This window comes from Oncorhynchus kisutch, linkage group LG8 (assembly GCF_002021735.2).
Source record: "Oncorhynchus kisutch isolate 150728-3 linkage group LG8, Okis_V2, whole genome shotgun sequence".
Classification (NCBI taxonomy): domain Eukaryota; kingdom Metazoa; phylum Chordata; class Actinopteri; order Salmoniformes; family Salmonidae; genus Oncorhynchus; species Oncorhynchus kisutch.
The window spans coordinates 47,792,799-47,864,887 of record NC_034181.2 but is presented as its reverse complement, the minus strand read 5'-3'; the positions used below and the strand labels follow the sequence as shown (position 1 = coordinate 47,864,887).

The window sequence follows — 72,089 nt, the reverse complement described above, 5'->3', positions numbered from 1 at the left end:
TATATATATACATATATATACATATATATACATATATATACATATATATACATATATATATACATATATACATATATATATATATATATATATATATATATATACAGTGCCTTGCGAATGTATTCAGCCCCCTTGAACTTTGCGACCTTTTGCCACATTTCAGGCTTCAAACATAAAGATATAAAACTGTATTTTTTTGTGAAGAATCAACACCAAGTGGGACACAATCATGAAGTGGAACGACATTTATTGGATATTTCAAACTTTTTTAACATATCAAAAACTGAAAAATTGGGCGTGCAAAATTATTCAGCCCCCTTAAGTTAATACTTTGTAGCACCATCTTTTGCTGCGATTACAGCTGTAAGTCACTTGGGGTATGTCACTATCAGTTTTGCACATCGAGAGACTGACATTTTTTCCCATTCCTCCTTGCAAAACAGCTCGAGCTCAGTGAGGTTGGATGGAGAGCATTTGTGAACAGCAGTTTTCAGTTCTTTCCACAGATTCTCGATTGGATTCAGGTCTGGACTTTGACTTGGCCATTCTAACACCTGGATATGTTTATTTTTGAACCATTCCATTGTAGATTTTGCTTTATGTTTTGGATCATTGTCTTGTTGGAAGACAAATCTCCGTCCCAGTCTCAGGTCTTTTGCAGACTCCATCAGGTTTTCTTCCAGAATGGTCCCGTATTTGGCTCCATCCATCTTCCCATCATTTTTAACCATCTTCCCTGTCCCTGCTGAAGAAAAGCAGGCCCAAACCATGATGCTGCCACCACCATGTTTGACAGTGGGGATGGTGTGTTCAGGGTGATGAGCTGTGTAGCTTTTACTCCAAACATAACGTTTTGCATTGTTGCCAAAAAGTTCAATTTTGGTTTCATCTGACCAGAGCACCTTCTTCCACATGTTTGGTGTGTCTCCCAGGTGGCTTGTGGCAAACTTTAAACAACACTTTTTATGGATATGTTTAAGAAATGGCTTTCTTCTTGCCACTCTTCCATAAAGGCCAGATTTGTGCAATATACAACTGATTGTTGTCCTATGGACAGAGTCTCCCACCTCAGCTGTAGATCTCTGCAGTTCATCCAGAGTGATCATGGGCCTCTTGGCTGCATCTCTGATCAGTCTTCTGCTTGTATGAGCTGAAAGTTTAGAGGGACGGCCAGGTCTTGGTAGATTTGCAGTGGTCTGATACTCCTTCCATTTCAATATTATCGCTTGCACAGTGCTCCTTGGGATGTTTAAAGCTTGGGAAATCTTTTTGTATCCAAATCCGGCTTTAAACTTCTTCACAACAGTATCTCGGACCTGCCTGGTGTGTTCCTTGTTCTTCATGATGCTCTCTGCGCTTTTAACGGACCTCTGAGACTATCACAGTGCAGGTGCATTTATACGGAGACTTGATTACACACAGGTGGATTGTATTTATCATCATTAGTCATTTAGGTCAACATTGGATCATTCAGAGATCCTCACTGAACTTCTGGAGAGAGTTTGCTGCACTGAAAGTAAAGGGGCTGAATAATTTTGCACGCCCAATTTTTCAGTTTTTGATTTGTTAAAAAAGTTTGAAATATCCAATAAATGTCGTTCCACTTCATGATTGTGTCCCACTTGTTGTTGATTCTTTACAAAAAATACAGTTTTATATCTTTATGTTTGAAGCCTGAAATGTGGCAAAAGGTCGCAAAGTTCAAGGGGGCCGAATACTTTCGCAAGGCACTGTATATATTCGTACCTTTATTTAACTAGACAAATCACAAAGTTTGTGATGAATGACAGGTTTTTTCTGCAAGCTAAATAGATTTGGGGTTTAAATTTCAATTATGCTGCTTTATTTTAGGGGTTTAGTAAATATGATGCCCGAGAAGAAGGCAGACATTTTACATGCCCCCAGCCGAATGTGTGTTTGTTTATTTGCGTTGTTTGTCAAATATTTATTTACTTATTTTGTAGATAATGTTGCCGAAAATAATTTATGACCGAAAATAACTTCTAGACATCAGGACTGCAATTACTCACCATGGAGTGGCAGAATCATTTTTTTCCTTTCACGACTCTGACGAGCCCGACGCGAAGGATATACCGCTTCTTCGGGAACAGGCCTCGATCCCTGTGATCTGCGTGAAAAGGAGGCGGAGAAAGGGGCCGAAGGGCGGGTCTTCAGAGAATTCATAGGCAATCGAATAAAACCCCACTTCCCTCCATTCTGCTAGCAAACTTGCAATCTTTGGAGAATAAAATTGACGGATTACGAGGAAGATTAAACTACGAACAGGACATTAAAAACGGTAACATCCTATGCTTCACAGAGTTGTGGATGAACGACAACAATATCAACATACTGGCTGGTTGCAACCAGCTGGCTGGTTATACGATATACCGGCAGGATAGAACAGCGGCTTCTGGTAAGACAACGGGCGGCGGACTATGTATTTTTGTAAACAACAGCTGGTGCATGAAATCTAAGGAAGTCTCGAGCTATTGCTCGCCTGAGGTAGAGTATCTCACGATAAGCTGTGGACCACACTACATACCGAGAGAGTTTCATCTGTATTCTTCATAGCAGTTTACATACCACTACAGTCAGAGGCTGGCACTAAGACAGAATTGAACGAGCTGTATTCCGCCATAATCAAACAAGAAAATGTTCACCCAGAGGCGGCACTCCAAGCAGCCGGGGACTTTAACAATGCAGGGAAACTTAAATCCGTTTAACCAAATTTCTATCAGTATGTTAAATCTGCAGCCAGAGGAAAAAGAACTCCGGACAACCTATGCTCCACACACAAAGATGCATACAAAGCTCTCCCTCACCCTCCATTTGGAAAATCTGACCATAATTTTATCCTCCTGATTCTTTCTTACAAGCAAAAGTGAAAGCAGGAAGCACCAGTGACTAGATCAATAAAAAAGTGGTCAGATGAAGCAGATGCTAAGCTACAGGACTGTTTTGCTAGCACAGACTGGAATATGTTCTGTGATTCCTCCAATGGCATTAAGGAGTACACCACATCAGTCATTGGCTTCATCAATAAGTGCATCGATGACGTCTTCCCCCCTACGTGACTGCATGTACATACCCCAACCAAAAGTCATAAATGTGAAGCAAGAGTCCCAACTTAAAATATTCAACATACTTATTAGTGTGGCTTGTGAAAGGAGCCACATTAAATATTATACCTCTTATTTCTGACTTATAGCTATTATTTACTACGCTACTCTTCTTACACCATGTAAGCTTGAAACGCCATCGTTTTTAAAAAATGTGCAGACTGGTTGGGAATAATGTGCTAACACAACTTTTTGATACGATTTATACTTTTTAAACTATTAAACTAGATTTATTAAACTTCATCCACTCTATGGGATTTCTTCAACATTCTAAAGCTTTCATTGTGGTATCATGACTTTCAACATTCCATTCACTGAAAATGCAAAAATTCAACTTTTGACACAAATCAGCTACTTTTACCACTTTCCCAACAAGTTAGACAAAACATTCAAACATATGAAATCAGAACAAAAAATATCTCACACCAATCAAATGATACAGCTGTTTTACTAACCACGTCAATTACATGTCCTTTAACTTTTTATAAACTGAAATTTTTATTAACTGATTTTTTTTTATTTTAGCGGTTTTTTGCTATGTCATTATGGGGTATTGTGTGTAGATTGATTAATAAAATGTTTAAGGCTTTAACATAACAAAATGTGGCAAAAGGGAAGTCGTCTGAATACTTCCCGAATGCACTGTACATTTGCGAAATTAGCATAAAATAACTCACCAACAGTAACTATTGAACCGTTCAAGTTAGAGACACCAAACGAACATTCACATGTTCAGGCTATCCTACCTTTTTTTAATCCGCTATAACAGTATAAATGTGCATACATTTGCATAAAATTACTCACCAACAGTAACTCTTGAACCATTCAAGCCAGAGACACTAAACCAAAGAGCTGAATCAAGTCACAGCATTATTATTCATGGAAAGTTACCATCTAATAGTTATTGTTATTATTCTTTACAACGCTTTTAAACTAATACAAATATTATTTTTGTTTTCCATCCACTTTTATGGTATTCTCTCAACACTCTAAAGGCCCCACCCATTGTGACATATCCACTTCCAACATCCTACTCTATTCACTGAAAACAATGCTTCTTTTGAGACAAACAACTTACACAAAAAGCTAGAGCATATGAAATATTCCACTACTTCTCTGTTATTCAAATCTGAAATTTGATAAAAAATATCACATACCAATCAAACAATACAGCTGCTTTACTAACCGCGTCAATTACATCAATTGCAAGAATGAAGAGGGTATGTCATCTTGGTCTACTTCGCTGCTATTTAAATCTGGAATCAGAGTACAATGATCTGTTTTAGTAACAGCATTAACAATTTCCCCCCAAAGCTTTCTCGCAAACAACTGACATTTTTACCACTCTCCCAACAAGTTAGAAAAATAAATAAAGGGTGGGACATCTTGGTCTACTTCTCTCCTAATCACATCTCAAATCAAATCAAATCCAATCAAACTTTTCTACTTGCGCTGAATACAACAAGTGTAGACCTCACCATGAAATGCTTACTTACAAGCACTTAACCAACAGCGCAGATCAAGTTACGAAAATATTTACCAAATAAACTAAAGTAAAAAATAATAAAAAGTAACACAATAAAATAACAATAACGAGGCTATATACAGGGGCTACCGGTACCGAGTCTATGTGCGGGGGTACAGGTTAGTCAAGGTAATTTGTACATGTAGGTAGGAGTGAAGTGACTACGCATAGCTAATACACAGCGAGTAGCAGCATTGTACAAAACAAATGGCGGGGCGGGGGTGTCAATGTAAATAGTCCGGTGGCCATTTTATTAATTATTCAGCAGTCTCATGGCTTGGGGGGTAGAAGCTGTTAAGGAGCCTTTTGGTCCTAGACTTGGCACTCCGGTACTGCTTGCTGTGCGGTAGCAGAGAAAACAGTCTATGACTTGGGTGACTGGAGCCTCTGACAATTTTTTGGGCTTTCCTCTGACACCGCCTAGTACAGGCGGGGGAAAAGGTGTTGTCATGACCTCTTCAAAATTGTCTTGGTGTGTTTGGACCATGATAGTTCATTGGTGATGTGGACACGGCTCTTCGATACTGCACGGTACTGTCTTTCCAAGCTAGTCAGAAGACTTCCAGTTTGGTGTGGCGCCATTTCCATTGCAATTTTCTGGAAGCTTTCTTCAGAGCTTGGGTATTTTCTGTATACCAGGGAGCTAATTTCTTATGAGGATTGTTTTTAGTTTTTAGGGGTGCAATTGCATCTAGGGTATTGCGCAAGGTTAAATTGAGTTCCTCAGAACAGAATATGCTTCCCTCACCTGGGGAAAAGCGTCAGTCACTTGTGGCATAAAGTTTATTGATGTCAATTGATACATGATTTAAATGTTTTTTTTTTCTTTAGATTAACCACTTGAGCATCATTGGGGATGTGATGTGAAAGATGCCATGTGGCTTGTAATGAGGCGCACAATTTCCAACCCACTAGCAAAAAACATGAATTGGAGAGGAGTGAATCGAAAAACGTATTTTGCTTCCCTTCAACTGCGGGACGTTTGATTGGTAAGGACATCTCATATTTACAAATGCCTCCCCACAACAATATGCTGGATTTTCACCCACAGTGGCCAATCCACCTCTTATTCTGATTTGATCCCCTCCGAGGTCCACAGATGAATCCATCTTTCCCAGTATGATGCCATTTTGCTATTTCCTTTTGCAATACATCCCTCCATTTTACTGTGATGTATTAGGAGGACCCTGAGCCTCCCTATTTGTAAAATTTCTACGAATATTTCCCTAAAAATAAACACTTTTACCCAATAGTATAATGACATTTCCCATTGACTGATCGTTGCTTTTCAGATCCCATAACAATGCAGTTTTTGCAGGTGCATCTGAACCCTGATATGACATAACAACCATTCAAGCGAGCCACCGATGGACAGTACCAGAAAAGGTGCTGTATTGATTCTGCACAAGGCTGCACATATATTGACCATACTTTTTGTAATAACTATTTTACATAACAGCTAAAATAGAAACAAACAGATTGAAGGCATGGCTGTCAAATCTTTTGACTTTAAGTGAAACTGATACATTTTTCGATTCATACTAAACATTTTAAGTCATTTATGATTTCTAATGGGTGGCAGACAAACTAATTATTTCATTTCTCCTTTAAGTTACTGTCTCTTCCAATTTTGTTGCAGAGCCGCGATGAGTTGGTTATCATTTTGTTTTGAGCCTACACCTCCATACACTGTTCTTAGTTGCTTGTGTGACATCATTTTACCATCCTTGTTTACAATGTCCTTCATCAATATGATACCCTTCTTGTACATTTTTTATAAAACAATAGTTTTTTTCTTTATCAGTACATTGGAGTTTTTTACTATTTTTTACCATACTATTTGTTTTAATATTAGATCTGCCTTTTCTGGAAGATTAAATAAAAATTGTAGCCAACTCTGTATGACTTTAAACAGGAAACCATTGTCAAACCATCGAAAATGTAAGGCTTTAATCTGCAAAAAGGCAAAGAGCCCACTCTTAAACATTTATATTTATTTATTTTTATTTCACCTTTATTTAACCAGGTAGGTTAGTTGAGAACAAGTTCTCATTTGCAACTGCGACCTTACCAAGATAAAGCAAAGAAGATCGACACATACAACAGAGTTACATAGGATGAACCAGTTTGGAAATAGATATAATTTTGGTACAATAGAGGCTTTAAGAGAGAGGTTTAATGCCTTAATATTTAGTCGTTTTACCACTCTAAATGCATGTTCGTTATATAAATATGCTTGTTAAACTTTATATGGTTTATTATTCCAAAAAAAGTTAAATATTTTTTCTTACTTGATTAGAAAAGTGATTATCCTGGAGTCGGTAGAGCCATGAATAAATATGTAAACTGTGATATCACTAGAGATTTAATCAGAGTAATCATCCCGTAAATGGAAAGGTGTTTCCCTCTCCATGTTTTCAAGATCCTATCTATTTTGCAAAATTTTCTATCAAAGTTAATAGTTGCAAGATCACTCAATTTTTCCGAGATATGTACACCAATCACATCGACTTCACCAACTTGTCTCTAATCCATACATTTTTAGTCCCTTAAACAGCTCAATGGCGACAGAGTGCAACTGTGTTTTACACCTCTTGACAATTCAAAGTTCTCATCGAAGTAACCATTATTTATTATTTTACATAAAGGATTGTTGGAGGTGACTTTCACCTGGTTTCCAAGCATTCTCATAGTTTTCCATTATTTCTAGTTTATAATGTTGTCTTCCTTTTAAGAAATCCCATCTGATCATGGTGAATAATGTTCGGTAGGACCTTTTTTATTCTTTGAGCAATACCAATATTTTTATTTAAATATATTTAAATATAATTACCAATATATTTATTTAAAAAAATGTCTTCCCCTTTTTCATGGTATCCAATTGATAGTTACAGTCTTGTCCCATCGCTGTAACTCCCGTACGGACTAGGGAGAAGCAAAGATCAAGAGCCGTGCATCCTCCAAAACACAACCCAGCCACGCCGCACTGCTTCTTGACACAATGCCTGCTTAACCCGGAGGCCAGACGTACTAGTGTGTCGGAGGAAATACCATACACCTGGCGATCGTGTGTCAAGCGAGATGGGACAAGATCATCCCTGCTGGCCAAACTGTCCCCAAATCCAGACAACGCTGGACCAATTGTGTACAATATTACGCATTGGATCTTTAAAAAATACAACTTTAACATTACCCTGCAGTTTACCTATAAAATGGGCTGACGGTGAAGGAATCCATTGTATTCTACTTGGTATTCATATCACAAGGATATAAATAAGCTCTCCACAATGAATTTCAATAGAAAACTTTTTTTTAAATAGACAAGATCCTGCAATTATGGAGAGGTAAATACATGTCTATTTATGGAAAATAGCCCTAATTAACTCCTTAGTCATATCTCAGTTTACTCACTTACTTTTGGCGCTGCCTACTCCTGATGATTTATTTTTCAAATCATATGAACAAAAACAATTTAGGATGTCTGGGATGCTAAACCCGACAAAATAAAGTATGCCTGTCTATCTATATATTGAATATGAATTGGGTGTGTTGAGATTATTAAATATAAAAGCACAAAACCTCTCTAAAAGCTTCACCTATTCAAAAGTTGTACTTGAACCCTAAATGGTTCTCAAGTATATTACTAAGAAAAGCTCCTCCATTGTTTAAAAATGGCCTTTTTGCCTTTGTGCAGATTGCCATGTCTCATTTTCGATAAATAGAAAATGATACTTTTTTCAAAGTATCTCTCTTTTTCAAACAGACATTGCAGAGCTGGCTACAATTTAAATTTCTTCCCCCTGAAAAGATAGAACAAATATTATAGTAGAACTCAAATGTGCTGGTTGATAAAATACCTGTATTTATGGGAAAGATGTTTGAAAAGGGTATCTTGTTCTTAAATTACATTGTAAATTGGAATGGTAGAGTTATGTCTCTCATGGAGTTATCTATGGAAAGGGGAGACTCTCTCGAACACGATGGTAGCTTTGGTAGGTTTTGCTCTACAACCTCCACAAGTGTCGGGGTACTTGTCTGAAATTGGTACCGTCAATGTGCCAACTTCTGTTTGTAGCTTCCAAACCGTTTGGGCTACTGAACTAATATGGTGTTCTTCGTTTTGCTCTATGACCCCCACAAGTGTCATGGGACTGGTCTGAAGGTAACCGGTATTGGTTTAAAAAAACGAATGTAAGAACTGTATGAAGGTAGGTTTGTGCCTACCCCCCCAAAAATAAACTGTAAAAAGAAAAAAATGGTTATTGAGCTTCGTTATAGCTCCTAGATATAGGACAAACACTTCCAAACTTGTCTTTTCTTGCCATTTATGAATGTGTAATTCAATGCGTTTCTCTGGGCTATAGTAGTATAGGCCAAGATCAATATTTTATCTGATAAGTTTTTATATACATATTTTTTTGGTAGCTAAAGGAGTCTTAGTAGTATATTCAATGCAATCCATCTTCCTTGAGGATCTATTTAACAGATTGCACCTCAAGATCTAGATTGTTTTTGAATAGGGTCATAACACTTTTTGAATTCCTTAGCCCCTGACACAAATAGATTTTACCATCCCACTCTTTTTCCCAGGTCAGTTCATCAGAATATATCACATGAGTTTCCTGTAAACAATAAATGTGGTAATCCTTTTCCTTTAACCATGTAAAAACTGCTCTTCTTTTCCTTTTGGTATTTGGTATTTTTTGGGAATTATATTAGGATCCCCATTAGCTGTTGCGAAAGCAGTTGCTGTTCATCCTGGGGTCAACACAAAACATGAAACAGGACATAATACAGAATATTAATAGAAAATAACAGATCTAGGACAGAACTACATACATTTAAAAACAGCACCGATAGCTTACATATCAAAACATGCCAACAATATCTACCGTGAGGTGTTGCTTTGAAACTAGGTTTGCTGTTCATTTGAGCAATATGAGATGGAAGGGTGTTCCATGCAATAATGGCTCTATACTGTCCACTTTCTTGAATTTGTTCTGGATTTGGGGACTGTGAAAAGACCCCTGGTGGCATGTCTGGTGAGGTAAGTGTGTGTGTGTCAGAGCTGTGTGTAAGTTGACTTTGCAAACTATTTGGAATTTTCAACACAATAATGTTTCTTATAAAAAGAAGAAGTGATGCAGTCAGTCTCTCCTCAACTCTTTGTAAAGAGAAACTGGCATGCATAGTATGTATATTAGCCCTCTGATTACAACGAAGAGCAAGACGTTTCGTTCTGTTCTGTTCTGGGCCAGCTGCAGCTTAACTAGATCTTTCTTTGCAGCACTTGACCACAGGACTGGACAATAATCAAGATTTTTTTGGAGTGTGATGTCAAAAAACAGAGAATCTCTTTATTATGGACAGACCTCTCTTTATTATGGACAGTTTACAATATAAGGTAACACCAAGTAATTTAGTCTCGTCAAATTCAACAGTCACACGATTCATTACCAGATTCAGCTGTGGTATATAATTTATGGAATGATTTGTACCTAAAACATTGCTCTTAGTTTTAGAGATGTTAATGACCAGATTATTACTGGCCACCCATTCCAAACCTGACTGCAACTCCTTGTTAAGGGTTTCAGAGACCTCATTAGCTGTGGTTGCTGACACGTACAGTACCAGTCAAAAGTTGGGCACATCTCTCATTCAAGGGATTTTCTACATTGTTGAATAATAGTGAAGACATCAAAACTATGTGATAACATGTAGTAACCAAAAAAGTGTTTTAAAAAATCTAAATATGTTTTATATTTGAGATTCTTCAAAGTAGCCACACTTTGCCGTAATGAAAGCTTTGCTCACTTTTTTCATTCTCTCAACCAGCTTCATGAGGAATGCTTTTCCAACAGTCTTGAAGGAGTTACCATCTAGTGGTTATTATTATTCTTTACAATGCTACTCCTCTTACATGGTTTAAGCTAGACATGTCATTCAAACATGGACTGGAATAGTGTGATTGCATACAGCTGTTTGAATCCATTTTTCTTTTAAACTATGAAACTTGAATAGTTTTTTTTGTTCAACACCCACTTTCATGGGCTTTCCTCAAGGCCCCATTGTGACATAATCACTTCCAACGTTCTATTCTATTCACTGTAAAAGTGTATCTTTTGACAAACATCAGCACTGAAATCTTCCTCTACTTCTCTGCTTAGAGGGTATGACATCTTGATCTACTTTCTCTGCTATTCAAATCTGGAATCAGGAATGAATTATCTTCTACCAATGAAAAGTTACAGCTATTTGTCAGAGTTTAGAGTGAGGAAAACTAGCTAGCTAACGCCAGCTAACAATTCTCTCATATCTCGTCAATGAGCAGCCCACATGGAGCCGTTGCTATGGATACTCACAAAAAATGAATAAGGTATAACATCTTGGTCTACCGATTTGCTATTTAATCTGGGAATCAGAGCAGAGTTATCTGCTACCAATCAACATTTACAGCTGTTTGTCTAAGTTCAGTGTGCGACAAAAAGTAGCTAGCTAGTCAGCTAACAATTCTTTCATGTCACAACTCTTTCATGTCATTGAGCAGCCCAAAACGAAGCTGTTGCTATGGGTACCAACGCATTTCAATGACAAAAAAAGGCCATTGACTAGAATATATATATTTTTTAAACATTTAGACCTATCTCCTTTTTTGCTGTTTTAAACTATCTAACTCCAATCCAATGATGATGTTCAGACTGACCTTACTTAAATGGCTTTTCAAAAGATTTGATACAGGGCATTCGGAAATTATTCAGGCCCCTTCACCTTTTCCACATTTTGTTAGGTTACAGCCTTATTCTAAAATGGATTACATTGTATTGTTCTCTTCAATGTACACACAATACCCATAATGACAAAACAAAAACAGGTTAAGATTCTTTGCAAATTTATATAAAAAAATTCCCGGATAAAACATTTACATAAGTATTCAGACATTTACTCAGTACTTGATTGAGGCACCTTTCGCACCGATTACAGCCTCGAGTCTTCTTGGGTATGACGCTATGGCACACCTGTATCTAGGGAGTTTCTGTGCTAGCTGTGCCATTAGAGATTCTAGGTTCGAGTCCAGGCTCTGTCGCTGCCGGAATCGACCGGGAGACCCATGGTGCGGCACACAATTGGCCCAGCATCATCCGGGTTAGGGGAGAGTTTGGCCGATAGGGGTGTCCTTGTCCCATCGTACTCTAGCGACTTCTGTGGTGGGCCGGGCGCAGAGCATGCTGACACGGTCGCCAGGTGCACTGTGTTTCCTCCGACACATTAGTGCAGTTGGCTTCTTGGTTAAGCTGGCACTGTGTCAAGAAGATTTGGAGGACGCACAGCTCTTGACCTTCGCCTCTCCCGCGTCCGTAAGGGAGTTGTAGCAATGAGACAAGACTAACTATCATTGGATACCATAAAAAAAGGGTAAAAAAAGAAAAAGGGTAATTAATTAAAAAATGTTTAATTAAAAGGATCTCTAATTTGTTCCTTTCATCTTTTCCTCAACCCTGACGAGTCTCCCAGTCCCTGCCGCTAAAAAACATCCCCACAGTATGATGATGCCACTGCCATGCTTCATTGTAGGAATTGGTGCCATGTTTGCTCCAGATGTGACGCTTAGCATTCAGGCCAGAGTTCGATCTTGGTTTCATCAGACCAGATAATCTTGTTTCTCATGGTCTGAGAGTCTTTAGGTGCCTTTTGGCAAACTCCAAGCTGGCTGTCATGTGCTTTTTACTGAGGAGTGCCTTCCGTCTGCCTTCCAGGCCTGATTTGTGGAGTGCTGCAGAGATGGTTGTCCTTCTGGAAGGTTCTCCCATCTCCGCAGAGGAACCCATCGGATTCTTGGTCACCTCCCTGACCAAGGCCCTTCTCCCCAGTTTGGCCAGGCGGCCAGCTCTAGAATGAGTCTTGGTGGTTACATACTGTTCCATTGAAGAATGATGGAGGGCACTGTGTTCTTGGGGACCTTCAATGCTGCAGAAATGTTTGGGTACCCTTCCCCAAATCTGTGCCTCAACAAAATCCTCTCTCGGAGCTCTACGGACAATTCTTTCAACCTCATGGCTTGGTTTTGGCTCTGACAACCACTGTCAACTGTGGGACCTTATATGCTCTCCAGGTTTGCTCCAAGGCTCTGGATCTCCCTCCAGCCACCCATGACCAGGGACAGTTCCAAGTATAAGCGGCTTAGTGACCCTGGGCCGCTAACGGGATACCAAACCCACTCCCTAAAATAAATAAAAATATTTTTATTTTTATTTTCTGGGCACTCAGTACTGGCTTCAATTTACTATTGAGATTAAGATTAGTGTAATACACCAGGTGCAATTTCAAAATGTGATTGTACATCAGCAGTTTCTCTTATGTCAGTTACTCAATTATCCATGTCAGCTAAAAATGTCTAGCCAGCTATCTAAACTTGTAGTAATCATTGCTGAATACCAGCGGTAGAGAAAAGTACACAATTATCATACTTGAGTAAAAGTAAAGATACCTTAATAGAAAATGACTCAAAAGTAAAAGTCACCCAGTAACATTCTACATGAAAAAAAGTCTAAAAGTATTTGTTTTAAAATATACTTAAGTAAATCAAATCAAATCAAATCAAATTTTATTTGTCACATACACATGGTTAGCAGATGTTAATGCGAGTGTAGCGAAATGCTTGTGCTTCTAGTTCTGACAGTGCAGTAATAACGAACAAGTAATCTAACTAACAATTCCAAAAAACCTACTGTCTTATACACAGTGTAAGGGGATAAGGAATATGTACATAAGGATATATGAATGAGTGATGGTACAAAGCAGCATAGGCAAGATACAGTAGATGATATCGAGTACAGTATAACATATGAGATGAGTATGTAAACAAAGTGGCATAGTTAAAGTGGCTAGTGATACATGTATTACATAAGGATGCAGTCGATGATATAGAGTGAGATGAATAATGTAGGGTAAGTAACATTATATAAGGTAGCATTGTTTAAAGTGGCTAGTGATATATTTACATAATTTCCCATCAATTCCCATTATTAAAGTGGCTGGAGTTGAGTCAGTGTCATTAACAGTGTGTTGGCAGCAGCCACTCAATGTTAGTGGTGGCTGTTTAACAGTCTGATGGCCTTGAGATAGAAGCTGTTTTTCAGTCTCTCGGTCCCAGCTTTGATGCACCTGTACTGACCTCGCCTTCTGGATGACAGCGGGGTGAACAGGCAGTGGCTCGGGTGGTTGATATCCTTGATGATCTTTATGGCCTTCCTGTAGCATCGGGTGGTGTAGGTGTCCTGGAGGGCAGGTAGTTTGCCCCCGGTGATGCGTTGTGCAGACCTCACTACCCTCTGGATAGCCTTACGGTTGAGGGCGGTGCAGTTGCCATACCAGGCGGTGATACACCCCGCCAGGATGCTCTCGATTGTGCATTTGTAGAAGTTTGTGAGTGCTTTTGATGACAAGCCGAATTTCTTCAGCCTCCTGAGATTGAAGAGGCGCTGCTGCGCCTTCTTCACGATGCTGTCTGTGTGAGTGGACCAATTCAGTTTGTCTGTGATGTGTATGCCAAGGAACTTAAAACTTGCTACCCTCTCCACTACTGTTCCATTGATGTGGATAGGGGGGTGTTCCCTCTGCTGTTTCCTGAAGTCCACAATCATCTCCTTAGTTTTGTTGACGTTGAGTGTGAGGTTATTTTCCTGACACCACACTCCGAGGGCCCTCACCTCCTCCCTGTAGGCCGTCTCGTCGTTGTTGGTAATCAAGCCTACCACTGTTGTGTCGTCCGCAAACTTGATGATTGAGTTGGAGGCGTGCGTGGCCACGCAGTCGTGGGTAAACAGGGAGTACAGGAGAGGGCTCAGAACGCACCCTTGTGGGGCCCCAGTGTTGAGGATCAGAGGGGTGGAGATGTTGTTGCCTACCCTCACCACCTGGGGGCGGCCCGTCAGGAAGTCCAGTACCCAGTTGCACAGGGCGGGGTCGAGACCCAGGGTCTCGAGCTTGATGACGAGCTTGGAGGGTACTATGGTGTTGAATGCCGAGCTGTAGTCGATGAACAGCATTCTCACATAGGTATTCCTCTTGTCCAGATGGGTTAGGGCAGTGTGCAGTGTGGTTGAGATTGCATCGTCTGTGGACCTATTTGGGCGGTAAGCAAATTGGAGTGGGTCTAGGGTGTCAGGTAGGGTGGAGGTGATATGGCTAGTCTCTCAAAGCACTTCATGATGACGGATGTGAGTGCTACGGGGCGGTAGTCGTTTAGCTCAGTTACCTTAGCTTTCTTGGGAACAGGAACAATGGTGGCCCTCTTGAAGCATGTGGGAACAGCAGACTGGTATAGGGATTGATTGAATATGTCCGTAAACACACCGGCCAGCTGGTCTGCGCATGCTCTGAGGGCGTGGCTGGGGATGCCGTCTGGGCCTGCAGCCTTGCGAGGGTTAACACGTTTAAATGTCTTACTCACCTCGGCTGCAGTGAAGGAGAGACCGCATGTTTTCGTTGCAGGCCGTGTCAGTGGCACAGTATTGTCCTCAAAGCGGGCAAAAAAGTTATTTAGTCTGCCTGGGAGCAAGACATCCTGGTCCGTGACTGGGCTGGATTTCTTCCTGTAGTCCGTGATTGACTGTAGACCCTGCCACATGCCTCTTGTGTCTGAGCCGTTGAATTGAGATTCTACTTTGTCTCTGTACTGGCGCTTAGCTTGTTTGATAGCCTTGCGGAGGGAATAGCTGCACTGTTTGTATTCGGTCATATTACCAGACACCTTGCCCTGATTAAAAGCAGTGGTTCGCGCTTTCAGTTTCACACGAATGCTGCCATCAATCCACGGTTTCTGGTTAGGGAATGTTTTAATCGTTGCTATGGGAACGACATCTTCAACGCACGTTCTAATGAACTCGCACACCGAATCAGCGTATTCGTCAATGTTGTTATCTGACGCAATACGAAACATTTCCCAGTCCACGTGATGGAAGCAGTCTTGGAGTGTGGAGTCAGCTTGGTCGGACCAGCGTTGGACAGACCTCAGCGTGGGAGCCTCTTGTTTTAGTTTCTGTCTGTAGGCAGGGATCAACAAAATGGAGTCGTGGTCAGCTTTTCCGAAAGGGGGGCGGGGCAGGGCCTTATATGCGTCGCGGAAGTTAGAGTAACAATGATCCAAGGTCTTTCCACCCCTGGTTGTGCAATCGATATGCTGATAAAATTTAGGGAGTCTTGTTTTCAGATTAGCCTTGTTAAAATCCCCAGCTACAATGAATGCAGCCTCCGGATAAATTGTTTCCAGTTTGCAGAGAGTTAAATAAAGTTCGTTCAGAGCCATCGATGTGTCTGCTTGGGGGGGGATATATACGGCTGTGATTATAATCGAAGAGAATTCTCTTGGCAGATAATGCGGTCTACATTTGATTGTGAGGAATTCTAAATCAGGTGAACAGAGGGATTTGAGTTCCTGTATGTTTCTTTCATCACACCATGTCGCGTTGGCCATAAGGCATACGCCCCCACCCCTCTTCTTACCAGAAAGATGTTTGTTTCTGTCGGCGCGATGCGTGGAGAAACCCGTTGGCTGCACCACTTCGGATAGCGTCTCTCCGGTGAGCCACGTTTCCGTGAAGCAAAGAACATTACAGTCTCTGATGTCCCTCTGGAATGCTACCCTTGCTCGGATTTCATCAACCTTGTTGTCAAGAGACTGGACATTGGCAAGAAGAATGCTAGGGAGTGGTGCACGGTGTGCCCGTCTCCGGAGTCTGACCAGAAGACCGCCTCGTTTCCCTCTCTTTCGGAGTCGTTTTTTTGGGTCGCTGCATAGGATCTGCTCCGTTGTACTGTTTGTAAGGCAGAACACAGGATCCGCGTCGCGAAAAACATATTCTTGGTCGTACTGATGGTGAGTTGACGCTGATCTTATATTCAGTAGTTCTTCTCGACTGTATGTAATGAAACCTAAGATGACCTGGGGTACTAATGTAAGAAATAACACGTAAAAAAACAAAAAACTGCATAGTTTCCTAGGAACGCGAAGCGAGGCGGCCATCTCTGTCGGCGCCGTACATGTAATTACTAAAGTATAAAAAATGTCAAATTCCTTATCTTAAGCAAACCAGAGAGCACCATTTTCTTTTTTAAATATATGGATAGCCAGAGGAAAATTCCAACATTCAGACATAATTTATAAATGAAGCATGTGTGTTTAGTGAGCTCTCCAGATCAGAGGCAGTAAGTATAGTATGTTCTGTTGACAAGTGTGTGAATTGGACAATTTTCCTATTGTGCCCAGCATTCAAAATGATATGAGTACTTGAGTGTCAAGGAAGATGTATGGAGTAAAAAGTACAATATTTTCTTAATGTAGTGAAGTCAAAAATATAAATAATAAATACGTAAGTAGTACTTTAAAATATTTTTACTTCATTGCTTTACACCACTGCCGAATACTGACGGGGCATGCAGGGCATGGACCCAGGGGCCCTGACCTCCACGGACCCCCATTGATTTTGTTTGCCATTCACACACAGATCTTAACATGACTACAAAATGTGTAGAATTCCAGGAAATTTGCTTTAAAACCATAATTTCTCTCCAACCCATGGCAAAATGTGTAGAATTGTGGGCCCTTCCCAACACTGAATTTTCCACACTTTGTGTTACAGCCTGAATGAATAAATACTGATATTTGTTTTGTCACGCAAAACCCTTTTGAATAATGTTTTTGATTATATTTACAAATAAAAAATGTAAAGATTAAATGTCTTGAGTCAATAAGTATTCAAACCATTTGTTATGGCAGTCCTAAATACGTTCAGGAGTACAAATGTAGTGTCAGGAAGCAGGTGCAGTTAGTGAGTTTAATAAAAGTATAATTACATAGCACAAAACAAGAAAACAGTCTGACAAAGAAACATAACCAATACTGCCTGAAGTGATGCTAGGGAGTAATCAGGGTAGTGATGGAGTCCAGGATTGCCTCATGAGTTGGTGTGCAGGTGTGCATAATGAGGGTTGACAGGTGTGCGTAATAATGGGTTGCTAGGACTGGTGTTAGTAGGCCGGTGCAGGAGAGGGGGAGTAGACATGACAGTGCCTCAGAGTCCTGGAGAATGGTAGGGAGACAAAGAGAGAGGGATGAAATAGCATGATTTTGAGAATCTGTCAACAACCACCAAACTTGTGGTGAAACCATCAGCGGGGAGATCAGTGACAAAATGGATAGATGAGACCAGGAATGCTGAGGCATGGGAAGGGGAAGGAGTTCACCTGCTGGATCATGCCGGGGAGATTTAAATTGAGTACAAACTGAACATGATTTGACAGTGTGCAATATCCTGCGCCGAATTGGGCCACCATTTTCTCAGAAAGGGATTGAGTGGTGCGGGTGATTACTGGGTGTCCGGCAATGAGGGATGTGTGTGCCCAGGTAAGCAACCGATCTCTCACCCCCGTGGGGAAGTAAATGCACTCCGGAGGGCAGGTAGCAGGAGCGGGTTCCCTCTCCAGAGCCTGGCGGATGTCCACATCTACGTCCCAAAACACTGGGCCAACTATACAGGAGGACCGATTGATGCGCTGGCAGACACTCACAGGGCCCTCCACCGACGTATAATCACAGGGTGCGGGAAAGCAGGTCCTCCGACATCCTGGTCCCCAGGCAGTAATCCTCGCTGACCAGGAGATGGTGGGATTATGGATTTGGAGCCACGGGAGGCCAAGGATGACTTTGTGCACGGGTGCAGAGATGATGAGGAAGGGAAGGCTTTCCTGGTGCTTGTGTCCCACAGTGAGGGGAGCTGTGACGTACATAATAGCGCCGGATCCCATTGGTGGCATATCCAACCCTTGGACCGGAAACGGAGAAGAGAATGGGTATGGGGTGAAGTGCAGGGAGGAGGCAAGGGTCTGATCAATAAAATTCCCTGCGGCACTGGAACCCACTAGAGCTGTAGAAACAATAGTTGAAGGACAGCCAGCTAGTGGAATCGATACTAAAAAAAGGTTTTTCAGAAGGTGATGATTGCTCATGCCTAACCCAGGAGATGGATGATCACGGGGCCATCCCTCTGCTCTTGTGGATTCGGAGTTGGGACATACCGGACACCATTGAAGCTGGTTCCCCTCCTGGCCACAATAGGGACAGAGCCCCAACTGTCTCTGACAGCGTCGCTCAGTTGTGGGGAGGTGTGTGGCCCCTACCTCCATGGGTAGGGGCCCCTACCTCTGACTCAATGGTGAATGAAGGAGGGAGAGAGGCGATGGGTAATCATGAAAAAGGTAATCCAGACAGATGGCCATCAAGATGAGTGTGTCCAAAGTTAGATTGTCGTCTCAGCACGTCAGCTCTGTCTGGATTTCTTTGCGCAATCCTCTTCTGAGTAGGATGCAGAGCCCGGCTCATTCCATCCACTGGATGCTGCCACTGTCCAAAAGGTGATGGACAGTGACAGTGGCAAATGGTCATCCTGCCGTAGTTGGAGTAGGCACTCACACCCCTCTCTGCCCTCCGGTGGCTGGTCGAAGCCATAAACCCTTATAGGAACTCAGCTCCTCTCCTCTCAGATGGCCGTAGCCCACTCCAACGCTGTACGGTCAGCAGGGAAATAACCATGGTAACCTTGGACATCTCGGTGGTGGGGGCTCCCATCTGATTAATAAAATAGAGGGAGCACTGGTGTAGGAAGTCACAGCATTTGGATGGAGACCCGTCATATTTCTCCAGGAGGGATGGGCTGGCTCAACTTGGTTGGTGGTGACGCCCCTCTGGGAATGTCGAGACATTAAAGAAAGGGGAAGACCTCATTCTTAGCCGTCCCAGTTGTGCCAGCTGGTCGTGGTGTTGGCGAAGTATGCGTCCCTGGTCGCTGACCATCTGGGATGGTCTGGGATGTCCTGATTAACTGCTGCTTCCATTTGTTGAGGCAGATTTTTGTAACACCGCACAGTGAGTCAGGAAGCAGGTGCAGTTAGTGAGTTTAATAATAACGAACATAGCACAAGACAACAGAACCATCTGACAAGGAAACATAACCAACACTGCCTGAAGAGTGATGCTAGGGAGTGCTAGATAAAGGGGGAGTAATCAGGGTAGTGATGGAGTTCAGGTGTGCACCATGATGGGGAGCAGGTATGTGTAATGAGGGATGCCAGGTGTGCGTATTGATGGGTTGCCAGGACTGGTAGTTAGTAGACCTGTGACGTTGAGCGCCGGAGAGGGGGAGTGGGAGTAGAAGTAACATGTGCTTAACAAGTCACATAATAAATTGCATGGACTCTGTGTGCAATAATAGTGTTTAACAATTTTTTAATGACTACCTCCTCTCTGTATCCCACACATACAATTATCTGTATTGTCCCTCAGTTGAGCAGTGAATTTCAAACACAGATTCAACCACAAAGACCAGAGCAGTTTTCCAATGCCTCGTAAATGGCACCTATTGGTTGAAAAACACCTAAAAGCAGATAATGATATCCCTTTGAGCATGGTGAAGTTATTAATTATACTTTTGATGGTGTATCAATACACCCAGTCCTAATTCTGTTTGCCGTATAGGTAGGAAACCACTCATGGATTTCACCATGAGGCCAATGGTGACTTTAAATCAGTGACAGTTTAATGGCTGTGATAGGAGAAAACTGAGGATGGATCAGCAACATTGTAGTTCCACAATACTAACCTAATTGACAGAGTGAAAAGAAGGAAGCCTGTACAGAATAAAAGTATTCCAAAACATGCATCCTTTTCGCAACAAGGCACTAAAGTAATGTGTCAAAGCAATTCACTTTTTGTTCTGAAAACAAATTTTTATGTTTGGGTCAAATCCAATTCAATACATTACTGAGTACCACTCTCCGTATTTTCAAGCATGTGTTGGCTGCATCATGTTATGGGTATGCTTGTAATTGTTAAGGACTGGGGAGTTAAAAAATAACCAGATCGAGCCAAGCACAGGCAAATTCCGAGAGGAATACCTGGTTGTCTGCTTTCCACCAGACACTGGGAGGTGAATTCACCTTTCAGCAGGAAAATAACATAAACACAAGGCCAAGAATTGCTTACCAAGAATGTAGTGAATGTTCCTGAGTGGCCAAGTTACAGTTTCGCCTTAAATCTGCTTTAATATCTATGGAAAGACGTGAATATGGTTGTCTGGGAATGATCAACAACCAATTTGACAGAGCTTGAAGAATTTTGAAAAGAGTAATGGGCAAATATTGTAAAATCCAGGTGTGCAAAGTTCTTAGAGACTCAACCAGAGACTCACAGCTGTAATCGCTGCCAAAGGTGATTCTAACAATAGTAGGAAGACCACTTTATGAAGCTCACCCTGCTCTATCAACTCCAATGTAAATAACATGAGTAAGTCTACCTCTGATAAGCTTCTCAGTAAAGCATTAAAAACAATCAAGCAACCCAGATTCTTTTTAAATTAACCCATATTATCATATGTAGCCTAAGAAATACGGTCCTGAAAGTCAATTTATCTTGTAACAGATGACATTCATATTCTGACTATCTCTGAAATTCACTAAGATAATACCTTTGATGATACAGTGGGTAGCAATACATGGTTATAGCATCTACCGAAAAGACAGAAATGCCAAAAGAGGCGGTGTTGCGCTCTATATTCAGAACCACATTCCTGTACTTAGAGACCACATTCCTGTACTTGATTTAATTCAGTCTTCGGGATCTGTGTTCCTTCCACGAGACGGTTGAGCTAACGTAGGCTAATGCGATTAAACACTGTTGAAGGAATATGGCTACAGATTAATCTGCCTCACCTAAAGCCCATTCTTGTGGGAAGCTGCTACAAACCACCAAGTGCTAACAGTCAGTATCGGAATAGTATGTGTGAAATGCTTGATAATGTATGTGATATCAGCAGAGAAGTATATTTTCTGGGTGGTTTAAATATTGACTGGCTATCATCAAGCTGCCCACTCAGGAAAAACTTCAAACTGTAACCAGTGCCTGCAACCTGGATCATATTTTCAGTCAACCTACCAGGATAGTTACAAAAAGCACAGGAATGAAATAGGCCGTCATTGTAAATAAGAATTTGTTCTTAACTGCCTTGATAAATACAGGTTACATTTGTTTTTACAAAAAATAATCAACATGTATTGATAACATATTTACTTACACTGCAGAAATGTGCTTTAAAGCAGTATCCAAATTCATAGAATGTAGTGATCACAATATAATGACAATCTCTAGGACAACCAAAGTTCCAAAGGCTGGGCCTAATATAATAGAGGTCATACAAAAATATGTTTTGTAGTGATTCATATGCTGATGATGTAAAGAATATTTGTTGGTCTATGGTGTGTAATGAGGAGCAACCAGATGCTGCACTTGGCACATTCATGAAACTACTAATTCCAGTTTCTAAGAAGTCTGCACCTGTTAAGAAAATGACTGTAAAAACTGTTAACTCCCCTTGGATTGATGAGGAATTGAAAAATGTATGCTTGAGAGGAATGGGGCAAAAGTTATGGTAATTAAGTCTGGCAAACGTACTGCAAATTAAGAAATCATGTGACTAAACTAAATAAAATAAACTACACTATGAAACAAAGGTAAATTATATAAAGAATGATAGTAAAATGCTTTGGGGCACCTTAAATTACATTTTTGGGAAGAAAGCCAACTCGTCTCCTTCATTCATTGAATCAGATGACCCATTCAACACAAAGCCCACTAATTTTGCCAACTACTTTAATTACTTTTTCATTGGCAAGATAAGCAGACTTAGGGATGAAATGCCAGCAACAAATGCGGACACTACACATCCAAGTATATCGGGCCAAATTATGAAAGACAATAATTGTACTTTTGAATTCCGTAAAGTCAGTGTGGAAGAGGTGAAAAAAGTATTGTTGTCTCTCAACAATGACAAGACACCAGGGTCTGACAATCAGGGGCGGCAGGTAGCGTAGTGGTGAGAGCGTTGGAGAAAGTTGCAAGATCGACTCCCCAAGCTGACAAGGTAAAAATCTGGCGCTCTGCCTCTGAATAAGGCAGTTAACCCACTGTTCATAGGACGTCATTGAAAATAAGAATTTGTGAGATCTGTTTGGAAAATTACTGAGGATAATAGCAGAGGATATTGCCACATCTTCAATTTAAGCCTACTAGAGAGAATGTGCCCTCAAGCCTGGAGGGAAGCTAAAGTCATTTAATGGCTCAATTACCCGACCAATCAGCCTGTTACCAACCCTTAGTAAACTTATGGAAAAATTGTGTTTGACCAAATGCAATGCTATTTCACAGTAAACAAATTGACAACAGAATTTCAGCATGCTTATAGGGAAGGACACTTAACAAGGACAGCACTTATACAAATGACTGATGACTGGCTGAGAGAAAATGATAAAATGATTGTGGGGGCTTGTTTGGACTTCAGTGCAGCTTTTGACATAATCGATCATAGTCTGCTGCTGGAAAAAAAACTGCTATAATGTGGATAAAGAGTTACTCGTTTAACAGAACACAGAGGGTGTTCTTTATTAATGGAAGCCTCTCAAAAAGAATCCTGTAAGAATCAGGAATTCCCCAGGGCAGCTCTTTAGGCCCCTTGCTTTTTGTCATTTTTACTAACGGCATGCCACTGACTTTGAGTAGAGAGAGTGTGTCTATGTATGCGGATGACTCAACACTATAGACATCAACTACTACAGTGACTGAAATGACTGCAACACACTCAAAGAGCTGCAGTTAGTTTCAGAGTGGGTGACAAGGAATATTTCTGAAACTAAAAGCATTGTATTTGGAACAAAACACTCACTAAACCCTAAACATCAACTAAATCTTGTAATAAATCATGTGGAAATTGAGCAAGTTGGGATGACAAAACTGCTTGGAGTAACCCTAGATTGTAAACTGTCATGGTCAAAACATATTGATGCAGTAGTAGCTAAGGTGGGGAGAAGTCGGTCTATAATAAAGCGAAGCTCTGCCTTCTTAACAACACTATCAACAAGATAGGTCCTACAGGCCCTAGTTGTGTCACACGTTGACGACTGTTCAGTCGTGCGGTCAGGTGCCACAAAAAAGGACTTAGGAAAATTGCAGTACGGCTGGCCCTTGGGTGTACACAGAAAGCTAATATATATGAATAATATGCATGTCAATCTCTCCTGGATGAAAGTGGAGGAGAGATTGACTTCATCCCTACTTTTATTTAGAGTTGATGTCATAAGTTTACATACACCTTAGCCAAATACATTTTTTCACAATTCCTGACATGTAGGTCAGTTAGGATCACCACTTTATTTTAAGAATGTGAAATGTCAGAATAATAGTGATTTGAGCTTTTATTTATTTCATCACATTCCCAGTTGGTCAGAAGTTTACATACACTCAATTAGTATTTGGTAGCATAGCCTTTCAATTATTTAACTTGGGTCAAATGTTTCAGGTAGCATTCCACAAGCTTCCAACAATAAGTTCGGTGAATTTTGGCCCATTCCTCCTGACAGAGAGGGAGTCAGGTTTGTAGGCCTCCTTGCTCGCACACGCTTTTTCAGTTCTGCCTACAAATGTTCTATAGGATTGAGGTCAGGGCTTTGTGATGGCCACTCCAATACCTGGACTTTGTTGTCCTTAAGCCATTTTGCCACAACTTTGGAAGTATGCTTGGGGTCATTGTCCATTTGGAAGAGCCATTTGCGAGCAAGCTTTAACTGATGTCTTGAGATGTTGCTTCAATATATCCACATAAGTTTCCTCTCTCATATTGCCATCTATTTTGTGAAATGCACCATCCATCCTGCAGCAAAGCACACCCACAACATGATGCTGCCACCCCCGTGCTTCATGGTTGGGATGGTGTTCTTCGACTTCCCCCTTTTCCCTCCAATGATAACGATGGTCATTTTGGCCAAACAGTTCTATTTTTGTTTCATCAGACCAGAGGACATTTTTCCAAAAAGTACAATTTGTCCCCATGTGCAGTTGCAAACCGTAATATGGCTTTTTCTATGGCGGTTTTGGAGCAGTGGCTTCTCCTTGCTAAGCGGCCTTTCAGGTTATGTCGATATAGGACTCGTTTTACTGTGGATAGAGATAATTTTGTACCTGCTTCCACCAGCATCTTCATTAAGGTCCTTTGCTGTTGTTCTGGGATTGATTTGCACTTTTCGCACCAAAGTATGTTCATCTCTAGGAGACAGAACGCATCTTCTTCCTGAGCTATATGACGGCTGCGTGGTCCCATGGTGTTTATACTTGCGTACTATTGTTTTTACAGATGAACGTGGTACCTTCAGCCATTTGGAAATTGCTCCCAAGGATGAACCAGACTTGTGGAGGTCTACAATTTTTTTCCGAGCTCTAATTTCTTTTGATTTTCCTGTGATGTCAAGCAAAGAGGCACTGAGTTTGAAGTTAGGCATTGAAATACATCCACAAGTACACCACCAATTGACTCAGAGGATGTCAACTAGCCCATCAGAAGCTTCTAAAGCCATGACAATTTTCTGCAATTTTCCAAGCTGTTTAAAGGCACAGTCAACTTAATGTATGTAAACTTCTGACCCACTGGAATTGATACAGTGAATTATAAGTGAAATAATCTGTCTGTAAACAATTGTTGGAAAAATTATTTGTGTAATGCACAAAGTAGATGTCCTAACCGACTTGCCAAAACTATAGTTTGTTAACAAGAAATTTGTGGAGTGGTTGAAAAACAAGTTTTAATGACTCCAACCTAAGTGTATATAAACTTCCGACTTCCGACAACTGTATGAGTGGTATTGACATGTTGAAAGCACCGAGCTGTCTATCTAAACTTCTGGCACACAGCTCGAAACCCATGCATACCCCACAAGAGGTATCTTCACAGTCCCCAAGTCCAGAACAGACTATGAGAGACACACAGTACTACATAAAGCCATGACTACATGGAATTCTATTCCACATCAAGTAACTGACAATCAATAACATTTTATTTAAAAAAAACACCTTATGGAACAGCGAGGACTGAAGCAACACGAACATTGGCACGGACACATGCATACACACACACACACGTGATAACATATGCACTGTACATACACATGGATTTAGTACTGTAGATATGTGGAAGTGGTGGAGTAGTGGCCCGAGCGCACACAGTGTGTTGTGAAATCTGTGAATGCATTGCAAAAAATTTTTTTGTTGTATAAACTGCCTTAATTTTGCTGGACCTCAGGAAGAGTAGCTGCTACTTTGGCAGCAGCTAATGGGGATCCATAAATGCAAATACAAAACACAACAAAATGTGGAGTAAGTCAAGGGGAATGAATACTTTCTGAAGGCAGTGTAGGTTGAGTTAGTGACTAGGCAACAGAATAGATAATTCACAGTAGCAGCAGCGTATGTGATGAGTGTATGTGTCTGTGTGTACATGTTGTGAGTGAGTGAGTGAGTGTCAGTGTAAAAGGCATTTACTGTGACATGGCCTCTGCAGAAGTCAGGGCATATTTCTTGCTCTCCGTGGAGCAAAGCAGAGCTGTTGTGAAGGAAGATGTCAAGAGAGAGAATTTGTGTTTATACAGGACCTATACAGAGCCCTCCGCATTGTTACAAAATTTGTGAGGTACACAGCGATGAGGTTCAGAGCTCGATTTGGCCTCCACAATTGTGTCTCAATCTCCATACGGAGCCTCATTGATCGCAAGCAGGAATTGGCTTTCAGTATGTGGGTAGATTCCAATGTGTGTGTATAGAATCAAACAAAAGTACGATTTTTTTTTACCTTTCTCTGACACTGCTTGGTATCAAGATCCTGGATCGCAAGGAGTTCGGCTCTATTGATGTACTGACCTGTATGCAATACCCTTTGTAGCGCCTTCTGGTCGGATGCCGAGCAGTTGCCATACCAAGAGGTGATGCAGCCAGTCAAGATGCTCTCAATGTTGCAGCCATAAAACATTTTGAGGATCTGCCAAATTTTTTCAGACTCCTGAGGGGGAAGTGGCCTTGTCGTGCTGTCTTCACAATTGTGTTGGTGTGTTTGGACCATGATAGGAACTTAGGAACCGAGGAACCAGAAGCTCTCGACCCACTCTACTACAGCCCAGCGATGTGTTCAGCCCTCTGTTTCCTGTAGTCCATGATAAGCTCATCATTGTTGGTGATCAGGCCCACCACCCTTGTGTCATCGTCAAACTTGATGATGGTGTTGGAGTCGTGTGCGGCCACGCAGTTGTGGGTGAACAGGGAGTACAGGATCGGGCTAAGCATGCTCCCTTGAGGGGCCCCCGTGTTGAGGGTCAGTGTGGCAGATGTGTTGTTACCCACCCTCACCACCTTTTGAAGTCCAGGATCCAGTTCCAGAGGGAGGTGTTCAGTCCCAGGGACCTTAGCTTGGTGATGAGCTTGGAGGCCACTATGGTTTTGAATGCTGACCTGTACTCTATGAACAGCATTCTCAGGTGTTCCTTTTGTCCAGGTAGGAAAGGACAGTATGGAGTACAATAGAGATTGTGTCTTCTGTGGATCTGTTTGGGCAGTATGAGAATTGGAGTGGGTCCAGGGTTTCTGGGATGAAGAAGTTGATGTGAGCCATGACCAGCCATTTACATAATTTTATGGCAACAGATGTGAGTTCTACGGGGCAGTAGTCATTTAGGCAGGTTACCTTGACGTTCTTGGATACAGGGATGTGGTCTGCTTGAAACATGTAGGTATTACAGACTGGGTCAGGGAGAGGTTGAAAATATCAGTGAAGACACTTTCCAGCTGGCATGCTCTAAGTACGCGTTCTGATAATCCGTCGGCCATGTAGTGCGTGATCACACAGTTGACCAGAACAGCTGGTGCTCTCACTCATGGTTTAGTGTTGTTTGCCTCGAAGCGAGCATCGAAAGCATTTAGCTCATCTGTTAAACTTGCATCCCTGTGCAGCTCTCGGCTGGGTTTCCATTATGCGCCGTGATAGTTTAAGCCCTGCCACATCCGACGAGCAATACCCCATAATGACAAAGCAAAAACTGTTTTTTAGAAATGTTTGCAAATGTATTAAAAATAATAAAACGGAAATATTACATTTATATAAGTATTCAGACCCTTTCCTCAGTACTTTGTCGAAGCACCTTCAGCAGCGATTACAGCCTCAAATCTTCTTGGGTATGACGCTACAAGCTTGGCACACCGGCATTTGGGGATTTTCTCCCATTCTTCTCTTTAGATCCTCTCAAGCTCTGTCAGTGTCACGTTTTTTTGGTAACCTTCCCCAGATCTGTGCCTCGACACAATCCTGTCTCGGGACTCCACGGACAATTCTTTCGCCTCTCCTCTTCGGAAGAAGAGGAGGAAATCCCTTACAGTCAGGTTGGATGGCGAGAATTGCTGCACAGTTATTGTCAAGTCTCCCCAGAGATGTTCGATTGGGTTCATGTCCTGGCTCTGGCTGGGTCACTCAAGGACATTCAGAGACTTGTCCCGAAGCCACTCCTGTGTTGTCTTTGCTGTGTGCTTAGGGTCGTTGTCCTTTTGGAAGGCAAACCTTCACCCAGTCTGATGCCCTGAGCGCTCTGGAGAAGGTTTTCATCAAGGATCTCTGTACTTTGCTCCGTTCATCTTTCCCTCAATCTGACTAGCCTCCCAGTCCCTGAAAAACATCCCCACAGCATGATTCTGGCACCACTGTGCTTCACCGTAGGGATGGTGTCAGGTTTCCTCCAGACGTGACGCTTGGCATTCAGGCCAATGAGTTCACTCTTGGTTTCATCAGACCAGACAATCTTGTTTCTCATGATCTAGTGCCATTTGGCAAACTCCAAACGGGCTGTCATGTGCCTTTTACTGAGGAGTGGCTTCTGGAAGGTTCTCTAATCTCCAAAGAGGAATTCTGGAGCTCTGTTAGAGTGACCATCGGGTTCTTGGTCACCTCCCTGACCAAGGCCATTCTCCCCCGATTTCTCAGTTTGGCCAGGCAGCCAGCTCTAGGAAGAGTTTTGGTGGTTCCAAACTTCTTCCATTTAAGAATGATGGAGGCCACCGTCTTCTTGGGGACCTTCAATGCTGCAGAATTTTTTTGGTAACCTTCCCCAGATCTGTGCCTCGACACAATCATGTCTCGGGACTCCACGGACAATTCTTTCGACCTCATGGCTTGATTTTTGTTCTGACATGCACTGTCAACTGTGGGACCTTATATAGACAGATTTGTGCCTTTCCAAATGATTTCCAATCAAATGAATTTACCACAAGGTTGACTCCAATCAAGTTGTAGAAACATCTCAAGGATGATCAAACGGAAACAAGATGCGTCAGAGCTCAATTTCGAGTCTCATAGCAAATTCTCTGAATTCTTATGTAAATAAGGTATTTCAGTTTTTTTTTATTATAAAAAACCGTTTTTGCTTTGTCATTATAGGGTATTGTGTGTAGATTGATGAGGATTTGTATTTATTTAATCCATTTTAGAATAAGGCTGTAAGGTAACAACATTAGGAAAAAGTCAAGGGGTCTGAATACTTTCCGAATACACGGGGTAGTTCGCTCCCAAAATAATAGCCTAAAACATTTAATTCCTTATGTTCCTCCCTCCCACCACAAAAGCATATCTTCAAAAAGTTGCAGAATCATCATGCATTTTCTCTCGTTTCAACATGGACTGCATTTTTTGATGGACCAAGTCAACCAGGGACCAGAACCAGCTTCTCTCACATTGGTGCATATAGGAGAGCCACCCCTTAACTAGACTGGAACTGTGACAATTTATTTCAATGGTTAAAGGCCTTCGTGCAACATCTTCATTTATTCACCATCTTTGCGATGAATGGACTTCCAGCAGAGAAAAAAACAGCGCGGGACCACTTTGCATCCATCTTCACTACATAATACAAACAACAAGATGAGTCCTAGCTAAATAATCCAATTTGAGTTTCTATTAGACAGGGTCCCTCTCCATTTCGTCCCATTTGGTTCCTAGTGAAAACAATGAAATATGGGTTGCACTGAAACGTCTATCACTCGCTAAATGGTTTGGTAGCTAACTTTAGTAAGTTATTTTTCAGCTGGACTCAGATGTATGCTCTGCTCATTTGATTTGAGTCAGAAGTGGCAGAAGTGATCCGAGGGAAGGGGTTCCCCCTTTCAGGCCAGTGGGTCCCTCTTCACACTGATGCCCATCCAGCCCAGAGAGGTCTAGCGCAGAGATAAAATTATGTTTGTAAATGTATTTGAAACTTCAACAATGCCTCCTTGTCACTTGTACTCTATTAATACAGTTTGCATATACTTTGGTATTCTAGTAGGAGAGTGGATAAAAGTGTAGTAGGCTAGTCTGAGTGTATTTATTTGTGATCTAACTGCTGCCCCACAATCCAAAGTAATAAGGTTGATATCGTAGTCTATCAAAGTAATCAGACAAATTATTTGACTAAATTTAACTTTAAGTAAATAGAACGTATTGAACTTCTTAAACTACTAAAAAGTAATTTGAAAGTAATTTTAAAGAGTAAATGCAAGCCCAACTTTACTTGTAAAGTTACCATCTAGTTATTAGTCTGGCTTGTGAAAGCAGCCACACTTTAAATCGTGTATTAATTATTAGTGGGGCTTGCAAAGCAACTATTGACAACAAGAACACAACTACTGACCACAACTACTGGCCAAACAACCACTGACCACGTCCATACTGTAGGGCTCAAGGAACATGTAACACAACTGCTGACCATAACTACTGACCATAACTCTGGTCTGCACTAGTTTGGTCCAGCTCTGACCCTGGGCATAGCTATCTAGCTCTGGTCTGCACTATAAATTATACCTACTTAAATGTGCCTACATTAGCATATAATACCCAGCAATAATAATTGCAACTCTTGAACCATTCAAGCTAGAGACACCAAACCAACTTTCACATGTCCAGGTTATCCTATCGTATCAACCAATCAATATTTTCATCTACCTACTTTTTCAAATATAACCAGTCACCACCATTACTACTGCAGACACTACCACTACTATAGCTTATTTCAAACTATACATGCTTTAAAACAAGCTAGCAAACACAGCACATTTTCTTCAGGAAATGTACTTTTCAGTGATCACTGTTAGCCTAAAGAGTTTATTTATTAGCTTGAACTACAGCTAGATATCAGTAGGTCATCATACAAATCTATTCTACATAGTTCTTCAACTACCACAAAAATAATTTTAAAGAGTTGTTATCACTATCATATTTCTCTTCCCAAATAATAGCCTAAAACGTTGCATAATTAGTCAACTAAAATCCAACTTAATTTACACTGAAAGTAAATTGTGAAACTATTATTAAGTTGCTTTGTTTTCCCAAGAGTGTTGTCCACATGATCCTGCCTTTTATTCCCATCTTCTGACAGAAGATCCCTTTGTCTAATGTTTTTTTTTCTTTGTTATCACATGCAACAAATGTAGTTAAGACATTTTTGTGATCTAACTGCCCCACAATCCAAAGTAATAAGGTTGATATACTGTACACTGAGTGTACAAAACATTAAGGGCACCTGCTATTTCCTTGGTGTCCATATAAAAAGCTATGATCCCTTGTTGATGTCACTTGTTAAATCAAATTTCATCAGTGTAGATGAAGGGGGGAGACAGGTTAAATAAGGAGTTTTAAGCCTTGAGACAACTGAGACATGGATTGTGTATGTGTGCAACTCAATATTAGGAAGGAGTCCTTAGTGTTTTGCTCACTCAGTGTAGTTGTATATCAAAGTAATCAGACCCATTATTTTACTAAATGTAGCTTTGACTAACTACTTTCCTTTAAATAGTAAAACTTGTATTAAACTTCATCCACTTCCATGGAATTTCTAAAGCTAACATCGTGACTTCCAACATTCCATTCACTACGAATGCAACAATCCAACTTTTGACACAAATCAGCTACTTAGATCACTTTCCCAACAAGTTAGAGGGTATGACATCTTGGTCTACTTCTCCGTTATTCAAATTTGCAATCAGAACAGAATTATCTTCTACCAGTCAAAAGTTACACCTGTTTGTGCTAAAAAACTAGCTAGCCCCCGTGGGTCATACTATGGATCATTTAGCTGTTTGATTTTGAATTTTAGAGCCCCTTTTGGTATAAAAATATATAAAAAACATACAGTACCATTCAAAAGTTTGGGGTCACTTAGAAATGTCCTTGTTTTTGAATGAAAAGCAAAACAAAAAATTGTCCATTAAAATAACATCAAATTGATCAGAAATACAGTGTAGACATTGTTAATGTAAATGATTATTGTAGCTGTAAACGGCTGATTTTTAATGGAATATCTAGATAGGCGTACAGAGGCCCATTATCAGCAACCATCACTCATGTGTTCCAATGGCACGTTGTGTTAGCTAATCCAAGTTTATCATTTAAAAAGGCTAATTGATCATTAGATAACCCTTTTGAAATGTTGTTAGCACAGCTGAAAGCTGTTGTGCTGATTAAATAAAACTGACCTTCTTTCAACTAGTTGAGTATCTGGAGCATCAGCATTTGTGGGTTCAATTATAGGCTCAAAATGGCCAGAAAGTAAGTCCTTCCTTCTGAAAATCATCAGAATATTCTTGTTCTGAGAAATGAAGGCTATTCCATGCAAGAAATTGCCAAGAAACTGAAGATCTCGTACAATGCTGTGTACTATTCCCTTCACAGAACAGTGCAAACAGTGTCTCTAACCATAATAGAAAGAGGAGAGGGAGGCCCCAATGCACAACTGAACAAGAGGACAAGTACATTAGAGTGTCTAGTTTGAGAAACAGACGCCTCACAAGTCCTCAACTGGCAGCTTCATTAAATAGTACCAGCAAAACACCAGTCTCAACGTTAACAGTGAAGAGGCGACTCTGGGATGCTGGCCTGCTAAGCAGAGTTTCTCTGTCCAGTGTCTGTGTTATTTTGCCCATCTTAGTCTTTTCTTTTTATTGGCCAGTCTGAGATATGGGTTTTTCTTTGCAACTCTGCCTAGAAGCCCAGCATCCCAGAGTCACCGCTACAGTGTTGACATTGAGAACCATATGAAATACAGAGGTAGCTACAAGACCCACTTTAAAACATTCAGGCTATCCTAACTTCAAATTATTTTGAATCTTCATAGACTATAACTATATACATTTGCATAACTATGCATAAAATAACTAACCAACAGTATCTTGGGAACCTTTCAAGCTAGAGACACCAAAACAACTTTCATATTCAGGCTATCCTATCCACTGACACAAAATTACTTTCAATGAGCTGAAGCAAGTCACACAATTTTTCTTAATGGAAAATGACCATATGTGACCAGATTCAGGAAACTAGGCGTATATCGCAAGTCAGGACTTCACAGGAGAGCTGTTTGAACATAAAAAAAAAATTGGGGGCAGAAACGCCTTCTCGAACATGTGAACTTTCATGTGCCTTAATATCAGACTTGTATGCCATCTGTAAATATGAATACAATTGTTAAATTCATGAGCCTAGTTGGTTTAGCCACAGAAAAAAAGAACAACCTTCCCGCTAGCCATGATTGGCTGAGATAATGAGTGGGCTGGACATGCCGAGAGATGAGTTTGGATTTCTCTGCCATATAGCATGCGTCTGTCTATTGGAACTGGTCAGTATGTCTAGGTAATTGTGTCAAACACGGCTTTTGTAGTAAAACTGCATAAACATAATGCCAAGTTAAAGTGTACTGTTAGCTAGCTAACGTTAGCTGGTTGGCTCGCTAGCTAACGTTATGTGTATGCTCTCCACTTTCTGGAGGACCGAGTTTTGAAATCAGTGGAATTCGAGTATGATAGCTACAGAGATGGAGAAAACACCAGTCTGGATTACATCGTCAAACTAAGGGCAACCATGCATGGTATCGGGCAGGAGATGATGATCGAGAACCATGATGTATACTGGTAAGATAGTCTAGCTAGCTACATTTTCAGATATTACACGTTTCTAATTTTGACAAAGTGGTTTCATTTCAAGTGTACTGTTAGCTAGCTAACGTTACCTTGCTGGGTAGCTAGCTAATGTTAGCTGGCTGTATATTTGCCAACTTTCTCACTACCAAATAAAGGACAAAACATGGCGTGCCAGTGCGGGTATCGTGTTGTGTGAATGAATAGACAGTGTATATCATATTCTTAGTCAACTGGAAAGGCCAAAAAAAATTATACTCCATTTAGTCTATAGCTTTACTAAAACGGTATCATTATGTAAACTTATGTTAAAAAAACTCAAAATAAATTATCAAATAAATTAACATTTGGACCTTTACTGCAAAAAAAAATAACTAAAAACATTTCAAATGCAAAAGAGGAAGAGGGGCACGAGTCACTCACCAAGTCTACTTTTTCCATTGATATTTTTTGCTGCTTCTGACTGGTTCAAGCAGTCCTTTGTCCTTTTGCGTAGCCAGAGAGAAGTCACAGTTCACAGATATTTGAAGTTCATTTTTGATCAGCTCTGTCACAGAGCCTCTGTGCTGCATCTGTTTCTTGAGTCTGACCATTTAATGGTCATCAGAGAGAAAATCCTCTACACAAAGGTATTTGAGCCTGGCACACTGAGGACAAATGAGACAATCCTGAACATGTTGATCAAGTTGGCTTTCCCTAGGTTTTTGAAAACTGCCTCCCACTTCTCACTGGTAGATTTTGTGGTATCCTGTCTGGCTTTCTGTATTTCCTCCCAGCTAGCACAAAACTCTTCATAGAGTTGTTCCATAATGACTGGCTGTCATTTTGAGGGCAACTACCACCTGCTCCAGGTCAGTGAAGGAGAGCTCCTCATAGAGGCTGATCGGTTTCAGTTTCACCAATACATTTTCTGGTGAGAAATCAAAACACTTGTCAATGTATGTAATGACAGTGTCATAGAACTTCAAAGTCCTGTTGCTGCTTGGGCCTTTGTGCTGACAATTGTTTGTCCATCAGCTGCTTGGTCTGGTATCCAAAAAAGCTGTTCTGTTTCCGCTGAAGAATCTTTATTTTGAAATGTTGGACTTCTTCGTAACCTTCTGATGCAGAGCGTTGTTTCCTCCAGCTTTTTTTACCAGTTGGTCAAAAACACACCCCACATTGTGGAAAAAGCACAGATAAATCTCAGCAGCATCTGTTTTTTCTTCATACTCAAACATATCTTCAGTGCCACAGGACAAGTCTCCCCAAGGGACCTGAAGTACAAAGTAAGAGCTGGCCAGCTTTGCAGGAGACGATCGACAAGAGAGAGAGCCATCGTGTGCAAACATGTCGCAGAGTTTTACTCCATTCAATGTCAACAAAGCCAAAAAATGCATGCAGTTCCTCTCTTCGGCAAGCAGATACTGAGAAGTGGCTGAAGTTCTTTAAAACAATTGTCTCAATATCCACTGACAGCAGGAGGCATTATGAGCTATGTGAGCTGGGCAATTAGCTTTCAGAATGTGATTGTTGGCACTGCTCAATAACTGGTAAACGGAGAGGTGTTTTCCAAAGTTGACATTGGCATTATCTGCTGCATAGGTTGTGATGTGTCTAATATCCAGTTCATGCTTTTCCAGACAGTTCATCAGAGCTTGATGTATGCCATTTGCAGTTTCTTCATTGTCTTCATAAAAGGCAAGTAACTTGCACTGTACTCCATCACTCGAGACACGCTATCGGAGTCAGTACAGCCAGCTGGTTTCTTCACGCATCGCGCCGACAGAAACAAGCATCATTCTGGTAAGAAGAGGGGCGGGGGGAATGCCTTATGATTAACGAGACGTAGACCGATCATAACATACAGGAACTCAAGTCCTTCTGTTCACCTGAATTAGAATTCCTCACAATCAAATGTTGACCGCATTATCTACCAAGAGAATTCTCTTTGATTATAATCACAGCCGCATATATTCCCCCCCAAGCAGACACGTCGACGGCCCCGAACGAACTTTATTTGACTCTATGTAAATGGGAACCACATATCCTGAGGCTGCATTCATTGTAGCTGGGGATTTTAACAAGGCTAATCTGAAAACAAGACTCCCTAAATTCTATCAGCATATTGATTGTGCTACCAGGGCTGGTAAAACCCTGGATCATTGTTATTCTACCTTCCGCAATGCATATAAGGCCCTCCACCACACTCCTTTTGGAAAAGCTGACCATGACTCCATTTTGTTGCTCCCAGCCTATAAACAGAGACTAAAACAGGAAGCTCCCGCACCCAGGTCTGTTCAACGCTGGTCCGACCAATCTGATTCCACGCTTCAAGATTGCTTCGATCACGTGGATTGGGATATGTTCCGCACTGCGTCAAACAACAACATTGACGAATACGCTGATTCGGTGAGTGAGTTTATTAGCAAGTGCATCAGCGATGTCGTACCCACAGCAACTATTAAGACATTCCCAAACCAGAAACCGTGGATTGATGGCAGCATTCGCACGAAACTGAAAGCGTGAACCACTGCTTTTAACCAGGGCAAGGTGACCGGAAACATGACCGAATACAAACAGTGTAGCTATTCCCTCCGCAAGGCAATCAAACAAGCTAAGCGTCAATATAGAGACAAAGTAGAGTGGCAATTCAACGGCTCAGACATAAGAGGTATATGACATGGTCTACAGCATATCACGGATTACAAAAAGAAAACCAGCTCCCCGATTACAAAAAGAAAACCAGCTCCCCGAGCAGACTAAACATCTTCTTTGCTCGCTTTGAGGAAAATACAGTGCCACTGACACGGCCCGCTACCAAAACCTGTGGACTCTCCTTCACTGCAGGCCCAGGCGGCATACCTAGCCGCGTCCTCAGAGCATGCGCAGACCAGCTTGCTGGTGTTTTTAATGACATATTCAATTAATCCTTACCCCAGTCTGCTGTTCCCACATGCTTCAAGAGGGCCACCATTGTTCCTGTTCCCAAGAAAGCTAAGGTAACTGAGCTAAACGACTACTGCCCCGTAGCACTCACTTCCGTCATCATGAAGTGCTTTGAGAGACTAGTCAAGGACCATACCACCTCCACCCTACCTGACACCCTAGACCGACTCCAATTTGCTTACCGCCCCAATAGGTCCACATAGGCCCTAACCCATCTGGACAAGAGGAATACCTATGTGAGAATGCTGTTCATCGATTACAGCTAAGCATTTAACACCATAGTACCCTCCAAACTCATCATCAAGCTCGAGACCCTGGGTCTCGAACCCGCCCTGTGCAACTGGGTACTGGACTTCCTGACGGGCAGGAAGTCCAGTACCCATCTCCACCCCGCTGATCCTCTCCACCCTGCTGATCCTCAACACTGGGGCCCCACAAGGGTGCGTTCTGAGCCCTCTCCTGTACTCCCTATTCACCCACGACTGCGTGGCCATGCACGCCTCCAAGTCAATCATCAAGTTTGCAGACGACACTACAGTGGTAGGCTTGATTACCAACAACGACGAGACGGCCTACAGGGAGGAGGTGAGGGCCCCCGGAGTGTGGTGTCAGAAAAATAACCTCACACTCAACGTCAACAAAACAAAGGAGATGATCGTGGACTTCAGGAAACAGCAGAGGGAGCACCCCCCTATCCACATCGACGGGACAGTAGTGGAGAGGGTAGTAAGTTAAGTTCCTCAGCGTACACATCACGGACAAACTGAATTGGTCCACCCACACAGACAGTGTGGTGAAGAAGGCGCAGCAGCGCCTCTTCAACCTCAGGAGGCTGAAGGAATTCGGCTTGTCACCAAAAGCACACAAACTTTTACAGATGCACAATCGAGAGCATCCTGTTGGGTTGTATCACCGCCTGGTACAGCAACTGCTCCACCCACAACCGCAAGGCTCTCTAGAGGGTAGTGAGGTCTGCACAACGTATCACCGGGGGCAAACTACCTGCCCTCCAGGGCACCTACACCACCCGATGTCACAGGAAGGCCATAAAGATCATCAAGGACAACAACCACACGAGCCACTGCCTGTTCACCCTGCTATCATCCAGAAGGCGAGGTCAGTACAGGTGCATCAAAGCAGGAACCAAGAGACTGAAAAACAGCTTCTATCTCAAGGTCATCAGACCCATAGTGGGAAAACAGGCTGCCTAAGTATGGTTCTCAATCAGAGACAACCATTGACAGCTGCCTCTGATTGGGAACCATACCAGGCCAAACACATAGAAATCTAACACAGAACAAAACATAGAATGCCCACCCCAACTCACGCCCTGAACTAAGGTCAGGACGTGACAGTACCCTATACCATCTACTGCATCTTGCCATCTTTATGTAATACATGTATCACTAGCCACTTTAAACAATGCCACTTTTATGTTTACATACCCTACATTACTCATCTGATATGTATACACTGTACTCTATACCATCTACTGCATCTTGCCTATGCCGTTCTGTACCATCACTCATTCATATATTTTTATGGACATATTCTTCATCCCTTTACACTTGTGTGTATAAGGTAGTTGTTGTGGAATTGTTAGGTTAGATTACTTGATGGTTATTACTGCATTGTCGGAACTAGAAGCACAAGCATTTCGCTACACTCGCATTAACATCTGCTAACCATGTGTATGTGACAAATAAAATTTGATTTGATTTGAGAATTGTCTCACGCACACTGGAAACATTTTTCTATTTCCCTCGTTTGAGGCATCACTGGCAACTGAGAAATACTCGGGCTCACCTTTGGTCGGGGACAGATCATCCAAAATATCCCGCACAGTATTTGATTCTAAAACATTCCTTGCAATCATCTCAGCTTTTGTTCTTCCCAAGTGCATCTTCTTCACAACATTTGAGTCATGAAATAAAGCACATTTGAGCTTAACAAGACAGTCGGTGCCGTTGTAGTTGAGTCCGTGTTTAACTGTATGGTACACATACGAGGCTTCACTTGCCGAGATTTTGTCATTTTCCGCAGTAGACGTCACGAAGAATGCACCGATATTGCTAGCAGCTTTAGCTAGCGTGGCCTTCTTGTGCATGTCTGTGGATGCATGCTGAGTTAGGTCATTCTTCCCTCCATGACCAATTGAGAATTCCCGACTGCATAAAGTACAAAAAGCTTTCCTCGAGTCACCACTGACAGACTTAACCCACGTCTTTTTTTGCTTTCCATTATTTGTTGTAGCTGCAGTCTTTTTTTTTTGCAGGTTTATCAATATTTCCTTGTTATGCCAAACCGACCGAACAACAACAGAAATTACTTACGCTATACTGTGATTGGATGAATATACGGGGCAACCAATTTAGCCCAATATAAGGAACATCCTGGCTAATAGGAGACAGTTGGCAACTCTAAATATAAAGGACATCCCAGCTAATATGGGACAGTTGGCAACCCTAGCAGGCTGGGTTGCTAGCTAAAATGATGTGTATGATCTTATTCTTCGTATCTCAGACACATTTGCTTGACTAGCCATAGAACCTGGTTGGTTAGCTACCTGCAGATTCATGCAGGGTAGAAATGTCATAAGTTGTGATTATGGTCCATTGTTTAACTAGCTAGCTAAATGTTTTAAAAGACTCCACTCAAAGTATTTTCAGTTCAAGTTAGTGCACTGTTAGTATGAGGATTCTGTGTTATGCACTATAGCCGTTACCATATATGTGATTGAATATTATCTGCTGTTGGCTTGTGTGGATGTATGTATGTGTTTTGCAACATAGCTGACTTGAAACATTGTTAACAGTTTCAGGGCCATGGGCCTTTCTCATGATGGAAAAATAAAGAATAACATGAAGACAGGAACTGTGCAATGAGTTGGGGGGGCACATTCAGAATGTAGTGTTGCGAGAACAAACGGTCTTTTGTTAGATAACAGGAGCCAGGTGCGAGATAACGGTATCAAGCATGAGCGCATAGATATTCTTCACAGCAACAGTTACATCTATCAACTGAAGCGCTTAGGGGGCTGGGACCAGCCTCTGCGCCAACAATCAGGCTGGGTGAGTTTAAACCACGTCCAGTCTCTACTCTGACAGGCCGGCTCGGAAGCAGGAACTATTTCTGTCAGGGTATATTTGTCAAGAACAAGTCAGTTCTCTGTTTGCCCTGCGAGGTGGGACAGAGAGCCCATATATACGAAAATTGCATTTACCACTTATTGCTTAGCTAATAAAAAATACTTGATAAAATATAAAAAATAAATAAAAGTATACAATCTGTGACTCATTGTCATATTTATCCTGATACCAGATTCGAATTGACGCGACTCTAACATTAGCTAGCTAGCTAACGTTAGCTGGCTGGCTCACTAACTAACTTTACATCATGCGTTGGGATTCATTGTTTACCTAGCTAGTTATCTAGCTACATTTCTTAGCAAAAGACTCGTTATTATGTGCCAGGTCACATAATAACTGATTCATTTTTAAACGCTCAACACCTGTTGCATATGTCTGGAGTCAGTAAATGTCAGTAACAAAGCGTAATTAAATTGTTGCATGAGCACAGTTACAGTCACCAACGCTATGGAGAACATAAAAACTGCCTAACCAGCTCTGCTAGGGGGAGTAAAATGGTCAGAGTGGGGTGTTCTCTCATTATGTGTCTGGAAGTAGCTAGCCAATGTTAGCCAGTTAGCTTGGGTGCTTGACTGTCGTTGTGAGGTTAGAGCTTTCGGAACAACCCTACTTATTGGCCAGTGTCCAGTGTGCGCTCTGAATGCAAAACACTCTGAATTTATGGGCGATGGACAATCTGACAGCACAGTTGCAGTCACCAACGCTCTGGATAACATAACAGCCTAATCAGCTCTGCTAGGGCGAATAATGTTCAGTGAGCTGTTCTCTCTAGATGTCTGGGAGTTCGTTAGTACAGATGTAACGGCTGTCTTGGGAAGAAGGTGAGGACCAAGGTGCAGCGTGGTAAGTGTTCATGATTTATTTAATGAAAAAACTGAACACTGAATAACAAACAAATAACACGGTGCCTGCCCGGTCCCTCTCTCTCTACAGTCAGCACGGGAAGTTGGCGCAGGTCTCCTACCTGACTTAGCCACACTCCCCGTGTGCCTCCCCCCAATACATTTTTGGGGCTGCCTCTAGGGCTTCCAACCGCGCTGCCGTGCTGCCTCCTCATACCACCGCCACTCAGCTTAGCTTCCTCCAGCTCTGCCTTGGGGCGGCGATATTCCCCAGCCTGTGCCCAGGGTCCCTTGCTGTCTAATATCTCCTCCCCTCCTCGTCACCATGCTGCTTGGTCCTTTTTGGTGGGTGATTCTGTAACCGCTGTCTTGGGAAGAAGGTGAGGACCAAGGTGCAGCGTGGTAAGTGTTCATGATTTATTTCATGAAAAAACTGAACAACAAAGAAACAACCGAAACAGTTCTGTCTGGTGCAGACACACAAAGACTGAAAATAACCGCCCACAAAACACAATCGAAAACAGGCTACCTAAATATGGTTCTCAATCAGGGACAACGATTGACAGCTGCCTCTGATTGAGAACCATAACAGGCCAAACACAGAAATAGAAAATCATAGAAAAACGAACATAGACAACCCACCCAACTCACGCCCTGACCATACTAAAACAAAAGACAAAACAAAGGAACTAAGGTCAGAACGTGACAACAGAAGTTAGTTAGTACAGAACGCACGGATCAACCCTTAAAGAGATGGGTGGGGCTAACACGGAACCCAAACCGGCTGCGCTCGTGCGCCATCTTGCATATATATATTTTGTCCCCCCACACCAAACGCGATCACAACACGCAGGTTAAAATATCACAACATACTCTGAACCAATTACATTAATTTGGGGACAGGTTGAAAAGCATTAAACATTTATGGCAATTTAGCTAGTTAGCTTGCACTTGCTAGCTAATTTGACCTATTTAGCTAGCTTGCTGTTGCTTGTTAATTTGTCCTGGGATATAAACATTAGGTTGTTTTTTACCTGAAATGCACAAGGACCTCTACTCCAACAATTAGTCCACACATAAAAACGGTCAACCGTATCGTTTCTAGTCATCCCTCCTCCTTCCAGGCCTTTTCATCATTTAACTTATACAGTGATTGGCATCTAAACTTTCATAGTTTTACCACGACAACCGGCAACAGTTCGTCTTTCAATCACCCACGTGGGCATAACCAATGAGGAGATGGCACATGGGTACCTGCTTCTATAAACCAATGAGGAGATGGGAGAGGCAGGACTTGCAGCGCGATCTGCGTCAGAAATAGGTATGACTTCTATTTTAGCCCTTGGCAACGCATACGCTCGTTGATGCAATAATTGAATAACATAGATTTCAAAATATATTTTGCAACGCTCACGCACGTGACGCGAGCGGTGTGGTCAGCCTATTAAGAGGGTGTGAACAATGCTGAATGGGTGTAGACAAAGAAGGGCTCTCTAATAGTAGTACCAAAACATTGAAAGACGGTTTTCTCAAAAATGAATTTACATGAGTTTATCAACTTTCAAAACATAATTAATTTGTTTCCTCAAATGCATTGTATGATATACCATTTTGTAGCGCTGAGTCTATACTTTTATCCAATGTAAAAAAACAGATATTGAAATGTTGCTATATAAAGAGCCAGAATCCAGGTTATTAGTCACATGTAGTATTATTAAACATAATTTGTACCAGTACAGAGCCTTCCCCTGGGTTATTACTCTTATGAATCCCATGACCTGTACAGCTGGGCATTCTTACCCCTCCAGACATGACATGAAATATAATATAATGTGACATTTGACATCAAAGAGATTCACCTGGTCATAATGTGAGATAAATGAACTCAAACCAGGCCTAGGTTTACGTTTGCGTATCTCCAGTTAATCATAGATTTTAAAAAACATCTAAAAACAGTATGCCCCACAGATTATGTGACATGGTTAAATAATCTATGACGATGATATTGTCATAATGTGATTGATACCCCAGGCAGGACAGCCTTGGGGGAGAATAGTTGGAGGTGTTCCACACAGTCTGCTGCCCCAGAGTTCCACACAGTCCGATGGCCTCTCCAACGACCTCTGACCTCTCCAGATGGCAGGATGTTCTGATTTAGTTGGACTGCTGATGTGTTTATGGTAATATTATAGGTTTAAGGGGTTTTGATCCTATGTTGATGTAGTAGTGCTAGACAATGTTCATTAAAGACGTGTGATTAGCCTAAATACTACCTGTCAGACTGTGAATGGTGTATGTGCGTGCACATGTGAGTTTGTAATTTGTGTGTGCTTGTTCTATAAGGTATGGCTGAGTGTTATGTGTATTAGAGATTCATACAAGGACAATCTTTTCAGAAGCCCTGCTGATAGCTGAAGGGTGGTTGATAATAACAGCTCTTCAGTGTGAGAGATCCAGAATCGTGAAGGCCATCATCACCCTCCTTCAACCCACTCTAAACACTCCGTCACAGGGAGAACAACACCATCCAAGACAGAGGTTGTTATAAAGTTATTACCAGTGTCTTGTAAATCATTGGACATGTAAACAAATGCCAGGGGTCAAACCCAGGGCTGAAACCCATCCAGCGGTGACGTCGTAGGACTCAGCTCTGTGAATATAAAAAATAACCTGTTGATTTCCACTTAGGACACGCTTCTGTTCCGCCCACATCAAATTAATGAATCCATTCCAAACAATAACCTTGCCTGCTACACATTTGTGATTATTTAATTATCCCATGCCTGCCTGCCTGCCCCACCCCACATTTTGTTTGACAAATGACTAGGCTCGCCTCATCAAGCTCATGAAAATGTAAACTAATGGGAGGTGGGGCTGGGCTCTGTGCCAGACTTCCAGACACAAATGGCCTGAATAAATGCTGGTACATGCTGCAGCTCCTCGTAAAAATGCTCAGGGAATATGGGTGACACGGGTGTCCTAACAAATCAAATTTAAGAAGTTATCTGATTGTTTAATTTATTTTCCCCAGTCAGTGGACTCTGTGGACATTTGGGGGGTGTGTTTGTGTATGCGTGTGTGTGACTGAGCAAGAGAGTAGATAACACTCCAGATAAATTATATTATAACTTATTTTATATTCCATGCCCTCAACATGAAATATACTGTATATATATTCAGCATGCAATATTATGTTCAGACTCTGCCTGGATAAGGGAAGTCATATCACATTGGGTTTTGTTCATGCTACATTTTAATAGTAAAGCGCTTTGAGTATGCCAGAGGAGAGGGCACAGAGGGCTCAGACAGACAGGTGTGGGCTCACAGTGACATCATTAGTGACCCAGGAGAGGTCCAAATGGCAAGTCTAACATTACATAATATATTAATGATAACAATATTTTACAATATACACACAGAAATAAAATGTGCCCCATTCATTCACACCACATTCATACATTTGACATTTTGCTCCTCCCACGGTCATCCAATCACATCATTCTCTCCAGATGTTGCTCTTGGCTCCTACAATCAGAATTCAACTGACAAACATGACACTCCTTCCTTGACATGCAGTTGTTACTCTTTATCACAAATGTTGTACATGGAGGATGTTTCTGACACTACTGTGTCTACTATCACAGAACTAGAATGAAATTCTATATTTATATCTACTAAACTGTAGGTCCTCCCTCCGCCTTATCCCTTAGCAATAAACAGCTTACTAATAAGATCATTATTCCATTGTAAAAATAACATTTCCCCACCCTCCTGTTCACCACCTATCACGTGCATTTGTCTCTCCTCATCATGTCTGTCATGTAAATTGCTGCTATCCCAAGCTTTCTAGTGACTTGTTCAGAATATAATTTGCCAGTACATGGTACTTTTTAGACACTACCTGTACATTGATATATACAATAGCTATCTGCAATACAAATGACCATGGCTTCAACACAGAGGCTTCATAAGAAGACAATCAACAGCATATGAGATTAGACTTCACTACTAACCATGATGTGAATGATGTCAAAGGACTCAATACTAAAGCCAAATACATATATATGCATAACACAAGCACACATGTACTCATGCAAACATATAATTGCATAATCGTGCACGCATGCACACACAGCATAAAACAAGCACAGTTGATCTCATACGAGAAAATCAGCTGTTTGATATTCTAGTGCTATGGTACTCAAGTGTTCTGACTGGATTCTCCTGTGTTCTGTTCTTCTGAAGTCTCATCTGTCTTTGCTGACAGTATTCTTGTATGGTGGTGTTCTGTTGCTGTGGTTGCTCTGGTGCTGAGTTTTGGTTACTCTAGTAGTGTTCCTGTGTGGTTTCTTATCCTGTGCAGCAGGTGACAGTGGGCATCTTCTTGTTGGGACTTCTGTAGAGGTTAGTCACAGACTCCTGGTTCTCATCCCCATGAACCTGCTTGGTCATCTCTCTGATAGGGGGGGGGGGGGGGCGAGGAGGATGAGGAGAACGAGAATGAGATCAAAAGAGAATAATAAAATAGAAAGAGTTAAAGGCACACCTCCACTGTATTGGCATTAGTATAATTAAGCAATAAGGCCCGGGAGGCCAATATACCACAGCTAAGGGCTGTTGTTAGGCACGACGCAACTCGGAACTTACAAACCCCCGAGGTGCTTATTGCTTATGGGCATAATAAGCTGGGTGGTTCGAGCCCTGAATGCTGATTGGCTGACGGCTGTTCAGAACGTATACCATGGGTATGACAGAACATACATTTTACTGCTCTAATTTTACTGCTCTAATTACGTTGGTAACCAGTTTATAATATCAATAAGGCACCTCGGGGGTTTATGGTATATGGCCAATATACCACGGCTAAGGGCTGTGTCCAGGCACTCCAATGCGTCATACGTAAGAACAGCCCTTAGCCGTGGTATACTGGCCATATACCACACCCCCTCGTGCCTTATTGCTTAATTAGAGTACAGAACACTCTTGCACACTAGAGGCCAGCAAAACTTTACATGTTGTTCTACATTTTGGTCCAGGATTTTTTTTTTTTTTTTAAAGTATCCAACTCAGTCAGATCAGAGAGTACTCTAAGGAGCAACACATTTACAGGTAAATCACTTAGCAGAGAGAGAAAACAGAGATGTCTAGGATCCGGTATTTCTTACCTGGCCAGATGCAGCACGGCCTCTATGACATTAGATCCGTCTTTAGCACTGGTCTCACAGAAGAGGGCGTTATATGTCTGAAAGGAAACAAACAACGCAACTCTCAAATCAGGCTGAAGTTCCATACATACATACCAGGCTATATTCTAGGGTACAACTAGACGTGACTGTAAATCCCTCTGGATAAAATAATCTGCTAAATGAAAAATGTAAATGTAACTAATGTAAAGGTTTAAGTAAGACGTTGGGGTTGAGTGGTCTCACCATGGCCAGCTTCTCTCCGAAGCTGGTGGGGACACAGGTGACACTGTCCTGTAGCGCTTGCTCCCTCAGGTCACACTTATTTCCAACTAGCATGATGGGAATGTCATCCTGGGACACGTCCTGGACACAGATGGACAGCAGGTTAAAACACAGGCCAACAACACCGACAACAAACACAACAACACTGCTATCCAAAACTCAAAACTGAGTGCATCCCAAATGGCACCATTTGGGATGCACACACTTATCACACAACTCAACACTGCAATGAAATGGACACAGCGTTGCTTCAACAAGTTTTTGCCCAGTGGGATGTTGCTATAACTAGCAAGATGATAGCCTAATGTTTAGACTTTAGAGTTTGTGATCTGGTTAATGATTAGCCCAATGGGGTAAATCGGCAATCCTCAGCCTAATTATTTATAGCCACTATGCTGCATCAGGTGGGCTACACCAGGTGATAATAATGATAATATGGACTATTGTTATATTGGGTTCATTTCTGTAGGGGGAAATTACATTAAAAAATTTATTTTTATTTTTAGGGTGAATCAGCTTTAATATTGCGGAGAGATTGTTGCTTCCTTCAACGTAATTTTCTGCATTGTTTTGCAATCCCCCATATATTTTCGGGGTAAATATATATATATATATATACACATACCCACACATGTACATATATATAAAAATACATACATATACATACACACTTTAAAAAATATATACCTTCCTTTATTATTCCCCGCAAACCCTATCACCCCTCCCCTTAATTGGAGTAAACTATTAAACAATAACACTTAGGCTTCTACTTCCAGCTTATACATACTATACACATTTTACAGACACAATCTATTTTACAATAGTTATATTTGGTTTGTTTTTAACCCTGGCCTTCCTCTACTTCTGATGTCTATCCAATTTGATTTCTCTTTGCCATATCTGTTAAATGTTTATATTCATTCATTTTGGAGTAGGATGTCATTTTAAAAGTCACCCGAACCGACTTTCTCACAGTCATTCTCCTCCCAAAATGTTTACATCCCGTGGCATCACCCAGATGTGTGCTACACATTGGTGGCGGATAGGGTGAATTTGAACCTTAACATGTGGTTAGAGCATTGGCCCAATAACCGAAAGGTTGCTGGATCGAATCCATGAGCTGACGAGGTAAAAATCTGTCGTTCTGCCCCTGACCATGGCAGTTAACCCCTGTTCCCCGGTAGGCTGTCATTGTAAATAAGAATTTGTTTTTAACTGACTTGCCTAGTCCAAAATGTGAAGTGCTTTGAGCATCTTGGAAAAGTGTCATATCAATTGTATGCAAAAATGTATTATATAAATTATTACTACCTCAATCATGTCCACCCATTCTCTCACATTGAGAAAGCTCTTTTCACAGGTGACATCATACAGCAGGAGGACCCCGTCGGCTCGTCTGAAGTACGACTTCGCAATGCTGCGGAACCTAGGACACACACACACAGGGATAGAGGTTAACAGAGCACCACTACATAGATTGGCTGAAATAGACATGTTCATTAACACACGCATGCATGCAAACACACACACACACACACACACACAGCTCTCACTAACCCCTGACCCTGACTCTAACCCTAAATCTACCCGAACACTAAACCTAACCCCTAAACTAGCCTTTTTACAAGTGAGGACCAAAATGTCCTCACTTCCCTGAATATTTGTTGGTTTACTATTCTTGTGAGGACTTTTGGTTCTCACAAATATAGTAAAACGTACACACACACACACACACACACACACACACACACACACACACACACACACACACACACACACACACACACACACACACACACACACACACACACACACACACACACACACACACACACACACACCTCTCCTGGCCTGCTGTGTCCCACAACTGTAGTAGGGTGGGCTCTCCATCCACTACTAGTGTCTTCATCTGAAAGTCCACCCCTGAGGATCAACACAAGAGTATGTTCAAACACACTACTCCAAAAGACATTCACATTACCATCTAAATATACATTCTATATCTGTCCCAGGCAACTAGGCATGCATACTTGACTAGCACCATGGGATAGAGCATGCAGTTGCATGGTTTGCTAACTATCTGTCTGATAGAACTCAGTGCACTCAATTTGATGGGCTTATGTCTATTAAATAGTCTTTTAATGGTGTGCCCCAAGGCTCTGTACTTGGTCCTCTCTTATTCACTATTTATATAAATGATTTAGACAAAAATGTCAAAAATGCACAACCTCATTTTTATGCTGATGATACTGTTATTAACTGTTGTGCCTTGTCTCTTACAAAAGCTTTCCAGAACTTGCAAACTGCTTTTTATACTGATCAACATACCTTGTGTAGATTGAAGCTTATCCTCAATACTGACAAAACTAAACTAATGGTGTTTTCTAAAGCAAGAAATAGACCTTTGAACCTTTCACAGAATGCTTCTGCTCAGTGTTTGAGATCAATTGACACCCTTTACCATGGCGCTTTGAGATTTCTTTTAAACTGCAAAACCTCTACGCACCTAGGACACTGCACTCTTGTGAATTCAATGGTTTTTACTAGATTACTTGTAGTTTTTCATGTTGTTTGTCTGTAATTTTTGTAATGACTTGGTGCTGCCTATCATGGCCAGGACACTCTAGAAAAATATATTTTAAATCTCAATGGTTAAATTAAAGGTTAAATTAAAAAATTCTAATAAAAAAATAGAACCTTTGGAGACTTCACAAGCCAAGCTGTGTTGGGGAAAGTAGTGTGAAACCGAGCCCGAGCGGTCCAGCTAGACAAACTCCTTGTTCACCATTTACAGTCAAAAGTAATGTGTGGATAGAATGATACTGTAAGCAGGTGAGAGCTAACACAGGTACGCTGACACACCCACCCAGGGTGGCGCTGGTGTTTCCTCGGAACTCGTTCTTGCAGAGGCGGAGCAGGAAGCTGGACTTGCCCACCGCTGCATCGCCAGCCAACACCACCCTATAGGCCTTCTCTGATGTCATATAGCCCAGGTCAGCTGACTCCTTCTCTTTACCCTATACACAGAGAGAGAGACAGAGAGAGAGAGAGAGAGAGAGAGAGAGAGAGAGAGAGAGAGAGAGAGAGAGAGAGAGAGAGAGAGAGAGAGAGAGAGAGAGAGAGGAAGAGAAAGCACAAGAGGGGGCGAGAGAGAAAGAAAGAAAGAAAGTGTAAGAGGTTAAAGGCACACCTTGACTGTATTGTACCGGACCATGTCATAATACTGGAATGATGTTAACTCACTTGTCATGCATAGTCAACAATCAACAGTTTCTCCTGAACTAAGTCAACCATTTACGCTCAAGTGTTTTCTACTGCCTGCCTGCTAACCAAGTAATTCCGCCAAGTGTCTGTTTCTTTTTAAAATGGTTTTAAAGCTCCAAAATGAGCTTTTATTTTAGTTCTACAATCCAGGATTTACACTCTCCTCTCTTCTTACACCACTGCCCTCTGTCCTGTACCTCATTGGTGATGGCAGAGAGGGCTTTGCGTGTGGACGCTACAGAGCTGGTCCGGCTGACTGACTCCAAAGGTTTCCAGTCCAGGACAGAATCACTGTCTGATCCAAACACCATCTCATCCCGCATCTCTGCAACCTGACACATTAACACTATCGTATTAACATCAATACATAATGAGTGTTATCAGTAACAATAAGTGTATGTAGTACAAGTGGATGACGATGAGTGTATAATGTCTTTTTGTGTGTGTGTGTTGTGCATTACTGTAAAGTGTGTGTGTGTTTGAGTGTCTGTGTGTGTAATAAGAATGTGTCTGTGTGTGTGCGTATAGTGTGTACATGTATGTGTGTACTACGGCATAGTCTATGTGTGTTTTTGTATGTAGTGCTTGTGTGTGTGTATGGTGTAGTGTGTGTGTATGTGTATTACTGTATGTTTATGTGTCTTACGTCATTGTCAGAGTGGGCCCCCGCCAGGCTGTCTGTGTTCCCTGCCACCCTCTGTTCCTCCTCGTGCCCTTTCACCTCCTGCTCAGAGTCATATTCGTTGTTGGAGCCACGCAGGGTGGACATGCCGCTGTCTAGGGAGCTCTCGGGCAGGCTGTCTACCTCGCTGCTGCGTTTTACCTGCATGGCCGGATCACACAGAGCCAGGGCTAGGGTGTCCAGACTGGGCCGCCGACACCCCAGAGAACTCCTACCACCTTCACCTCCACAAAGGCCCAGCAGGTCTCCGTCCGCATCCACACCATCCACACCCGCCTGGTAGAACCTGGGACAGTATAGACAGACAGAGGCATTCCTGTCAGTCTCAACATCCACACAGGCTACTCGAAACAGAAACCTTTCCTCACTACAGTGGTTCATCGACTTAAGAGGTTCCCCGGAATCACAGCTTCATTCCTCCAGACCACCGCAGGGGGGAGTTAGAGCACTCATTATGCATCTGGGTCACAAGGTTTTTATATGACCAATCATTTCGAGTGGTTCCAATGACAAATTTGACATTATGCCACCCGTCGCTGGTATGTGTATGTAAACTTTCTACATAAACTGTACCTACACACGTATCTAGAGTTGAAGTCGGAAGTTTAAATACACTGAGGTTGGAGTCATTAAAACTCATTTTTCAACCACTCCACAAATTTCTTGTTTAACAAACTATAGTTTGGCAAGTCGGTTAGGACATCTACTTTGTGCATGACACAAGTCATTTTTCCAACAAATGTTTACAGACAGATTAATTCACTGTAACACTATTCTAGTGGGTCAGAAGATTACATACACTAAATTTACTGTGCCTTTAAACAGCTTGGAAAATTACAGAAAAGGATGTCATAGCTTTAGAGGCTTCAAATAATTGACATAATTTGGGTCAACTGCAGGTGTACTTGTGGATGTATTTCAAGGCCTACCTTCAAACACAGTGCCTCTGCTTGACATCATGGGGAAATCTAAAGAAATCAGCCAAAAATTGTAGACCCCCACAAGTCTGGTTCATCCTTGGGAGCAATTTCCAAACGCCTGAAGGTACCACATTCATCTGTACAAAAAATAGTACGCAAGTATAAACACCATGGGACCACGCAGCCGTCATACCGCACAGGAAGAAGACGCGTTCTGTCACCTAGAGATGAACGTACTTTGGTGCGAAAAGTGCAAATCAATCCCAGAAAAAAAGCAAAGGACCTTGTGAAGATGCTGGAGGAAACAGGTACAAAAGTATCTATATCCACAGTAAAACGAGTCCTATATAGACATAACCTGAAAGGCCACTCAGCAAGGAAGAAGCCACCTCTCCAAAACCGCCATAAAAAAGACAGACAACGGTTTGCAACTGCACATGGGGACAAAGATAGTACTTTTTGGAGAAATTTCCTCTCGTCTGATGAAACAAAAAATAGAACTGCTTGGCCATAATGACCATCGTTAAGTTTTGAAGGAAAAGGGGGAGGCTTGCAAGCCGAAGAAGGAAGAAAAATTACGTGGATATATTGAAGCAACATCTCAAGACATCAGTCAGGAAGTTAAAGCTTGCTCGCAAATGGCTCTTCCAAATGGACAATGACCCCAAGCATACTTAAGTTGTGGCAAAATGGCTTAAGGACAACAAAGTCAAGGTATTGGAGTGGCCATCACAAAGCCCTGACCTCAATCCTATAGAACATTTGGGGACACAACTGAAAAAGCGTGTGCGAGGTCCACAAACCTGACTCAGTTACACCAGCTCTGTCAGGCGGAATGGGCCAAAATTCACCCAACTTATTGTGGGAAGCTTATGAAATTCCCGAAATGTTTGACCCAAGTTAAACAATTTAAAGGCAATGCTATCAAATACTAATTGAGTGTATGTAAACTTCTGACCCACTGGGAATGTGATGAAAGAAACTAAAGATAAAATAAATAATTCTCTCTACTATTAATCTGACATTTCACAAAGAAACTAAAGATAAAATAAATAATTCTCTCTACTATTAATCTGACATTTCACATTCTTAAAATAAAGTGGTGATCCTAACTGACCTAAGACAGGGAATTTTTACTAGGATTAAATGTCAGGAATTGTGAAAAACAGAGTTTAAATGTATTTGGCTAAGGTGAATGTAAACTACCGACTTCAACTGTACAGCGGTCTAAGGCACGGCATCGCAGTGCAAGAGGCATTACTACAGTCCCTGGTTTGAATACAGGCTGTATCACAGGCGACCGTGATTTGGAGTGCCATAGGGTGGCGCACAATTGGCCCAGCATCATCCAGGTTTGGCCGGTGTTGGCCGTGATTGTAAATAAGAATTTGTTTTACCTGACTTGCCTAGTTAAATAAAGGTTAAATTTAAAAAACTACTGGCGGTAACTGCAGCGCAATCAATAGGATGTGACCAGTGGCTGGTGCTGACAATATAGCTTGTTATGCAAGTGTTGCACACCAACAGATGGAGAAAACCAATCAATCAATAAATTTCAACAATAATCTTCATCTTAATTTGACTTCACAAACAACATTAATTAATTGGAGTCTATTTCTTCGGAGCCTGGACCAATATAAAATAACTTAACTCGCTGAGGTAGGCTATGAGGCTTAACAGACCATTTTTTTAGTAGGCCTACTTACAATTTTTGACCAGTGGCAACTGGGAACAGCAAGGGAAGGCCGGACCGTTATGCTGTTCTGCTATTCCAAGGATGTGTAACCGAAGAGAGATACCACGAGTGGGCACAGAATACCAACTAGGATGGATCCCGAGGCAAATGTGGCTTACCAGTGAACCTCCGGGTGTTCATCATTAATACTGTGTCTCAGAAGTGTCTATCCATGACTGATGCAACCCGAAAAAGCATTAAAGACAGTTATTGAGCACTTGAGGTCTCTAAGAAAGTCTGGACATGGCCTGTTCTCCCTTATGTAAGGAATTAGGCACTTTCCCATGTTTACTACAGTATGTATTTTAGGCTATGTTTACTTGTCAGACTGCACAGTAGCCTAATAAACAAATGCATGTGGCTTATATCTTCAAAATGCTTAAATGCAGTGCTGTATTTCTTCATCAGCATCTTTATGCTTTCGTTAATAAAATAATGATTAAAATACTCTTTCAAAATGCTGATGTTTATTTAGTTATGGATCCATAACGAATTACTATCGGAATAAATATAACTGATTTACAGAAATATTGGAACAAAGTTGTCTAATGAAGGCAAAGAATTTAGAATCCTCCAATCCTCTTATGCTGTAGCCTAACCCGAATGTCACATTGTACCACACCATATTTTCCATTCCATACTAACGGAAACCCGGGGGGTTTCGTTTTTCGTTTTTCTCGGAATAGAAACACCATAATATTAATCAAATTAATTAAGCCAAATTTCTTTAAATCAATCCCATATACTATGTTATTACAAAAAAAGGTTTTAACCTCTCTAGGGTATGTGGGATGCTAGCGTCCCATCTGGCCAACATCCAGTGAGATTGCAGAGCGCCAAATTCAAATACAGAAATACTCATTATAAAAATTCTGAAAACAAAACATATTTTACATAGGTTTAAAGATTAACTTCTTGTGAATCCAACCACGGTGTCAGATTTTAAAAATGCTTTACAGCGAAAGCATACCTTACGATTATTTGACAACATAGCCCAGTTGACAAATTATTACAAACAGTAACCAGTCAAGCAGAAGCGTTACAAAACTCAGAAATAGAGATAAAATTAATCCCTTACCTTTGATGATCTTCATATGGTTGCACTCAGAAGACATTCATTTACTCAATAAATGTTCCTTTTGTTCGATAAAGTCTCTTTATATCCAAAAACCTCTGTTTTGTTTGCGCGTTTTCTTCAGTAATCCACAGGCACAAACGCAGTCAAAACAGGCAGACAAAAAAATCCAAATTGGATCCGTAATGTTCATAGAAACATGTCAAACGATGTTTATATTCAATCCTCATTGAGGATTTTTTGCCTAAATGATCTATAATATTTAAACCGGACAATAACGTTGTCAATATAAAAGGAGAAAGAAATGCACTCTCTCGGGATTGCGCATGAAAAAGCTCTGTGACACATCAGGGTCCACTCATTCAGACTGGTCTTACTCCCTCATTTATAAGAATACAAGCATGAAACAATTTATAAAGACTGTTGACATCTAGTGGAAGGCATAGGAACTGCAAATTGAGTCCTAAGTCAATGGATACTGTAATGACATTGAATAGAATTTTTTTTTTTTTTTTTTTTAACTTCCTGAATGGATTTTTCTCAGGTTTTCGCCTGCCAAATCAGTTCTGTTATACCCACAGACACTATTTTAACAGTTTTGGAAACTAGAGTGTTTTCTATCCAAATCTACCAGTTATATGCATATCATATCTTCTGGGCCCGAGTAGCGGGCTGTTTAATTTGGGCATGCTTTTCATCCAAAATCCCGAATGCTGCCCCCTACCCTAGAGAAGTTCAATTCTCTTGTAATGCCAATATGGAAGACTATCAAATGCTTCTCAAAGATGCCCTCTGGTGGTCAAACTAGCACTGACTTGCATTAACAGAAAAAATGGCTGACAATTAAATAACGTGCCAGAGAATTCTGCAGCAGCCCGCAAGGTGTGCTGCAGTAAGACACAACTTACTGCAGGAGGAACCACAGCACAACTAAGCTAGCTCCAACAACCAAGCGAGAACATAGACTGTGCTGTTTTGTGTATGGATGGCTATGAGTCCTGTATGGATGGCTATGAGTATACAATGCAAACATGCACATGTCCAGTGCTAATCTTCCACCTGATAATAATTGTACATAAACTTGAGTTTGAACATACACATGTACGTGTGCAGTGTGTACCTGTATTAGAGTATATTATCTGGACTCTGTCTGCACAAACACACCAGCAGGCTGTTGCTAGTCCAGTTCTGTCTTACCTGTCGCGGTATGGAGATGAGTAACAGATACTCTTGCTCCTCCTGCTAATGGTGCTGGCTGGGGAAGCACTGCTACCACGCTGAAACACAACCACAACATCACTGTCACAGCTGTCTGGGTCACTGTGTGTGTGTGTGGGTGTGTTTTTGTTAATGTTTGGGTGTGTGTCCATACACTTATGTGTGCACACGTGTGTGTGCACTGACCTGTATGTACTGAACCCTATGTGTGAGTATAGGAATTATCGCTAGATGAGAGTGTGTGAGACAGAGTGGAAGTTATGAGGTTATGAGGAGAGTGAGTTAGGGGTCAAGACTGAAATATGTTGTTGTTGCCGTTGTTTTTGTTGTTGTCTGTCATTGCCTCAAACATGGCTCAGTTGATTCCTCCAACAGACAAGCCCTTAGGACTGGCATTAGAGATTCAACCCTGACGTTAAAAGCAGAGAGATCAGAGAGAAAGAGAGAGGGAGTGATGGGAAGAAGAGGATAAAAGGGGTGTGGGATAGGGAGATAATTGAAAGAGGGACAGAAGAACAAAGATAAGAGGCAGGGAGAGAGCAAGAGAGAGAGAGCATGCTATTGTTACCATGGCTATGTGGTTGTCTACCTCACCTTATTGCTCTTGCTGAGGGTGTTCTCCAGGGAACTGCGCAGCCCGTCGTTACTGTCATGGAGCTTCCTGTTGGCTGTTCTATAGAGGGGAACAGGGGAGGGAGAGAAGCAAAGGAGAGAGAAGAGGGAGAGAAACAGAGGAGGAGAGAGGGGAGAGGGAGAGAAACAGAGGCGAGAGAAGAGGATAAGAACGGGAAGAGGTGATCAAAAGAGCCGTTGGCAGGTCTTCTCAGGAAAATGACTTTTGAGGTTTTCAAAAACAGAAACTCTTTAAGACTCACAAAACTCCCAAGGCTTACAACTTCATGTTCCTCAGTTTACAGGCAACTCGATGTAACATCAAGTTGTGAGTTTTGAAGTATTCCTGTTTGTGGGTTAGGTGAGCATTTGTCAGCGTTCCTGTTTATGTGTCAGACAAGCACTATGATTGGCCAGACTTACTGTAGGATCTCTATCTGTCGCTCCAGGTTCTCCCTCTCATCAGAGAAGTCTCTCATCATAGCCTCATCCCTGCACATACAAACACAGTCATTCACAACTAATACATACACTTTCATAAACACTCATAATACATAAACTATAATAACACATACTACAAATTCCCCTTTAAAAACACATACTACATAATCTACAATAACACATACTACATAAACTACAATAACACATACTACATAAACTACAATAACACATACTACACATACTCTCAAAACACATACATTAATTCTCCAAAAACAGGAGAATGTACATTCTAATAATGCAGACAAAAGCAGACACTTCAACAGTCTCAAAGAATCGGCACATTCACAACACAAACTTAGTTTGACTGGAACAAGTTCAAAGGCGAAGTATGAGACTGGTTGCCAGGTAACCAGGTTGTGAGACTGAGTGTGAGGTCACACTAGGATATCCTGTTCCAAGCCTGAAAACATGTTACCACCCCAGGGAGGGGAGGGAGCAGCCAAGCACACAGGCAGGGAGGCAGTCACACAGTCACACTGGCCTGGGGCTGTGGCTGTGGCCTCTACTGCCTGACTGATTGAGTGACTGGATGGCTCAAGGTGAACTTACAGCTCAGGCTGGGATGAGGTGTCACAGGTTCTGTGTGCGTGTGTGTGCTCACGTGTGTGTTTTGGCTTTGTGTCTGTGTGTTGTGTGTCTCAGTGTACATTGGGATTCTCAATGTGCCACTGTAGAAAAATCAGATTGATCATTTCACAAATAGTAATACATCTAGGAGATATTAGATTATTACTTTTATTTATTTTTTTATTTTACCTTTATTTAACTAGGCAAGTCAGTTAAGAACAAATTCTTATTTACAATAATGGCCTACCCAGACCAAAGCCTAACCAGGACGACGCTGGGCCAATTGTGCACCGCCCTATGGGACTCCCAATCACGTTCGGTTGTGACACAGCCTGGAATCAAACCAGGGTCTGTAGTGACGCATCCAGCACTGAGATGCAGTGCCTTAGACCTTTGCGTCACTCGGGAGCCCTAATGACATCACTAGATTACGTTACAGCATGACATACACTACCGTTCAAAAGTTTGGGGTCACTTAGAAATGTCCTTGTCTTTGAAAGAAAAGCAAAAAAAATTGTCCGTAAAAATAACATTGAATTGATCAGAAACACAGTGTAGACATTGTTAATGTTCTAAATTACTATTGTAGCTGGAAACAGCAGATGTTTTATGGAATATGTACATAGGCGTACAGAGGCCCATTATCAGCATCGGTCTCAATGTCAACAGTGAAGAGGCGACACAGGGATGCTGTCCTTCTAGACAGTGTTGCAAAGAAAGAGACATACAGTGCCTTGCGAAAGTATTCGGCCCCCTTGAACTTTGCGACCTTTTGCCACATTTCAGGCTTCAAACATAAAGATATAAAACTGTATTTTTTTGTGAAGAATCAACAACAAGTGGGACACAATCATGAAGTAGAACGACATTTATTGGATATTTCAAACTTTTTTAACAAATCAAAAACTGAAAAATTGGGCGTGCAAAATTATTCAGCCCCTTTACTTTCAGTGCAGCAAACTCTCTCCAGAAGTTCAGTGAGGATCTCTGAATGATCCAATGTTGACCTAAATGACTAATGATGATAAATACAATCCACCTGTGTGTAATCAAGTCTCCGTATAAATGCACCTGCACTGTGATAGTCTCCGAGGTCCGTTAAAAGCGCAGAGAGCATCATGAAGAACAAGGAACACACCAGGCAGGTCCGAGATACTGTTGTGAAGAAGTTTAAAGCCGGATTTGGATACAAAAAGATTTCCCAAGCTTTAAACATCCCAAGGAGCACTGTGCAAGCGATAATATTGAAATGGAAGGAGTATCAGACCACTGCAAATCTACCAAGACCTGGCCGTCCCTCTAAACTTTCAGCTCATACAAGGAGAAGACTGATCAGAGATGCAGCCAAGAGGCCCATGATCACTCTGGATGAACTGCAGAGATCTACAGCTGAGGTGGGAGACTCTGTCCATAGGACAACAATCAGTCGTATATTGCACAAATCTGGCCTTTATGGAAGAGTGGCAAGAAGAAAGCCATTTCTTAAAGATATCCATAAAAAGTGTCGTTTAAAGTTTGCCACAAGCCACCTGGGAGACACACCAAACATGTGGAAGAAGGTGCTCTGGTCAGATGAAACCAAAATTGAACTTTTTGGCAACAATGCAAAATGTTTGGCGTAAAAGCAACACAGCTCATCACCCTGAACACACCATCCCCACTGTCAAACATGGTGGTGGCAGCATCATGGTTTGGGCCTGCTTTTCTTCAGCAGGGAAGATGGTTAAAATTGTTGGGAAGATGGATGGAGCCAAATACAGGACCATTCTGGAAGAAAACCTGATGGAGTCTGCAAAAGACCTGAGACTGGGACGGAGATTTGTTTTCCAACAAGACAATGATCCAAAACATAAAGCAAAATCTACAATGGAATTGTTCAAAAATAAACATATCCAGGTGTTAGAATGGCCAAGTCAAAGTCCAGACCTGAATCCAATCGAGAATCTGTGGAAAGAACTGAAAACTACTGTTCACAAATGCTCTCCATCCAACCTCACTGAGCTCGAGCTGTTTTGCAAGGAGGAATGGGAAAAAATGTCAGTCTCTCGATGTGCAAAACTGATAGAGACATACCCCAAGCGACTTACAGCTGTAATCGCAGCAAAAGGTGGCGCTACAAAGTATTAACTTAAGGGGGCTGAATAATTTTGCACGCCCAATTTTTCAGTTTTTGATATGTTAAAAAAGTTTGAAATATCCAATAAATGTCGTTCCACTTCATGATTGTGTCCCACTTGTTGTTGATTCTTCACAAAAAAACACAGTTTTATATCTTTATGTTTGAAGCCTGAAATGTGGCAAAAGGTCGCAAAGTTCAAGGGGGCCGAATACTTTCGCAAGGCACTGTATCTCAGACTGGCCAATAAAAATAAGAGATTAAGATGGCCAAAAGAACACAGACACTGGACAGATGAACTCTGCCTAGAAGGCCAGCATCCCGGAGTCGCCTCTTCACTGTTGACATTGATACTGATGTTTTGCGGGTACTATTTAATGAAGCTGCCAGTTGAGGACTTGTGAGGCGTCTGTTTCTCAAACTAGACACTCTAATGTACTTGTCCTCTTGCTCAGTTGTGCATTGGGGCCTCCCACTCCTCTTTATATTCTGGTTAGAGACAGTTTGCGCTGATCTGTGAAGGGAGTAGTACACAGCGTTGTACGAGATCTTCAGTTTCTTGGCAATTTCTCGCATGGAATATTTGTTTCTGGACATTTTAAGCCTGTTATCAAACCCACAAATGCTGATGCTCCAGATACTCAACGAGTCTAAAGAAGGCCAGTTTTATTGCTGCTTTAATGAACGCAACAGTTTTCAGCTGTGCAAACATAATTGCAAAAGGGTTTTCTAATGATCAATTAACCTTTTAAAATTATAAACTTGGATTAGCTAACACAACATGCCATTGGAACACAAGAGTGATGGTTTCTGATATTGGGCCTCTGGCTATGTAGATATTCCATTAGAAATCAGCCGTTTCCAGCTACAATAATCATTTACAACATTAACAATGTCTACACTGCATTTCTGATCAATTTGATGTTATTTTAATGGACAAAAAATGTGCTTTTCTTTAAAAAACAAGGACATTTCTAAGTGACCCCAAACTTTTGAACAGTAGTGTATGTGTATGATTTACTAACAGTTTAACACTGATTATGTAATACATGATGACATTTGAAAGGCATTTTACAAGAGATGTCCAACACCCATGATACAGTAACTGTGTGTGTGTGTGTGTATCTGTGTGTGTCTGTGTCTGTGTCTGTGTCTGTGTCTGTGTCTGTGTGTGTGTGTGTGTGTGTGTGTGTGTGTGTGTGTGTGTGTGTGTGTGTGTGTGTGTGTGTCTCACCGCTCAGAGTTGATGCTGTGGTCTGTCAGATCACTCTTCAGAGAGGCCAGTTCACTCTGAAGGAAGGCTATGTTAGTTTGAGACTGCATCAACTCCTGCTTCAACCGCTGGTTTTCCTGGGTAGAGAGGGAGTGAGAGAGAGAGAGAGAGAGAGGTAAAGGGAGAGAGAGGTAGAGAGAGAGAGGTAAAGGGAGAGAGAGGTAGAGAGAAAGAGTGAGGTAAAGAGAGAGAGAGGTAAAGGTAAAGAGAGAGGTAAAGGTAAAGAAAGAGAGAGAGGAAAAGAAGAGAGAGAGAGGTAAAGTAAAGTAACAGAGAGAGGTAAAGAAAGAGAGAGAGACAGAGAGAGACGTAAAGGGAGAGAGAGGTAGAGAGAGAGAGGTAAAGGTAAAGAGAGAGGTAAAGGTAAAGAAAGAGAGAGAGGAAAAGAAGAGAGAGAGAGGTAAAGTAAAGTAAGAGAGAGATAGGTAAAGAGAGAGAGAGGTAAAGAAAGAGAGAGGGAGGGAGGGAGGTAAAGAAAGAGAGAGAGATGGAGGTAAAGGTAAAGTGAGAGAGAGGGAGGTAAAGGTAAAGAAAGAGAGCGAGAGAGAGGGAGGTAAAGTTAAAGAAAGAGAGAGAGGTAAAGGTAGAGAGAGAGAAGAGCGAGATCAGGAAATGGAAGAGAGTTAAAGTATGTGTACAGAGTGATATTGGCCTAGCAGGAAGACCCATCTCACCAGAGTCAGTTCGTTGATCTTTCTCTTCAGGGTTGAAGACTCATCTTTCATGTTGATGTTCTTGTACTGGTCTTCAATCTGAGGAGGGAGTAGACACCTTTAACACACATCGCTGCCTGCTGTCAGTGAATCACAATATTCAATGGCACAGATAGCAGCATAGATGGATTTCATTCAATTGTGATTGAGTTAATCTGATTGGATGTCTCACATGTTCATGAACCAACATGCTGAGTGGGTGAACAGGAGTGATTGGCTAGACTAGTCCGCCCTTGCTGTCTCTGCCTGGCCGGTTCCCCTCTTTCCACTGGGATTCTCTGCCTCTAACCCTATTACAGGGGCTGAGTCACTGGCTTACTGGGGCTCTCTCATGCCGTCCCTGGAAGGGGTGCATCACCTGAGTGGGTTGATTCACTGATGTGGTCATCCTGTCTGGGTTGGCGCCCCCCCTTGGGTTGTGCCATGGCGGAGATCTTTGTGGGCTATACTCGGCCCTGTCTCAGGATGCTAAGTTGGTGGTTGGAGATATCCCTCTAGTGGTGTGGGGGCTGTGCTTTGGCAAAGTGGGTGGGGTTATATCCTTCCTGTTTGGCCCTGTCCGGGGGTGTCCTCGGATGGGTCCACAGTGTCTCCAGACCCCTCCTGTCTCAGCCTCCAGTATTTATGCTGCAGTAGTTTATGTGTCGGGGGGCTAGGGTCAGTTTGTTATATCGGGAGTACTTCTCCTGTCCTATTCGGTGTCCTGTGTGAATCTAAGTGTGCGTTCTCTAATTCTCTCCTTCTCTCTTTCTTTCTTTCTCTCGGAGGACCTGAGCCCTAGGACCATGCCCCAGGATTACCTGACATGATGACTCCTTGCTGTCCCCAGTCCACCTGGCCGTGCTGCTGCTCCAGTTTCAACTGTTCTGCCTTATTATTATACGACCATGCTGGTCATTTATGAACATTTGAACATCTTGGCCATGTTCTGTTATAATCTCCACCCGGCACAGCCAGAAGAGGACTGGCCACCCCACATAGCCTGGTTCCTCTCTAGGTTTCTTCCTAGGTTTTGGCCTTTCTAGGGAGTTTTTCCTAGCCACCGTGCTTCTACACCTGCATTGCTTGCTGTTTGGGGTTTTAGGCTGGGTTTCTGTATAGCACTTTGAGATATCAGCTGATGTACGAAGGGCTATATAAATAAATTTGATTTGATTTTGATTTGACTAGTCGTCCAGGCAATAGATGCCACATTATTGGTTAATTGTTCACTTTTTCATTAACAGCATGAAACTTGGCCCCAAACTGTGTATCAAGTTTCAGACTTTATTGGAAAAGTTAATATTTATTTCACACCACCTACAATATAAAGGATATCTTTAGCGTGTACTAGGTGGAACAGTATAAGTGATGAATAGTCGAATGGTAAACTCACCAGCTGCATCTTCTGGAGCTTGTGCTGCAGTTCACACACCTCAGACTCATAGTGTCTCTTCAGCTCACTCAGAGCTGCCTCAGTCCTCTTGGCCTCCTACAGATAACAGAATAGAACACGGTGTAGCAGCATCCCATCTATTATGGCCTCCACAAGGATACAAGACACAATTCTAAAGTCTTACATCATCATCAAATGTTCACACACTGTCAACATACAGATACAGCTACTGTCAAAACACCCAACTACTGTCCAAATCAAATGGCACAGTGTATGTGCATGCATGTGTGTTTCTGTGTGTGTGTGAATGCGGTAGTGTGTTCTTCTGTGTGTGTGCATGTGTATGCTTGTGTTTGTTTGTACTTCTTTTGTATCACTCCTCTATGTTCCACTGATAAGAGTTTGAGCTGTGCTATTTTAGGGCAGTTTGGGTGACAAGTGGAGGGTGCCCGGGTGTATCAAGGAACAGTAGCAGACCTGCCAACCCTGTCCAACTTTGTAGAGTATCAGACTCGCGCAGAACACCCAATTGGGGTTTTCTTTTCCCCGCATGCTCGTGCCACAAGCTGTTTGTGAGTCTGATCGCAATTGTAGCACTTGAACCAAATCAAGCCTATAAAAGGTTGGTATACTTTCTTTCTTGACAGCGTTCCATCTACACATATGGTACAAAATCACACAAAGGACTCCATTTAATGCCAATATGTTTATATTTCTTTTTTATTATACTTTTGTAATGCTTTTTTTGATGTGGGTCATAATTATAGTTATCAGGTTGCGTGATCCCTGTAATGTTACATGGAAAATACAACTAATGAGACGCATAATTAAATGTATATCCCACTCACACAAATGCGACCAGTTACTTTTCGTATTTGCATTTAATTTCTTTCACTAGCAAATGTGAGTGAACTGCTGGCAGTTTAGAGACCACTGAATGTCCATATTATGTTCGCTAACGTTAGCTTGAAACAATTAAACAACAACCTTTCCACAACACACAACACAGGGATTTGTCTATGTGTTTACGTACATCTGACAGTCGGCAAACTCAGCATCACAACAAACAGGAGGAGAGGCACACACAGGGTAGCTACGTCGAATAATGATGTATTTACCTCCAACTCCGTACATGTCTGTGTGTTTCAGCTCGAGAATTGAGACGTTAGATTTACTCAGTGGATTCATTTTTTATTCAAATGTTAAAAATAAATAAATAAAATCGGGCCCTATTCATTTCTGCGTACTTTTTAACTCGGATTTCGTACCTGCATACATGGCCAACATTTTGGTACGCAAAATGTGTGCATGTTGGCAGGTCTGCATGAGTGCTGAAGTAGTAGATTGCTTTCTGATTGGATACACCTTAACTGTTACACTGGATGATGACACAGACTTTCATGGGGGGGGGGGGGGGGGCAGGTGAGTCTAGGTGTGGGTGCTTTTCTTAGACTAAGCATACAGCAGCTGCACAACAAACAGAGCTGATGTAGCACACTTACATAATGTACATAACTACACACACACACACACACACGAGGAGATAAGACTGTTCCCAGAGTAGAGGAATGAGAGATTCCAGGAATAGGAGTGTTCCATGGAAGTATGGAAACCGGACATTTTCCGTCAACATCCCACTGGAGTTACTTTTAACAAATGATCATAAATAAACTCAGTATATAGAATCTAGGTATGATAACAGCTTGACATATCAGACGTCAACACAGCCGAGGATTGTTTGAGGTTTAATGAGTAATCTGATCACAAGTCCTCTCTATTTAGCATGAGTGAAGAGATGAGCTCCACCCTTCTTATCAGTGGCTAAACCCTGTAGGAACACAACCTGTCCAGATCGCATTACAACATGGACATCATTTCTAAAGTTAGAATTGACAATCATGCAAGTGTGTGTGTGTCACCTGTTGCTGTGTGTTGTTCTCAGCTGCATGGATGCGTTGATCCATCTCCTCCTCCATCTCGCTGAGCTGCATGGCGGCTTGGTCATGGGCTCTGAGCAGAAATAAAACATAATACTGTAACTGAATTTATTATATCTGTGTTGGCCATTGGAGAATGGTAACTTGGTCAAATAAACGTTGGCTTTCACCTAACAACCTAAGTTTTCCCACCGAAAAAGGTTCAATAAATAAAAGTACTATAATAAATGCCAAATAAAGTAACAGGATTGATTGTGACTGAGTTGATTATTTCTTCTTCAATCAGTCATAAATCCCCTTGTGACAGGGGGAATGGAAGCTTGTTGTGTGCACCAGGAAGTGGCAATTAAATGCATTATTGTATCATTATTTTTTATACATGTATTTCTAGCCTGTCTATCTATGGGTAACAGGGTTGACGTGTTATGCTTGACCTGCTCAGTTAACTAATAATCTTCAGAAATTACTTTGTCAAAGCAACAAAATAACTAGGACTTTACGACGATGGAAATTTGGGCATTAAGTAGGTAAAAAAAATCTTCCTATAATGACACGGTTGATAGAGGAACATGTCAAAATGCAGAATTATGGCACATTAGCAAGCCTTCATTCATATAAAACATTTATTTATTGTATTATCCATGTGGTCTAGATTAAAGAGCACTTCATTTAATATAACAGGCTTTATACAATTCAATATTGGTGCACAATTTCTACTTAAAATATCAAACTTCCCATTTGTATTTGAGGATGTGTACGGTATGATAGAATGTCTGCATGTGTACAGTGTATGTACAGTATGTGGGTTTTAAGTAAACTGCGGTTGTCGGTGAGTGTGTGTGTGTGAGCGTGTGTGTGTGTGTACCGTTTCACAGCCAGGGCCAGGTTCTCCATCTCAGCATTGTGCTGCTTGATCTCTCTTGTGAAGCTCATAATGACTCTCTCATACTGAGGCACCATCCTGGGCTCTGTCATACTGATGTTCTGGTACAGCGTGGCTGCCTGCTCATTCCTACAGACACAACAGACAGGCATTCAGGCAGGCAGGCAGGCAGGCAGACAGATAGATAGATGGACGGACTGACAGACGAACAGGCAGGCAGGCAGACAGATAGATGGACGGACTGACAGACGAACAGGCAGGCAGGCAGACAAACAGACAGACAGACAGACAGACAGACAGACAGACAGACAGACAGACAGACAGACAGACAGACAGACAGACAGACAGACAGACAGACAGACAGACAGACAGACAGACAGACAGACAGACAGACAGACAGACAGACAGACAGACAGGGGGGATGTTAAATACAAGTTACTTACAACAGCATAAGGCCTTTCATCTAAAACACATTTGGAACAGCTACAGTATATTTGGAACAGAACAGCTACATTTTATTTGTAACATGCTTCATGAAACAACAGGTGTAGACTAACAGTGAAATGCTTACTTTTCCAACAATGCAGCATTTTTTTTAAATGACAAGGAATAAAATACCCAGCAAATAACAAATAACAATAAAGAGTAAAAAAAACATGGCTATATACAGGGAGTACCAATATCGATGTGCAGGAGTACGAGGTAATTGAGGTAGCTATGTACATATAGGTAGGGGTAAAGTAAATAATAGACCGAATAGATAGACTGATGTATAGCAGCAGAGTATGTGGAGCAGTAGCATATGTGGTGTATGGCCTATATATTTTACATTTGAGATTCTTCCATGTAGCGACCCTTTGCCTCGTAGCCTTTCACACTCTTGGCATTTTCTCAACCAGCTTCACCTGGAATGCTTTTCCAACAGTCATTAAGGAGTTCCCACATATGCTGAAAACTTGTTGGCTGCTTTTTCTTCACTCTGCGGTCCAACTCATCCCAAACCATCTCAACTGGTTTGAAGTCAGGTGATTGTGGAGGTAGGTCATCTGATGCATCACTCCATCACTCTCATTCTTGATCAAATAGCCCTTACACAGCCTGAAGGTGTGTTGGGTCATTGTCCTATTGAAAAACAAATGACAGTCCTACTAAGCGCAAACCACATGCGATGGCGTATCGCTGCAGAATGCTGTGGTAGCCATGCTGGTTAAGTGTGGCTTGAAATCAAAATAAATTGCAGACAGTGTCACCAGCAAAGCACCCCCACATCATCACACCTTCTCCTCCAAGCTTCACGGTGGAAAACACACATGCGGAGATCATCCGTTCACCTACTCTGAGTCTCACAAAGACACAGCGGACGGAACCAAAAATCTCAAATTTGGACTCATCAAACCAAAGACAGATTTCCACCGTTCTAATGTCCATTGCTCGTGTTTCTTGGCCCTAGCAAGTCTTTTCTTATTATTGGTGTCCTTTAGTAGTGGTTTCTTTGCAGCAATTCGACCATGATGACCTGATTCACGCAGCCTCCTCTGAACAGTTGATGTTGAGATGTGTCTGTTACTTGAATTCTGTGAAGCATTTATTTGGGCTGCAATTTCTGAGGTTGGTAATGAACTTATCCTCTGCAGCAGAGGTAACTCGGGGTCTTCCTTTGCGGTGCCGGTCCTCATGAGAGCCAGTTTCACCATAGTGCTTAATGGTTTTTGCGGCTGCACTTGAAGAAACTTTAAAAGTTCTTGAAATGTTCTGATTGACTGACCTTCATGTCTTAAAGTAATGATGGACTGTCCTTTTTCCTTACTTATTTGAGCTGTTCTTGACATAATATGGACTTGGTATTTTACCACCCTTACATTGTCACAACACAACTGATTGGATCAAACCCATTAAGAAAGAAAGAAATTCCACAAATGAACTTTTAACAAGGCACACCTGTTAATTGAAATGCATTCCAGGTGACTACTTCATGAAGTTGGTTGAGAGAATGACAAGAGCGTACAAAGCTGTCATCAAGGCAAAGGGTGGCTACATTGAAGAATCTCAAATATAAAATATATTTTGATTTCTTTAACACATTTTTTGTTACTACATGATTTCATATGAGTTATTTTATAGTTTTGATGTATTCACTATAATTCTACAATGTAGAATAAGTAGGTGTGTCTAAACTTTTGACTGGTACTGTACATATTCTGTAGTTAGGGGTAAAGTTACTAGGCAACAGGATAAATAATAGACAGTAGCAGCAGCATATCTGGTGAGTGTGAAAGTACGTGTGTGGCGTCAGTATGCATGTCTGTGCATTTTATGCGTTTGTGGGCGTATGTAATGTGTGTGTATATGTGTGTTGGGGTGTCAGTATTAGTATGTGTGAGTGTCCAATGTGAGTGCATAGAGTCAGTGCAAGAGAGTTTGTGCAAAAAAGGGTCAATGCAGGTAGTCCGGGTAGCTAATTTGATGAGCTATTAGCTGCCATGTTTAGATGTCTTATGGCTTGGGGGTAGAAGCTGTTCAGGGTCCTGTTGGTTCCAGACTTGGTGCACTGGTACTGCTTGCCGTGTTGTAGCAGAGAGAACAGTCTCTGGCTTGGGTGGTTGGAGTCTTTGATAATTTTATTAGCTTTCCTCTGACACCACCTGGTATAGAGGTCCTGGATGGCAGGGAGCTCAGCCCCAGTGATGTACTGGGCCGTACTCACCACCCTCTCTAGTGCCTTGCGGTCAGATGCCTTGCAGTTAACATACGAAGCGGTGATGCAGTCAGTCAAGTTGCTCTCAATGGTGCAGCAGTAGAGCTTTTGGAGGATCTGAGAGTCCATGCCAAATCTTTTCAGCCTTCTGAGGGGGAAGAGGCGCGGTTGTGCCTTCTTCACAACTGTGTGGGTGTAGACCACATTAATTCCTTAGTGATGTGGACACAGAGGGACTTGAAGCTCTCGACCTGCTCCACTACAGCCACATCGATGTGGATGGGGACGTGCTGGCCCTCCATTTCCTGTAGTCCACGAGCAGCTTCTTTGTCTTGCTGATGTTGAGGAAGAGGTTGTTATCCTGGCACCACACTGCCAGGTATCTGACCTCCTCCCTATAGCCTCATCATTGTCTGTGATCAGTCCGACCACCGTCGTGTCATCAGCAAAACTTGATGATGGTGTTGGAGTCATGCACGGCCAGGAAGTCATGGATTAACAAGGAGTACAGCAGTAGAGGACTAAGCATACACCCTTGAAGGGCCCATGTGTTGATGGTCAATGTGGCGGGTGTGTTGTTGCCTACCCTCACTGCCTGGGGAGGCCCGTCAGGAAGTCCAGGATCCAGTTGCAGAGGGAGATATTCAGTCCCAGGGTCTCTGAGCTTGATGATTAGCTTGGAGCGGACTATGGTGTTGAATGCTGAGCTGTAGTCAAAGAACAGCATTCTTAAATAGGTATTTCTTTTGTCCAGGTGAGTGCAGGCAGTGTGGAGCGCAATAGAGATTGCGTCATCTGTGTATCTGATGGGACGGTAAGCGAATTGGAGTGGGTCCAGGGTGTTTGGAATGGTGTTGATGTGAGCCAGCCTTTCCAAGCATTTCATGGCTATGAAGGCAGGCGTTCTAGGGCACGGGGATGATAGTGGTCTGCTTGACACAAGTTGATATTACCAGGTCAAGGATAGGTTAAAAACGTCAGTTTGGTCAGCGCATGCTCTCAGTCCGGGTCCTGGTATTCCATGTGGCCCCGCAGCCTTGCGAATGTTAACCTGTTTAAAAGATTTACTCACATTGGCTATGGACAGTGAGATCACACAGAACAGCTGATGCATGGTTCAGGGTTGCTTGCCTTGAAGCGAGCATAGAAGGCATTTAGCTCATCTGGTAGGCTCACGTCGCTGGGCAGATTGCAGCTGGTATTCCCTTTGTAATCCGTGATAGTTTGCAAGCCCTGCCGCTAGGCCAATTGTGCGTCGCCCCACGGACCTGCCGGTCGCGGCCGGTTACGACAGAGCCTGGGCGCGAACCCACTCTGATGGCACAGCTGGCGCTGCAGTACAGTGCCCTTAACCACTGCACCACCTGGGAGGCCCTAACATGAATTTATTTTAACTGAATATGCAGGTTTAAAAAAAATATACTTCTGTGTATTGATTTTAAGAAAGGCATTGATGTTTAGGTACATTCATGCAACGATTGTGTTTTCTTTTTACCTTTATTTAACTAGGCAAGTCAGTTAAATCATCCTCCGTTTTGCCAAGTTGGCTGTCTTTGTTCGCAACGAGCCAGGCGGCCCAAACTGCTGCATATACCCTGACTCTGTCGCACGGAAAGCATGATAAGTGACACAATTTTCCTAGTTAAAAGAAATTCATGTTAGCAGGCAATATTAACTAAATATGCAGGTTTAAAAATATATACTTTTGTATTGACTTTAAGAAAGGCGTTGATGTTTATGTTTATGGTTAGGTACACATTGGTGCAACGACAGTGCTTTTTTCGCAAATGCGCTTGTTAAATGACCCGTTTGGCGAAGTGGGTGAGTCAATGATAAATTAACAGGCACCGCATCGCTTATATGCAACACAGGACAAGCTAGATAAACTAGTAATATCATCAACCATGTGTAGTTAACTAATGATTATGTTAAGATTGATTGTTTTTTAAAAGATAAGTTTAATGCTAGCTAGCACCTTATCTTGGCTCCTTGCTGCACTCGCATAACAGGTAGTCAGCCTGCCACGCAGTCTCCTCGTGGAGTGCAATGTAATCTGCCATGATCGGTGTCCAAAAATGCCGATAATTATTCGGCCATTCTGATTAATCGTTCGACCTCTAATCTGTATACCTATGTAGGCTACAGTATTTACCTGATATCTATTCAGGTTACATTTAAATGTTGTTTCTTGTAGAGCAATTTTACATGTTAATCCATGCCTAAACTCATTCATGGCTCATTCAACTGGGTCAGATGGGTAAAGATATCTAAACTGTGTGTGTGTGCCTTCAACAAGGTGACCAGATTATAATCCCTGAGCATATAGACTCACTGTCCTACAGTCAACAACACTGTCAAAACAGGCAGTGTCACTAGTACACGCCCGGGTCTTAAAATCCAGGATTTACAGAGGGAACACCTTCTTCAATGCAATGTTTAAAGTTAAGAAATGCTAAATACTTTTGTTACTACTAATGATGACACTATCAAAAACCAATAAACATAATATTTTACAGTGAGAGGATTGAAAAAGTCGTATGTTTGTCTATGACTGTAGAGTATTGGCTATATCCCCAGGCCTCCAGCTATACCCTAGCCTGGTTGCCTGAGTTTCTGCTTTAGCTAACCTCACTCCTTTGTTGTGTAATAACACATCTAGTTACCTGCTTCGAATATATTCTTAAACTATAACTATTTAGGAGTGGTACCATTACTGACCCCTGCTCTACTCCACCCATGGCTCTTCTATGGGCAGGAGAATAGAAAATAGTATGGTGACCTTGGTCTCTGGATCTGAACCCTGGGTGTATGTAGGCCTACTGAGTACAGACATGACTGTTCTATCACACAATAATAAGAACATTTGATCCACAGCACTGGAAAACCATCACTAATGGAGGGCCCTAGGAGTTGCCCTTTTTCAAAGAAACAAGCTAAGATGTTAGTTCCAATGGGTGACTTTCTACAGCTGGTGAAGCTGGTGATCAAACAGTCATAATGAGGTCTATTTAAGACATGATGGGGAACATGGAATCACTGTGTTAATCAATGTCCCCTCCATGGTAGCGTGTCAGGGCGCAGCTCAGTCCCATGCCAGCCCTAGAGGGGTGCCAGGACAACTGCTCAATGGGAACTCATTTCAAAACCTGTCATAGGACACTGATACGTTCCTTTCCTTCTTTCCTTTCTCTCGCTCATTCTTTCAGGGTTAGGTTGCAGCAAGGGTTTCTATTGGTGATCTTAGAGATATTTGATATATTTCATCCAAAAGCTAGACTGACCTGAGTACACATACGAATGCACGTGCATACACATAGAGGTGTAAACCACATCTGGCTAATACAAGTGAGAGAAATGTTGACACCGGAATAGCCCAAAAGTTTGAATTAAAACACTACAATAGTACACGAATATTTTATATATATAAATATATATTGTGAATCTATTATAAGGGGAGAACCTGTAGCCTATTGGTTACACTTCAAATGTACATTGAAACTGTTTTACGCATGCATTCCTACGACGTTTGGACAATATGTAAATCAAAAGTTTATTAATGAGCAGGTACGATTGTTTTGTAATGTGTTCCATACTTGACCTGGGTATGAACCGGGCATGGTCCCCTAGTCGGGTCTGGAAATCTTCCCAGGCCTGAGAGGAGACTCCCCAGCTCTTGTTCTCCATGTCCCCTCGGTACACTTGCTCAGAGATCCAGTGGAAGCCGCTAATGAACTCCGCTAGATTGATTGTCCCGTCTCTGTCGATGTCCAGTTTAGAGAAAATGTGCTCTCTCTCCGTCGGCGGGACAAGGAGCTCTGAGCAGATTTGGAAAAATGTGTCTTTTTCAATCCGTCCAGAATTATCCACATCACAAGCGTGAAAGAGCGAGCAGAGACTCTGCCGGTTCATACCCATGGCTGGTAACGACATGGTTTAGTCTGGAGTGGAAAGCCCCACCAAACAACAACCCAGGGAACAGACCACTATGACCAATTATAACAGAACGTTTTTGACCAATTCCATTCCTTTCACCACGATCTTCCCGAACTTCCTTCAAGTCTGGCGTTTTAGCCAAGTCTTTCTACACTGTCAAACACCTTATCGAGTTACAAAAAAGGTAAACAAAAAATGAAGTTGTTATTCATTCTCTCCTGGATGACTTTGACCGCCTTGGGCTAACAGTATTAATGTGTCGTCCTATAGTGTTGTTTTGTCAAGTCTTCTTTCCGGGTCTCTTGCCAGATGGACGGGTGGAGAGGGGCTGGGTACGCGCGGCTGTTGAAGCGGCTCACCTTTACTACTTCAGAACACTCTTGTGTCGGCCTCTCGACTTCCAGAGGAACAGGCACAAAACAAACAAGGGCCGGGCATCCGGCCAACCAGGTACAGAATTACCTGTAATCCGTTGACTAAACTAAACACATCTAAACAGTTTTTTAAAAACTGTTTCCATGGAGAGTGTCTTGAAGAACAATACCCCCTTCTGTCTAAATGGCTGCCAGAGAACATGGGAAACTTTCAGTAACAAGCAGCATGTAAAAAAACGTGTATGATACTTTGAGTAAGTAAATAGATGACCAATTGGATAAAGCTCAGTGGCGATTTTAGCATGCACATGTTGGTGGGGCAAACAAACCAAA

General features: G+C 41.9%; 1 protein-coding gene across 1 annotated transcript; it reads right to left on the bottom strand.

Annotated features, from left to right (window-relative positions):
- Positions 1 to 43,530: 43,530 nt before the first annotated feature.
- LOC109895593 (ras and EF-hand domain-containing protein homolog) lies at positions 43,531 to 71,801 on the bottom strand. The gene is made up of 17 exons (XM_020489425.2): positions 71,048 to 71,801; positions 64,737 to 64,883; positions 63,854 to 63,944; positions 61,935 to 62,030; positions 60,521 to 60,598; positions 59,808 to 59,923; positions 55,813 to 55,881; positions 55,372 to 55,450; positions 54,757 to 54,836; positions 49,794 to 50,115; positions 49,345 to 49,479; positions 48,750 to 48,900; positions 47,725 to 47,806; positions 47,195 to 47,309; positions 45,845 to 45,964; positions 45,581 to 45,657; positions 43,531 to 44,871 (listed from the first exon to the last, which is right to left on the bottom strand). Exons 1-17 carry the CDS (start codon positions 71,377 to 71,379, stop codon positions 44,766 to 44,768), a joined length of 2,196 nt encoding a protein of 731 aa, XP_020345014.1. The 5' UTR covers positions 71,380 to 71,801; the 3' UTR covers positions 43,531 to 44,765.
- Between the last annotated feature and the right edge of the window lie 288 nt (positions 71,802 to 72,089).

Excerpts from the sequence above, each read along its gene's own strand:
- LOC109895593 (XM_020489425.2), bottom strand. The coding sequence starts at position 71,379 with ATGTCGTTACCAGCCATGGGTATGAACCGGCAGAGTCTCTGCTCGCTC. Across the intron at positions 54,837-55,371 it reads CCCTCAGCAAGAGCAATAAG|CGTGGTAGCAGTGCTTCCCC; the intron begins GTGAGGTAGACA and ends GTTGTGTTTCAG. Across the intron at positions 48,901-49,344 it reads TCTCTGCCATCACCAATGAG|GGTAAAGAGAAGGAGTCAGC; the intron begins GTACAGGACAGA and ends CTCTGTGTATAG.